Genomic DNA, 72,089 nt, shown 5'->3' with positions numbered 1-72,089 from the left:
CTAGCTAACAGTTAGCTGTCTAACCCATCAGGAAAGTTTATATATCCTATACCCCTGCTGAAGCTGAGTAGAAATAGGATAATAGCTTGCTAATGCTATCAGCTGAGACAACCTTTCATCTCAGGCAGATACAGTCCACACAGAAGTCCCAGACAGACTCTGCACAGAATCATTCTCCTTAAATGTCATGGATTGCCTGCTTTAAATTGGAAAGTCCAAGAGAAGAAAATAGCAGTAAAATAATTGAGCCAAGGCTGCAAAGCTGGATACCCAAAAGTTAGCAAGTGACACAATACAGGAAGACCAGTCAGAACTCTGCAGGCAACATAAGAGAACAGGAGATAAATCAAATGAACTTGTCATACTTTTTTGCTCTCTAACTTTGTAGAGTGTATTAGTAACACAGGATAAGATTATCACAAGAGGTTCACATCACAACAAACAGAAACCCCTTGTATGTTCCCACTCCCTGTGTATTGGTCTCCTCTACCACCCACCTTTGTTCAGCGATGCATTTACATCACGCAAGTAGGTTAAATTTGCTAATAAACCAGGGTGTGAGCATCTTATACCTACTTAGTATTCAGTTTGCTCTTTTATAAATGATTTGGTAGAGAATCAGGCCCTCCTCTCCCTCTCTAGCTGACTCTCATCTGATTCTAATTCAATTTCTCTGCCTATTGTTTATTTCACCGCTCCCCTGTGAAGTGTCAAATGCTGATGTTCCGTCAGCCTAGAACTGTCGTTTATATTTGTCATTCAGTCCTTGTTAAAAAATAAAACAGGACTGTGCCTGCCTTGGAGCGCTCTGCCTGGGAATTCCCTGTGGTAAAATTAGTCCATTTAGATGGAAAGTTTTGTGTCACTCCCCTGTCTAAATTGGCAGATCTGGCTCTTTTGCAAAAACCAATAAACTGTGAACCTTGATGCATCTGTCAATCAAACTCATCTTTCGTGAGCAAAGCCAGATGACAACAAAAGCTGGGCAGGCTCCTCCGATTGGTTCTTCTCATTTAGGCATATCAGGAGGCACCTGTCACTCCTCTGGCTCAGCATCGTGCTCAGAGGGACTCCATTCATGGAGAGATGAAGCCTTATTGGGGGCTGGGTTGGGGCTGGGATGGGAAAGGAAGAAGGGGGTGTTTATCCTCCTTACTTCCAATACAATCTTCAGCTTGTGTCTTTCCTCACAGCTCTGGTGAAAGGCAAGTAACTGGCATCACCTTTTGTTCTGGACATGTTTTTTTTTCACATTTTAAGTGAAAGCTTTGATTTCTTACACTATGCAGATTTTCTGGTAGCTAAAGGGATGTCGCAGGACCAGCGAATGTGATATGCTACATCCCTGGGGCTCTGGGGACTTGAGCCATGATACCACAGAGGAGAGAGGGGACATATTCCAAACCTCTTTCCAAAGCTGCTGTGTGCAACTTGCCTATCTGGTCACCCACTGAGAAGAAGCAGAGAGGGTATTTCTGCCTCTCTTCTAGGAAAGGAGAGGATCACACACTGATTGAACTAGGCCTTGCATGTCACGGGAAGCATTTTTTATAAAGGCATAAAAGAGGAAGAAAAATGGCAACAGAGAGCAATAGCTCACACCATGATGCTTGAGAGGAGCTGGGGCACTTAAGAGCTGATGCTACCTGTGGAAATGATCCTGAGAGAGATCAGACTCAGGGGACATCTCAACTTGTCCAGTTTTCACTGAAAAATTCAGAACTCTGCTGTCTGCCCCAAAGAAGGGTGCCAAATTTTTATTAATGTCTCCTTTTGTATTCAAAAGGAGAATTAAACTTAATTTTTCAAAGTGTAATCATTTGCATATTTGCATTAGGTTGCCACTGAACCATTCAAGAAACTTGTTCTTCCACAGAGCTGCTGTTTGATGATGGATTTATGTTGTCTTTTAAGCACACCATCAGAAACCTCATCTCATGCATCTGTATTTTCTCTTTCTACCTTGTTTTGCTCAGAACAGCTCTGCTATCATATGTCACTAACATTGTTTGCAAGTATCAATGTAATTGTCTTGGCAGTGCAGTAGCCAGCCAGTTCTCTCAAAACTAGAATATGGTACATGACTAATTCTCACAGTTGCCTCACAAGTCTCATGAAAATCTCAGCCTTCCTAAACCAGTTATGACTTCACTTGGTTCTACCATCAAGTTTCAACCACAGGCTCAAAAAGACAAGACAAAGAGCTTAAAAGCAAACTGCAAAAAAACTCTTTATGGCATTTAAGCTCATGTCATTTTTCTTGCAGGTGGAGGAAAGCAATTCTTACTGAGTGTTTGAGACTTGCCAAACTGGGCATACAAAGTACTGATTTTCATGTGAGATGAATCTGGTAAAACATTGACCAGATGATGCTAGTTACCGTTCATACACATGTTTGCTGGGCTACATGTATAAAGTCAAAATACAATCTGTACACCATTGTTTGGGGTCTTGAAAAGACTGCTACAAGACTGCTTATAGCAGGCAGCTTAAGAGGTACTGAATGAGTAAACAAAGTAGCATAGCCACAGGCTACAGTCACGGAAAGAAACATTATAGTCCCTATGTATTGTGATTATGAACCATATTACAACATCACCTAGAGATATGAGATGATGACTCTGTGTGTTATGTACTGTACAAAGTAAGGCATCATTCCTGTCCTGACCAACCTACTTATCATTAGATGAAATAGAGGGGAAGTGAGTCATTCAATGCTGAGTCATTCAAACCTGATCACTGACAGAAAGGGAATGACACACAAATCTCACCAGCCATGCCAGCACGTTGGATTCTACTGCCCTTTATGCAAGTATGAATAAAAGCAAAGGGGGCCACCACCAATCAGCCTTAGCAGAAGGATGCCAGGAAGCAATCACGTTCTGGGAAGACACAAGAGGTGGTTGCTCAGACCTGCCTCACTGACATACTTTGAAAGGTTTGCCAGATTCCTGAGAAAGTAAATGAAAGAAAAGATAATGAATCTTCAACACAGATTTTCTACCTGTTGTATCCTTTTCTGGCAGGGGAATACCTACACATAATGTAAAGAATGTCTAAGAAAATGAGTTGGAAAATGCTGTGACAAAATAGAAGAGAAACTTCAGGATGTTACATAGTGAAAAGAAAGTGCTAACAGATAGCATACAGAAGCACACTGATAGCCCAAAGAACTGCCATAAAGCCATTAATACAGGGAGACACTTGGCCAAGATTCCCAAAAGCAGCTCTCTGAAATGTAACCCATATTCAGGGATCTAACCAAACACCAAAACTTTCCCAAATCACTAACAGCCCAGCACTTTCTCAGTTCATGAGCATCTGTGCTTGTTGCAGATGCACTCAGGAGTGGAGTGAGATTTCCTTCCATGATTTATTCTTATCCCAGTACTCTCCTTTGAGGATTCACTGACCAGTAACCATAAGAAACTGGCCAGTATTCTGAACTGTATAATCTTTTGTTATTTGGTTTCACCTTTGGCAGAATATTCCAAAGGTCCAGTTTCTACAGTTGTGACCAGCTCCTCAAAAGGGTCCAAAAGTAAGATAGGCATGTAAAATGTGTAGCTCAGTATTTTTGCTAGAAGACTTTGAGGAGTGTTTGGGACACTCAGCTGTACATTACACACTGAGCTTTTTTGCAAATTTTTATAACAACAGTTGTTGAAGATCCCTGCAAATCTATTAATCATTTTTAATGTGTCTGATCAGACCTGGGATTTAAATAATTAATTTATTTTTAACTTGCCCTTCTTTGAAAATTCTCTTCTCTAAGTTCAATAGGAAAAATCTTTCCCTGCTGTTCTACCAGCTAGGATATGTATTCACCATCTGACTTCTTTTTAAGTTTTACTATAAATCAGAAGGGATTTAAATTATGCCCTCTGCTCTGACTATTTAATTGTGCTCCCCCTTCTGTCTATATCAAGTGATCACTCTCACTAGAGTAAGGTTATTACTGTCTGTAGCAGGAATTCTCTTGCTTTGTGTTGGCACAACAGGGAACATGGGCTCCTGGCACACACCAGAGGTCTCAAAGATCTACCACAAAATCAACTGTAAACAGCAAAATATTTTTGCGGGAAAGGCTGCAAAGTACCATTCCTGGGAAACATTCTGGTGATGTCAAACATTTCTTCTCCTTGAAGGCAACTTTTCTGCCACTACTGACTTCTCAGAAAACCCTGCTCTGGGTCAAGGTGCCACATGAGAAGTTCCCACCAAAAGGAGGAGAGAGTGAGAGAGAGAGAGAGAGAGAGAGAGGAAACAAAACTAAAGGGAACTCAAAACAGTCTTTGATTCTGGATAACTCTATCTCAGACAAAACCAGCATTCAGTCATTCTATCTCCAATATTGTCCTCTGTGTGTTTCTATTTTGATCTTTGAGCATGGATTGCCTATTTTGACCCATTATTGTTTATTTATTCATGTGTTTTACCTCTTCATATGTATTTTGCTTGGCTGATAAAGCAAAAAATCAGTAACATTTTTATTTGCTCTGTGACCTGTTTGCCTTCACAAACTGAGACTAAGCATAGACATCACCTGTTCTCTCAAAAGAGAGGGAGATATCAGAACATTTGGGACCCATGGTGAAGGATGTGGCAGGGGAAGGCAGATGCCTATGTGATTAAATCACAGGGTTGGGCTTCATCATTTTTGTGTTCCGTTCAAAGGTGACTGGGAGGAAAGGAGTCAAGGCTTTTTGGAACCCTTCCTTCTGAGTAAGTCATACATCAGCAAAGGTACTAGATTTGTATCATCTCTGAACTACAAGGGCTTTAATACAGGAAAAACAAAAGCTTTGATGCTTCTCTTCCCTTGCACAGCCACTCAGAATACAGAAAAGTTGAGCCTGGATTATTTAGTTACATATGCAAAGAACTAACTGCATGTGTAGTTTTTGTCCAGTACAACAGCAAGGATCAGAGACCCCATTAAATAGCCAATGAAAAGCCTCAAAAGGCAGCTGGAATCTTACCACTGAGGTTGAGCTCCAGAACAGCAGAAGGGTTCTCATGCTCTTAATTTGCCAAAACAGACACTTCTCAGTTTGATGTTCCCCATGCTGCTAACAGAGGAGATATATACCAACAAAAATCATACAACTGCAAACTTCCTCATGCTCCTTACCCTCAGACACAAATGTTGTGATTGCAGGCCCTCTCACTTTGTCCCAGTAACCCAATTTCAAAGTGACAAAAGTGTGGTGAATCTGTAAGTCATTGATCATCTGGTTTGCTTAGCAAAGATGGAGAATGTTTCTCCCTAGGCACCCAAAACTAGCCAGTGGGCTGTCTAATATGGCTTATTCCTAAACTGATCAACCTTGGAAAAAAAAAGGCAAGATTCTAGTTTTGGTTAGCATGGCCAAAATAACAACAACTATTGTTTCTGCCATCTATCCCCCCAAGTGAGCTTTTCTCAGCCATTTCTTATGCAAATACTGAACAAGTCATCTAAGATACAGCCCAGACTGAAGAAGTCAAAGAGAGAAGAAAATGGTCATCAGAGAGAGAGATGGAAACAGTCTGAAAACAAAAGCACTAGTCATCACCTTTTGGTGAACATGACCCATACCTCCTCCATGGAGGATTTCATGTCCCTGGCATAAACATGGCATGAAAGAGCTCCTTCATGCTACTCTCTGAACTGCCAAGGAAGTAGACTACTCCTCACAGTAGATTCTGTGAATTCCAGCGTGACTCTAGTGTTTGAAAATACATGATACTGATAGCAACCAACTTGCTTATGCAACCAGTTATGGTCCTCAACTCAAGCAATGAGATTTTACCTTTCTGTCCAAGGTCACTACCTTTTCTCAGTCCTACAGCCTGATGGATGTTTATCTACATTGAGGTTAAGTCCCTCAGACTCATTGGAGAGCTCCTATCTAGCTCAGTTAATGCTACAATATTGGTATGACAAGTTACTTGTGCCATGCTAAAGACAGAGATTGACTCTATAAATGCCAGTGCGAATTTGTCAGTTCTGCTCATGACTGAGTATCCACTAAGCTGGGAGGTTAGTCCTCTGAATTTCCTTCTACTAGCCACAGACAAATGACAAAGGACAAATTGCTATGCAGATTAGTGCCCTCTCTATCAACATATCAAGATTTCCTCCTTCTCTCCCAAGATCAGGCACTGGTGTGGTGTCTTAGAACACCTCTGTTAGGATCTTTAGGAGCAACAGACACAACTTCAACTGGAATCATGAGCACACAGAAGGCCCTCAGGAATCCCTTATCTTCAAGCGACCACAATAATTCTTCCTTACAAGTCTCCAATGACTACAAAAAGCGCTTATTTCTGATCAGACTGTCTACAACTTTCTGTAAACTTCCATTCCAGATTAGTCACTACATAACAAAGCAAAGCATTATAATCACTGTTATTTTCTCCACCAAGTATACAGGAATCTTTATCAAGTTCTTCTGGGCTCCAGGCAGAAATCTGTTCATTCAGAGATTCTTCCAAATTCAAATATCTTTCATGGCTTCAGGAATCTTCTGTTCTGTTTTACAATTATGCCATTTTCTTACCTTTATCTGTACTCCATGTGGTCTGTTGCTGTGCTGCTCAGGGTGTTCTTTGATCTCTGCATCCCCTGGTGTCAGGAAGACTCTTAATTGGAATTCATCAAAATGGCTCCTGAACATTCCCAGAAAGGCAAGCTGAAGGCTTCCTTAGCAGAACCAGACCCTGCAGGTCACAAGAACACAAGAAAAAGATGACACCTGATTAGGTTACAAAGCAGCAAATGAAAAGCTGATTAAAATTTTTCCCCAACAGTTTGTATTTTGATGAACTAAATTTGTAACCACAGGAAGTTACCAAGACTCCAGAAAATACTGGACAGTTTTATAGATTAAAAAAAAATCCAGAGTTACGAGCATTCAACAAGCATTCTGGAAATATATGAACATTTCTGGGATTAAGCCAACCTGCACATTACTTGAGGTCCCAACAAACTGCAGACACTTCCTATGTCTGCCCACTGCACAGTTGTTCTCCCCACCTCTTAAGAATCTGTTGAGACGACTGCTAGAGGTGGTAGACCAGAAAACATGAGCTTGGACTAGTTTTAAAAATCCTATACTTCTAAATCTACAGATTTAGCACTAAGTGTGAGGAAACTCAGCCTACAACTCTGGCCTACATTTCTAATCATAGCCATTGCTGCAGGAGCTGCATGTTGAATAAATTTAAAGCTGTCTGTCTTGACATCTTAGCTAGCTACCTATTGTATCCTGGTTAGTTCTAAATGCAACCTGCTTAGAGCTTATTTTGACGTGTTTTGTCTCCACTGTTCTATGCAGACCAGTTTTGAATCATTACCTTTTCAACCACTGGAGTTTTATTATTTCCATTTCACAATACAGAAAAATTTGTATTGTTTCAGGTTTTACTCTCTTTTTTCAATTTTTAGGGCTAATTTTTTAATAAAAATGTTTGTGTTTCTGTCCCAAAGGTTCAGTGATATAAGTGAAAACACACCCATTTACTCCATTAATGTGTCCTATGTCATGTTCACCTGACTGGCTCAGGACAGCCTGATGATAACCACTTTTCTCAGAAGCTTGATTTGCTTTCTGTATCCAGTACTGTCAATCACAAATCTGAAGTGAAAAGAGTTACGCTCATGTAAACAGTGTGTAAGTGAAACTGGAATCAGGCACTGACTTTTAAGATAGCATTTTTCACGTTCATTGCCACAGCTACCCTAGAGGAGACTCCTAGTGCACTGTGATCATCTTGTCTGGACTCTGATATGAGATACCCATAGGGCTGCTTTGAATTAATTCCTGCTGCAGGTCCAATATCTGGGGTTGAGCTGGGAGAATCTGTTTCTGAGGAACATTTGCTGCCAAGTATAAAGGTTTGAGTGCTGAAAAATACAGTGAACCCTAGCTAAAATATTTTGACATCTGCACTGTTGGAAATATGTACATTATTTCTGGTTGAATTTACCTACTATCAACTTATAGCTGCTGGAGCTTGTCAGATCTTTGTATACTATGCTGTAGAGCCTTTTCTACCAAACTGTATGTTCTTCATTTTGGTTCAGATTTATAAAGTGTAATACTACTAATCTTGTTTTTGATGAGGAAAAAAAACCTTTTTATAAATAACCTGTATTTAAGCTTCATATCTCTGCGTGGAGGCTCTCTTTATAAAAAGCTCAGCCCCTCTTTATAAAAAAACTCAACTCCTATACAAGCACCTTCTCATTAGCAATCAAAGATATTTCTGTTCTGTGGGACTGTAACCAACCAAGTTCTCCCTTCACAGATATCCCCAATTCAGACTGGTCCTTTCCAAGCACCACATACATCTCCCACATTTTCTGATCAAGCTCTATCTGTTTGCATGACTTCTATGCAGAAAAATCACTGCTCAGGTACTATTGCCACCATTGTCAATTTGAGTATGTTAGTTCCTATACATATTTTTGTTTGTTGTCTTAAACCACAACAAAAAGCAGGCCCTCACCCCAAACAACTTACACTTTAGGATCCCACATAAAAAAATTACTACACTCACGTGTTTCCTCCCTAAACCTCCTATCTCAAGTCACAACTGTTATTTTGGATCCACTCACTTCTAATGGGAGTATTTCTAGGTTTGATCCCTTGCACTACAGATGAATATCAGCTTTATTTACTTGAGTAACTACAATGGAAACTTACAAAAGCCTTGAGAAGGAGCTGTCTGTACCATTTCCTTGGAGTGATAATACCAAGATAAGGAAAATAAAAGTGTTTGAAAATAAATCTTCCCTCTACCCAGTATGCCTTTGCATGGCAGTCTATTCCTGTACACTTGCTCTTAGTGCAGTAAATTTAACTGGTTTTCTAATTGGCAGGAAACTTGGAGTTCCTACAGGAAGTCTCTCTTTTAAATCCTCTGCAATTTGACTGTGCCGGCTCCCTGCTTCCTACATCTCCTCACCCTATCTCCTCCATTTTAGGTCTCTAGAAGATCTGATGCTTAGGTGTTCTCAGGTAGTATGCAACTCAGGGCAAAACTAACAATGTAAAGACAACCATAAACAAGCAGTCAGTCTCCTTGATGCTCAGTTGCATTGTTTTTACCAGATGAGAAATATATTTGCATTTGCATTATATCTGACCAAACAAAGTAAGAGAGAGACCACCTACCACCACACCACTCCTGTTTCACCACCCCAGTTTGGGGCTTGCCACTTAAACTCATTTCTGTCTCCAGGCTGTTTACGATATGGGCATTCATTTTGTCAGCTGGATTGATTAAACCTTTGGTGTCAAGACAAAGATGATGACTGAATGCTGGTAAACTGAGCCACAGCGCTCCAAGAAACAAAGGCAGGCCCCACTAGCCTGAAGCTAAAGGCTCTGCATGGCAATTGCAGAAATGCTGAGCTCTGACTTAATGCTGCTCCCAGTGAGATCGCCAGGAAAACTACCAGTAACTCTTCCACTGATCTCAGCATTGAGTATTTTGGAGCATCCCACTTGCAGCGTAGGGAAGGGTGGGGGAGGAGACAGAGGTGAAGATGACACTAATGGAGCCTATCCTCTGCACATGCATGCAACCAACATTGTACAGACATACCTCCCTCTGATCAAGTCTTCAGTACACTTCTTTAGGTCACTCAAAGATTCCTAGAAAAGACATAATTTAAAAATTCTCCAATCTTTATTCAAATACTTTTGTTTCATCCAAATAGAATTCCTTTCTGGCTTTGGTTGGTTTTAACATTATCCATGGTGTAGCACATGCATACGCACACATACCCACACTTCTGCATTCAGAAGCTGTGAAGCCAGAGGGACTAAAACAATCATCTAGATTGCACTGAGTAGAAGCTGAATCCATAAGCCAGAGTCATGACACTTTAATGACAATGTAATTACAATGTAATTTTAATTATATTGGGAAGTCCCTCATTGTCCCTATCTTGGACTGTATGAAATGATGTAACCTAGGATCATCAAAGGCACATATGGGACCAGGCATCCCTTTCTGACCTGTACTGTGGGGAAACTGGGAACCCAAATCACTAATGTTTTGTAAGATGTGATTCCTTATTGGATGTCCCTGACTAGGAGACACAATGGCAGATACCAATGCATTGCGAGGTGCTGGCCACGACTCAGTACCTACTGAAAGAGTATTTGGGCGTGTATCAGCATTTTTAGGGTTAACCAGATTTGTCCTTTGCTTCCCACTCACTTTGGTATGAGGGAGAAGTAGAGATGTGGGCATTACATATGGAGGCTTCTGGCTGAGCCCTAGAGACACCACACAACAACTACTATCTTTTACTGTTGTGGTTTGGGGTTTTTTGGTATGTGTTTTTTGGTTTTCATTTTCCCCCAAGCCATGGTGCAAATTGTGGATAAGCAGCATCCTGACTCCCATCACGAGACAAGTGGCACTCCCTTCCTCCCCCCTTTTTCTTCCCATCCCTCTTGTGCATTATCCATCGCACTGAATTGGAGGGAGCCAAAGAGAAAGATAATTTTTCCTCTCTCTCATTTTATTTTTTTAAACAATCTCCTCCTCCACCTCCCCTTTCTTCTACTCCTCCTCTTCTTCATCCTCCAATCCACCCCCACCCTGTCCATCTCCCCTCATCCCACTCACACACCACTCCCCCCCTTTACCAGTATCCAACACTGTCAACCCAAACACATGATAAATTGCCCTGTCAACAGAATTCATTCAGGGACCAATTAATTCCACAGAAATGAACCAGGAGCCATCAGTTGCTGAAAAACTCCAAGTGCAGGGAGCGAGGAAGCTAGCTTTGTGAGTGAGAGAGAGAGAGAGAGAGAGGCTTGGGAAGTTAGTCTGACAGAAATTGGTCATTTAATGCTTAAGTGCACCGTAGACAGCCCTGTCATAGCAGCCGGCATGGCAAAAACTCCCCCAGTGCTTTATTTATTAATTATGTGGAGCAGCACGGGGGTCACTTCACTGTCTCGATACAGACTCATCAACTTTACTTCTTGTCACTGGAAGAGATCCCACAGCATGTGGGATAGAGGGCCAGGCCTTATCCTGGCTCTGCCTCCTGCCATCCTGCCACAATGCAGGCTAGAAGCAAGTTTGCAAGACCACCACCTGTGCCCTCAGCAAGAGTGGGCAGCGGCCGGCAGGGACACAAGAACAGTCAGAAGTGGGAGGCAAACCATTATCCTGCTGCTGCCCAGCTCTGGAGCAGAGGTGGTGGGAGCCTGGAGATTTCATTTGCAAAGCTTCCTCATTATCCTCCTTCAAATTCTCCTTAGCCATGATGCCTGCAAAAATCTGACAGCAGTTAGGCTGCTCATGTATTATGAGTACTGCCTATCCTGCTGCTCAATAGCGTCTCATTGCTCCTTACTGTATTCCCTCAGCTGTCCCTACTAGCCGTTGCTTCTTGACTCATATTTGTAAGCTCTCTGAGGGCATGAACATCTTTCTCTAGCATGCAAGTACAGCACCAGGCAATGCCAGATTCTGATCTCTAAGAAGTGCTTCTCGAATGGTAGTAACAGAAATAATAATAATACTAATAATAACAATTCTATCCTTTTACAGAATCACAGAAAATGAAGCTGGAGTTGACCTTAGGAGATTGTCAAGACCACGCCTCTGCCAAGACAGGATCAACAACCATTAAAGTACTTCTAAACCTTTTTGTCTAATCGGTTTTTAAGAACAATGATGCAGGTTACACAACCTCCCTAAACAATCCATCCCAGTGCTCCCCACTACCCTGTTCCCCTCTCCACCCTGCTGTGACTTTAAGATTTGAAAACACTCCCCTCACAGAAAACACTAAGCTAGTCCCTGAGATATATCTCTACTTTTAAACAAGAGACAGAAATATTTCTCTACCATATGGCAAAGATTTACAAATGATGCGTGGGCTGCTTTTCACATTCTCATGTCTGGTTGGAAAACAGTGGGATGCATTCTAGTTTAATCCAATGTAACATATATCTTCCAATTGGATCGGTAGAACCAAAATTTCATCCTCCATATAAAAGCTGAAGAACACAAAGAAATCCTGGGAGTGGTGATATTGCGCTGATGCTGCAGAGTTTAGGTCTCCCACTAGCAACTCTGGTGATTCAAGTGGCCTACTGAAGAAGAAACCTCTCTTCCCCCATACATGACTACTGGTGTCCAGTGAAGAACTGCAGTGTCAGAACACTTCCAGTCCATACATTATTTACCCTGATGCCTAGAGACACAGAGCTATATTTCAAAGTTTTGGATTCCTGGTCCGGATTTTTTCCAACCTTTGGGAGTGTTCAAATATGGAGCTTAAGTGCATTTCTTCTGAAGATGTCTCTCTAGACACCTGTCCCTCCATGCTTTAGCGCAATAGGGACACACAACCTACAGCAGAAGTCTGAGTTGGTGAATCACTGCAGTTCTGTCTTGGCAAAAAGCTGTTGCCTTTACCTCTTCTAATCCCATCATGGTCTGCTTTAAAGGGGCAAGAAATCTTTAGCCTGCCTATCACAGCAGAGGGAAGAACAGACCTAGCAGTTCAGATAGACCCTCCAGAAAATCAGATGGCACATTAGATTTAGCTTAATGCCACAAACTACAAAATGTATCCTCCTGATTTGGAGCTACCAGTCAGATCCTTCCAAAGCTTGGAGGACATCCTAGGCTGCACCCTTTCACCCATCCCTATCCCAGAGGTGACCTTCCAACATCGTAACTACATAACCTCCTTATAGAATCACATGCCAGCTGACAAACTGGAATAACTGTGTCAGTTTCCTTAAAAGAGAGATGTTTTACACAAGCTGGGGGAGGTATCTATTTTGTCCTCAAGACTCAACAATATCTCTAAAGAGCACATCTTGAACAACAAAAGCCTGGAAATGAACATCTGATCCAATGACAAGCTGTATTTATCTATATCTCTATTTATGGTTCCACTCTCTCAGTACTTACCCAGTAACGGATAAATCTCAGTGTGTTATGGAAGATACAGCTTGATCAGGAAACTCAGTTGACAAAGGACTATTTAAGTCATATGGGATCCTTACAAATCCCTTCCAAGATCAGCTGTAGTAGTGTTTCTCAGTCGGGCTTTCAATGTGTTTTTAGCATTCATTTCTTGATAGCAACCAATATTTCACAGAGAAATTCAGATGAAAAATGTTTTCTGTTCCTTAGTTTCACATGAGAAGAGGAAGAGAATCTTTTATTTCAGCTAATGAGTAATGTACATGGGCAAAGACGGTTTTAGGTGATCTGTGGGATGTACAGCCTGCAGTAATCTTTACCACTGACTCTTGGGTAACTGCCTGCAGTGTGACTATTAGCATCAATGCAGAAATAGTAACCACTCCTTTCACTTTCTGAAATAATTACAATATAGTATTAGAAAAAAAACAGTCATTTTCCCATGGGAAAAAAGCAGACTCAATAACACCAGAGATCTCTGCTCATTCTGTTCATTTCATTCCTGTGCTTCACCTGAAAAGTGAGGGGGAAAACAATGAATTTTTTTAAAAAAAAGTGAAACTTAGGTTATCTGACTGTCATTTGTTAACCTTAAAAAAATTCTTATTTCAGATATCCAGAATGGGGATCATATTACAAGCTAATTCTCTCAAGTTACAGCTAATATTTAGAATGGAACATTCGATTAACATAATTTTCACTAGATTTTAACTTCTTCATAATAGAAACCATGAATGCTGAGAAACCACAAGTAATGTTGAAGTCACTCAGATATTGTAGTGATACTATAAATAACCAAAACAACAGACAAATATTTTTAAATGCTTCTATTTGGTGCCAGAAATAAACTACTCCTTCACAGAGCAGGTATGACAGAAGAAATCAGATATGAAATAGTTTTGATAGTGGAGGACCTGATAACAATTAGATCAGAAAACTTACTTTTTTCTTGGGACAGACTTTCTTAGGGAGATGCTGATCACCTTTATTGTCTAAAAAAATAGGCAATAAAGCTAAAACCCACTCTGTGGAAAGATATTTTTGGCTTCCATTTGCTTACCCCAAGAAGCATCACCATTACAGGAGCACTCTGTATTCTGCTGTTACAAGTTTGTTCGATACTTCGTCCTTAAGGAGCTTGCTCTGCAGGGTGAAGAACTCAGTTAATAGGTTCCTGCACTGCAGTTCTGCTGTGTACATCATTCCGTATAAGCAATTCTGCTCAGAAATATTCATTTTTCTCAAAGCAGCATCTACTGGCAGCACGTGGCAACTTACCTGCCTAAGCTAGAAAGCAACAGGTAGGTTATCAGTTCCTAGTGAGAAATTGTCAAACCACTTTGATGACTGTTGGGGAGTTATTCTGTGATGCAGGTGATAATGAGGAGGGGTCTGGGGGATTTCACAGAATCACACAGATCACAGAATCATCAAGGCTGAAAAAGACCTTGAAGATCATCCAGTCCAACCATTAACCTAACACTGACTGTTCCCAACTATACCATATCCCTCAGCACTATGTCAACCCAACACTTAAACACCTCCAGGGATGGGGACTCTGCCACATCCCTGGGCAGCCCATTCCAACACCTAACAACCCATTCTGTAAAGAAATACTTTCTAATATCCAGTGTAAACCTTCCCTGGTGCAACTCAAGGCCATTCCCTCTTGTTCTATCGCTTGTTACTTGGTTAAAGCGACTCATCCCCAGCTCTCTGCAACCTCCTCTCAGGTAGCTGTAGAGGGCAATGAGGTCTCCCCTCTGCCTCCTCTTCTCCAGACTAAACACCCCAGTTCCCTCAGCCGCTCCTCGTACGACCTGTGCTCCAGACCCTGCACCAGCTTCGTTGCCCTTCTCTGGACACGCTCAAGTAAATCAATGTCCTTTTTGTAGTGAGGGGCCCAAAACTGAACACAGGAATCGAGGTGTGGCCTCACCAGTGCCGAGTACAGGGGTCAGATCCCTTCCCTGTCCCTGCTGGCCACGCTATTGCTGACACAAGCCAGGATGCCATTGGCCTTCTTGGCCCCCTGGGCACACTGCTGGCTCATGTTCAGCCAGCTGTCAATCAACATTCCCAGGTCCCTCTCTAACTGGCAGCTCTCCTTATTGAAACTTATTGAAACTCCTCCAGTTGGCCTTAGCCCATGGCTCCAGCCTGTCCAGGTCTCTCTGCAGAGCCTCCCTACCCTCGAGCAGATCAACACTCCCGCCCAGCTTGGTGTCACCTGCAAACTGACTGAGGGTGCACTCGATCCCCTTGTCCAGATCATCAGTGAAGATGTTAAACAGGAGTGGCCCGAAAACCAAGCCCTGGGGGACACCACTCGTGACCAGCCACCAACTGGATTTAACTCCATTCACAACAACTCTTTGGGCCCAGCCATCCAGCCAATTTTTTACCCAGCAAAACGTGTGCCCATCCAAGCCACAAGCAGCCAGTTTTGCTGGGAGAATGCTGTGGGAAACGGTGTCAAAGGCCTTGCTAAAGTCAAGGTAAATTACATCCACAGCCTTTCCCTCATCCAATAAGCAGGTCGCCCTGTCGTAGAATGAGATCAGGTTTGTCAAGCAGGACCTGCCTTCCATAAACCCATGCTGACTGGGCCTGAGCATCTGGTTGTCCCGCATGTGTTGCATGATGGTGTTTAGGATGAGCTGCTCCATCAGCTTCCTGGGGACCGAAGTCAAGCTGACAGGCCTGTAATTTCCTGGATCATCCTGTGAGTGGCCAGTCCCTTCTCCCAAAGGCCGTAAATTCTCCTTTTCTTCCTGAGTTGCAGCCAAAACTCCCTGTTCAGCCTTCTCTGCCGCTGGCTTCTCTAACAGCACCTGGGGACAGCCAACTCCTGTGTCCCTGTGAGTACAGACCACCATCATCCACAGTTATGCATATCAAGGACACAGGCCTTGCAATATAAGTAGTACTGACAAATAGGGAAAAATATCTTGTGATTCTAGGAGATCAATATGGACTATCATAAGCACTACTGTTGCTGGTAGCTTTTCTTGGAAAACCAGCCTCACTGTAAATCTGTAGGCTGTTAACTTAATCAAGAGCAGAGGATGAAAAGTGGGATTTGACTGATGAACTTCTTAGTAATGGGGGCTGCTAGCTCTAAGTGTTCAACAACTGAGAAGACAGCCTTAAAATCTTAGAGGCCTATATATGAGAACCTGGTGTAACAAGAAGAGAGAACTCCTTCCATAGAAGTGGCAGGAGCCTCTCTCATTGTGAGAGCTGAGGAACCTGGGTTTGGCCCTGGAGCTTACAATGAGTACTTGTTTTCCAGCAGGTAAAGCCAAGCTGCCTTCACTTTCTGCATGATGAGAGTTTTCAAAGAGCACCTGAATAATTCAGGGAGGTTTTGATCTGAGTGCAGACAGACATAGGCATAAACTGTTTCCAGAGCCAGCTGGGAAGCAGTATTCCTGGCACTTCTCACCTTCTGCCACTTCTCCTTGACATCGGATCCTAGGCCAGCAGCTCTCCCAGTTCTCATTGTATTGGCAGGTCAGTGATCTGTTTGGCATCAGTGGAGTCCCCAGAGCTCTCTCAGCCCCCACAATATCTCTCTTGGTGTGTGATACTCATTTACCACTTGCGAAGCATAGTAGGGCATGAGAGCACATGCTGCTCCACAGGTATCCTTTCAAGGATGGATGAGATTGCCCTTTGGGAGAAAAGGTCAGTACACATCCACATCACTGCTTGGCTGAAATTGACTCTGATCCAGAGGCAAAGGTCTCTGCAAGGGACACTTGGGGCCTATTTTTGCGACAAAGTTGGGGTAGACCTTTTGTATGCAGCCTCTATGATCTCCCTGTTGCTCCCTTCCTTTTTCAGGTAATTCTGCATCTTGAGTCAGGCTTTATTCATCTGACCTGAACAGGATCATCTGTGATTTACATCAGCCCAACCAAGAAAAGAATCTGGTCCTTTAAAGCTACAAGGCATATGCCTTTCATTTACAGTTTCTGGTGTAACAATGACTTGATGCTACATGAATAACTTGATTTTTTCAAAGTACATAGAGAACATATGTTGAAAATTAATTTAAGTTGACATATTATTAAGTTGACATTATTATTCTGGATTTACACCATCATGAGGAAAGTGAGAATCAGAGCAGGTGTGAGCAGATACATTCAGTGAGACAGAGCTGCTGCTTTTTTTTTTTACAGTCACTCTCCTACGACCACACTTTAAAGTATGCTTTTCTTTCTCTGACTAAACTATAAACTACTATATGAGCTATGAAAGTTTTTCTGATGTCAGTATATCTCCCTGTATTGATTTGTACACCTGGACCTTCATTATGTTAAGGAACCAACCTACAGTTCTACCTTCCATTGAACTGTGTGCATGTTCTGACACAAAGGGATGGGGATGAAGAGAAAAAAAGCAGAAGTTAACATAACTAGAGGGTCCCTAGGCAGTTCCTGTGTTATGTAAAAGCATGGCTCTGTCATACAAGACACAATACAATTCCTCCCACTCACAGTAACCGCCTTTCTAGCAGCTTTCTAAGGACATGTTTGAACAGATCCCATCCCCACAGTTTCTCAGCTCTGCATAGGCATTGCTTGCTTTGAGCTCAGACTAATGCAGGACTTCCCAGGAACTACAACCATGCCCATTTTACAGCTGGGGAGCTGAGGCATAGGAATTAATTACTGCGTGCATGGTCACACTGCAACTCAGAGCTCAGCAGAGAATCAAAGTAATGTCATTTAGATGCCACTTAATGTCATTTAGTATTTGATCCGCTAGACTGTTCTTCCCACAGCTGATCACCCTTTTGTATGTAAATCAGCCACTAGAGCTGGAGGAAAGGCACTGTAAACTTAGATATCGAAAGAAGGAAAGAAAATGATGAAAAAAGCATAACAGAGAACAACATAACTGGCAGGGTTTGCAAAGGGAAAATATGTGCTGTGATTAGCAGTTGAATGTGCAAAGGTATGGAAACTTTCCCTTGTAATGCTGATGCCTCTGCTCCCTAGAATTTTCTATCACCTTTCAGCCAAGCAGTGACATGTGTCTGCGAGTCTGGAAATGGGCTCTTTGTCCCAAGATGAACTGAATGTCCTTCAGGATCAGGACTACATTTTTGTTGTGAGGTGCACTGCTTGTGCATCAGGGCTCTTGGTTCTTACTTTTTCAGGAATACCAGAAGTGATAACTTGGGAGTACAGGTGGACAGGTTAGGTACATCCAGTCCTGCAATTCCCAAGCCTCTTTTCTGCTCCTCGATTTACCCTTTATGGAATGACAAGTTTCATAGCACAAGGACAAGAATTAAACTCTGTGCCCTGAGAAGAGAGAAAAGGTTATGTGTAGGAGTTAAGGGATGGAATTAAAGAAGATAAACAGTCCTGGAGTGCAAAGATGCTGGCAAACAATATTACCTGAATGTGTTGTCCCAGTCAAGCCCATAAGTTTATTCAAAGGAGTACCATTACATACAAAATGTTTGCAAACTCAGGCCATGATTAAACAGCAATGACATGTAGCAGCCTATGAAGGAAAGCAGCGGGTGCTAAAATGCTTAGCTGTTTTTCTTTTGAGAAATCAAGTGTGCTTCAAAGATAACAGGCCATGAAGATTAAGCTGCTACTGTACCAAAGGAGAAAAGCAGATGGAGCCACCAGCACTGCCACAGACGAGTACACAGAGATGCTTAAAGGCTGGAGATTTTATCAGCCCCTGCTCAAGGAGGACTGTAGCTTTCAGCTGTGGAAGATGAAGAGAGGCAAAGAGGAAAGGAAGGGGAGGAACATGAGGTAGAAGGATTTCATTAATTAAAAGAGATTAGTTAGCACCATAAAAGCAGGCACCATGGATTACAGCAACTGTCACAAAGAGCAGTGATAGCTGCAGCAGAGCTGGCCAACCACTCCCATCCCCAGCCACTGGCCATCTCCCCACCTCAAGCCATTGAGGCAGCAAAGTGGGCCAGCTCAGAAATCATGGAGTGCCCCCAAATTGAGGGGTAACTTGGAGGATGGGTCTCATCCAGACACTGGAACAAGCTGGGGCTGGTTTTTGATACTTTCCATGTCACCTTGAGCAAACCACCAGTCTTGCTATGCTCCAGTTCCTGAAACAGGGAGATATTTTTTCTGAACTGCCAATTTAAATTGTAAAACCTTTGGGGCAGAGAGTAGAGCACACCTTCTATTATATTTATAAGGGATCAGTAAGCATTGAAGAAGTGCTGCAGTAAGAGCTAGTCAGCTGATAACCAAAGTCCAGATGCATATAGCTAAAGTTAGAAAAAATGCTCATGCACTCCCTCCCCCCGCAATGTACTTTTCATATCCATCAAGTATTTCATGGTTTCACTGTCAGAGACATTTTTAAACTAAATATCTGGAACAAATATTATCAGTTTATTTTCTGATAAATGTTTGCACTTTTATTGAAAACATTTTCACTTCAACATTTTCCTCTATTTGTAAAAGATCAGAATACAGAAAGGCTCTAAAAATCATACCATCTTGATTTTGCCACAGTAAAATATTTACATTGCTCTTAAAATGACTTCATTCTGTTTAGTGAAACTTCTCAAAAACTATACTTGTTCTGGATCACAGCACACTTTTTGATGTATTAAAATTCCTAAGAAACGCTGTATTTACAACCATCCATATAACCGCCAGCACGTTCCATTGCAGCACCACCAGTAATGTATACTGTTCACATGTGAAGCATCTTTGTATTTGCTATTCAGCATTTATTAATCCTGTAAAAACATTTATTTGGAAGTCAAATAAAGCATGCTATGGGGTGTAGTTCAGTTATGTATATGCACAGGACTGGAAGATCTGATCTCCACTAAAGGTCCCATTTGTTCCTTAAAACCACAAGTGGTACTTCCATGTATGTCAGAGACTAGAAATCTCAGGGGAGAGTGAGTGCTCTGGAGAGACTCCTGCTCTCAGCTTTCTAACTCTTAAAGACACAAGAGAGTCCTTGCAGAAATTTCTGAGCTTCTCATTATCTCAGTTTCTCCACATACAAACTGAAGATAATATCTAATCCAACTTCACAATATGTTGCAGGGCAAATACATTCATCTGTATCGTGGGGCAGGGAGAGGCTTGGGAGGGAAGAACAAAGCAACTGAAACAGAGTTGGTACCTCCTAATATGGAAACAAACACAGTTCTCTCCAAAAACCTGAACATCCCAGGCAGACTTTAAGAATCTTCAAAGACAGAAAACTAACCACCAGCAATGAGCTGAGTTTTTTTACTGTGCTCTCAATTGTCAACGCAAGTCACACACATCATGTGAAAACTGCAGGTCCACTGCTGTTCACTCTGCTGTTTGGATTGTAACTCATGTGGGATCCATTCTTGGCTTCAAGAACAGGGTGCAGAACTAGGAAGTGAAGCTGTAGCTTTACTGTGTGACATTGGGTAGGACACTTCTCTTTCTCCATGTCTCAGTTTCCCCAATAGCAAGAAGGAGAGGGAGGAAGGTAAAAGACCTACCTCCTGGGACCACTGGAAGGATGCAGTTCACCTTCATTCCAAGCACACAGTGTCTGCCAATAAGATGTGTGTGATGGTTTGACTGGCTAAATGCCAGGTATCCACCAAGTCGCTCTATCACTTCCCCCCCCCCTTTTTTCCCCTTGTTTTCTCAATAGGGTAAAGAGGGGAAAGAAGATAAACTAACCCTTGTGGGTGAAACAAAAGCAGTTTTAATATAAGCAAGGCAAAGCAAAAGTCCGTGCGCAGAAGCAAAAGCAAACAGATTTAGTCTCTACTTCCCATGGACAGGCGATGTCGGGCCTTCTCAGGAGCAGGGCTCCAATACACGTAGTGGTTGCTTCGGAGGACCAAGGGTGACCCCACCCCCTTCCTCCTTTCTCCCAGCTTTATACTGAGCAAACGTCATATGGTATGGAATATCCCTTTGGTCGGTTTGGGTCAGCTGTCCTGGCTGTGTCCCCTCCCAAGATCTTGCCCACCCCGTCCCACTGGGGGAAATATCAGAAAAAGCCTTGGTGCTGTGTAAGCACTGCTCAGCAGCAGCCACAACACCAGGGTGCTATCAACACCCTGCCAGCTCCCGACATAAAACACAGCACCGTGAGGGCTGCTGTAGGGGAAAACTAATTCCAGTTCAGCCAGACCCAGTACAATGTGTCATAAGCATCTTCTGACCCAGACCCTCTACTATATGTGAGAGCTCCCTGCTCCTTTAAGATGCTGGAGCCAGTGGTCCTGTAAGGCTCTGTACCTGCTTGCTATGCTCACAGCAGCCATCTCAGCACAGTCACACTCTGGGCTGCCCCAGTCTATTTTACCACAATTTACTTGGTAACAGGTTACAAATGTGGCATCTGATGAAAATAATGAGCCTTGATGTCACTTAGTGCACGAGGCTCCCTGCACGTGTGCAGGGAATAGCAAATAACAGCCAGCCTGGCCTCCTTGCAGGTGCCAGCACAATTGGTCCCATGGCAGCATCTTCCTGCTGTGCTCTGCCTCGGCAAACCTCACTCACCAGCCACATTCAGGCACTGTCAAAGCCTCAATGCAACATCAAGGTCAAGCCCAAGGCAACCTACAGCAGGGCCACTCACTACTGTGACAGGTCAATGTCCCTTGGGAACTCACCCAGCAGGGCCAGCAGGCCAGGTCTCAAGGACCCTAGTTATGCCCCTAGATGCATCTATGTCCCACTTCCAGAGGCATGGGCCAGCCAAGGGCAGGGACCAGCCCACTGTGAGGAACTGGTCACTCTTTTGGTCTTAGCACTGTTAGTATGATGGGAAAATTTTTCAATGAAGAAATTCCCACTGAAAATCTAAAGGAAGGTTACCCAGCTCTTAAGTGATTAAGTATTCCTGGTCTGGTCAAAGTGCTGGTCAAACCAAGCTGTGCCAAAGACTTGCTAGGTGGCCTTGACCAAATTCCCTTTGCTCTTCTGCGTCTTGTTTCTTTTGTTGTTGAATGGAGATGAAAGCACTCCTGTACTCCATGGGATGGCCTTGAGGGTAAATCTGATAAAGACAGCCTGAGGCTACAGACAAAGATAAAGGATCTAGCAGCTGGTGGGGAAGGGTACAAACAGATGTGATACAGAGCAGAAAGCAGGGTCAGAGAAGATGGGATAACCATGGAAAAGAGCATGGAAACAAAGGCTGAAGTGGATATAGGAATGGAAATTAAAAAATGAAAAGGAAACAGCTGTGGAACAGAGCCAGGACACAGCCCTTCATTCACACTCCAAAGTTTTGCCTTTTTTTTTTTTTTTTTTTTTTTTTTTTTTTTTTTGTGTGTGTGTGTGTGTGTGTAAATTGGGATTTACCAGAGATTGTAAAAGTTTCTACTTAAAGCCAAAATAACCCAACAAACCCACACCTTCAGATAGAGAAGTAGGTTTCAGTGGTTTTGGATGCTTTGGCTAAGCATCCTGATCAAATGCCTGACCAGATACTACTGTGTCTGAAATGGGCCATATTTAAGTGCCTGAAAATCTCCTAGAGGAGTTACCTGCTTAGAGGAAAGGAGCCTTGTAGCCCCTAACATTTATTATTATCACTATTTAAATTTTATTTCAATATATAGAAATATGCCACAGCTACATGCAGAATCCTAGTCTCTCAGGAATGAGAGACAGTGTAGGGAAAAAAAAGTAAAAATCATTGTTTCACTCTTCTTCTGCTAGGCAATACCAATTTTAAAAGTTATCCAAGATTCAGGAGGCTCTTACAATACCAGTGCTGGACTAAGGGGCAAGAGGTGAGAGTTGCAGTCCTCATTTTGCTCTACTCTGTGGGTTCAAAATCCAGATCTTTATTCCTCATGTGTGAGGATACAGGCTTCCCAAATTCCAGACCATTTGGATCACAAAGGCTCTGGGATATGATCTACTTGCCTGTTTAAAAAAAAAAAAAAACCAAAAACAAAAAAAAAACCAACAACACAAAAACAAAACAAACCAAAAGATAAAACCTATCATGACAAGGGCTCCGATCTCATGAAAGCTTTTCATTGCTATGTAATATAAACACTAACCCCACTCTTCTCATTAAAATCTCATCCTCTTCCCCAGTGCTTATAGTCAGGTTACTGCACATAGCCCATGTGTAAAGGGAAATGGCAGCAGGACAAGAGAGGGTGGATGAGGACATGCTGAGTACTTATGCTTGCTGAGCTGGTCACAGTGACACCTAGCTTTTTTTCCCTGAGCTGACAGCAAAAGGCATGTAAGAAATGCAAATCATAGTTTTTGGTGTACATTATCTTGCACTCAGTCTAACATAGAAGTATCTGAACAAGGAGAAAATGTAAAATATAAAAGGGTTTTTTTAATCTGGCAAAGAAAGACTGAACAAGAACTAGTGGCGTGGAAGTTAGAACACAGACAAGTTCAGATGAAAAAAACAGCCCACAGTTATAATTTACAGTGATTAGCTATTGGAACAAAGTGACAACTGAGATAGCAAGTTCTTACCCTCTTAATGTCATCTGTAAAACATGTGCCTCACTAAGGAGGGCAGAGTAGATGATTTCAGGATTCCTCCTATGTGTAAATCTGTTCTTTCTGCTACCTACTCATCCATTGCTGTCAGGTCCCTCACAAGTTGTCTGTCATCTTTCCTGATCTTGATCAGCATATCTACCTCTGTTAAACCTAAAAGTTCCCCTTCTCTTTGTTCATTCCTTTTTCCTTTTTCAGTTCATTAGCAAATGCATTAACCAGTGCTGGCATTGGTACAGATTACCTGTTTTGCCTGAATACTTCCTTTAGCAATGTAAGAGTTCTCACCACATCCCTTGGCAGTATGCTTCCAAATGGATTCTTATATTTGAAGAAAAAAAATTTTCAACTACTACTTCAATATATTGGAGTCTCAGGGATATGGCAGCCAAGGCATTTTCTCTAAATGTCTGTCCACATTCATTTGAGAGTTCCCCATCTGTAAGGAAGTCTGAGCATTCCCATTCTGCAGATGTAAAAGTATGCCACAAGAGACCAATGTCCAGATGCACAAAGCCTTTAAATGCCTAATTCTCACTGATCTTAGTGCTGAGTTACCCTTATGGATACGACTCAAAACAACTCAATTTTGTGGGGAGAGAGCTCTACTTTAAAATCCTACATTTTAGCCAAACTGCTTCAGAAGCACAAAAATAGGCCCCCAACCCTTCATGCTCCCTCACGCACAATACTGTACAGTGAGTAGACAGACACAGTAAAGCCAACATGAGAAATAGTTATCAACCCTCTTCAAAACACCTGCATAACCAAGGCCAGCTCTGCTCTGCACCCAGAGAACAGCCAAATGTTTTTTAATTATCTCTGGAAAGTATGGACTGTGTATCATCATTAACTGGACTAAACACTGACGGTCAGTGAGTCAGGTACCAGTAAACGGTGCAATTAACAGCCAAAGGAGAGAAGCGTATTCAATCTGAAAGCTTTCTTTCTCAATCCATCTCCACTCATCACCCAAAGTGCTGAGCAGCAGACTTTTACTTTCAATTACATTAATCAGGTTAATTCCAAGTTAAAGTCAACATTTTAATCAAGAGGCAGCAAACTCATGCAGGGAAGTAGAGGGTTGAGGGGAAGAAAGGAGGGAAAAAAAGGGCAAGAGGAAGAAGAAGGAGGAACAGTATGTCACTGCTAGAGATTTTTCAATTAAGTGAAGGGTGAAAGATAGCCAGTTTCCACTGGATTTCAAAAGGGACTGGGAGCCTAATTTCATTTAGCTCCTTCACAGATCAAGGGTTCCAGATCTACAAAGGAAACCTCAGAAAATATGCTAGAAGGTTCATCTGGGCTGAAGGTCCTCACTCTTGCCAGGAGAAACATAATGTGTGTGGAGTAAGATGCAGAGACTTAAGAGCTTTGGTTCGGGCCTATCACACCCTTTTTTTTCCACAGTTACACATTAGTTCACAGTTTACAGAGGAAGTTCAAGGTACAGCTCCTGTTCTACAGAGCCCTACTGAGTCCTGACAGAGAAGCAGTCTCACTGACAGTGGTGACTATCTCCTGAGCAGTGAAGCTACTAGTCTTTAGACTGAATCATGGAAGGCGCTCACTCCATACCTGAGCAAATTCTGTTAATCCTCAGCTTGCAGCACAATGCCAGTTTCTTTTCTTGAAGGCTTGACCAAGAAATCAGAGGGAAATTCAGAAGAAGAGAAAAGAGAAGCTGGAGGAAAACTTTCTGTAGGAAAGGAGCATACAATATAGATGGGCTACCAGGAACACTTATCTCCTGACTCTAGTACTGACTTCTCCCATGCTCTTTCATGAACCATTTCTTCCAGCCACAATTTATCCATGCAATGAGGACAGCAGTACTGCATTATCTTCCCAAAGTACTTTGATAAAAGAGCTATAATTTAGCTTTGCTTCTTTTTTTTTTTTTCCCCCTTGAAGATGAGATTGCAGGCAAGTAAGTGTAATTTTAAATTAAATCCTGCCCAGGACCATGTCACACCTTTGAGCCATCCAGATAGTATCTTTAACACCTCCAAAAAATATAGAATAATTATATGTTAGGAATCTGAAACAACAAAACAGTGCAAAGGGATTGAGAATCACACAAGGGAAAGACTGATGTAAAGTGAGGAAAAGCCCATGATGGGAAGATGTCTGTATGTGTTACCTACTAAAATTCAAGCTTAGGGGTCTTTCAGATAGCAGCAGGCATTGCAGTTCTGTTCAAATGCTTGTGAGGTTTGATAACATAATGAAAGCCACGTGCCCCAAAAGAGCGGAATGGTACCTGCCTTTGGAAGGGAGTGAGAGACAATGAAACACTGCCATCCGTTACCAAAAGGCATCAGGAGCAGAGCTCCAGGACTTTCTCCCCAGCAGGAGCTCAGTTCCAGCACTTCTGAATTTAAATTTTAAAAAGTTCCTCACTGTTTCGCTTGAACAGGGGAACAAGTGATGCAAAAAGAGAAAGATTGGAGTAAATAAAATAAGAGCAAGCAGTTAATTAGTGGGTCTGATCAAGAATGCCCTGCCGCGCTCATTCTTCCTCCAGCATTCCTCACTCCTCCTCTGTGCTCGGCGCCCTGCTCAGACCCACGCTGCAGCAGTAGAGGCATGCCCCTGTTCTTCCTTCTCCCCTCACCCTCTGCTCACCTGTTCAGATCTGCTCTGCAGCACAGCTGGAGCTGAAACATCCTTCTGTGCTACCTTCAGCAGCAGTTCTGAATACCAGTGTCCCTAGAAACATCTCATTCTTTTCCCTCCCTCTTCTTGCCATCACAGCCAGGAAGCACAACAGGTTTCAGCAGTGGCAGAACACCCATTTCCTCTCAGAGTGGGAAGGAAGGTAGGAATGTGATGACTTAGCAAATCAGTTTAGGATCCAGACAGAATATGAATTGATAAGGAAAGATTCTGCCAGGCCAGTGGAAACAGCAAATTGTCTGCACACAACCTCCTGAATCTGAGAACCACCAGGGCCAGGGGAAGCAGGAATTTTGGCACAGGGGAGCTGGAGCTCTGGGCACACAGTTCTGCTCCTGGCTTCACTGCTGAGCTGTTTGCAACCGTGGCTGTCACTCTGCCATACCTACTGTTGGTCTAAGTCTCTGCACAGACCCTTCCTAGGCTGCACACCTCTCATGGAGCAACTCTGATAGTCAGGACTTAAACCTTGATCAATGTGGTTGGCAAAACTACACCTGAAGATGCAGTAATAATGGCAAAAAATGAATTACAGCCATAGTTTGTTTCACTTAGATTTAGTAGAAAAGCACACAGCTTGGTTTTGCAGCCACAGTAGAAATGCTTCACTGGTACTTTTTACTGGTATTTCTACACCATTAAAATCTCTGCATGTACATATGGCTTTACCATATGCCTGCAGATAGCCCAGTTCTTGACAGATGAATTGTATGGGCTACTGAAATGCTACTAAGAATAAGGTACCCACATAAAAAAAAACCCAAAAACTAACCCACATTGTGAGTGCTAAGGAACTCTCATATCCACCTCCACATGACAGGCAATACCAGCACACCCTAGTGCAGGTAGGGAAAAAACACAGAACAGGAAAGAGTGATTTTTGATGATGAGACTCAATTCTCCTGATCTTTTCTTTCTACTCAGCAGTCCTATCCTTCTACATCCTCAAAACAGGGTTGGGCTGCTGTGTTCAGTAACCTGATTCACTGCCAACTGTGTTGATTTTCACATCCCACACTACAGCTTTCCTGGGGCTTAAGCCTTCATCTTTATCCCTGAACATACACCCCATGACTTACACACCTGTCTATCGTACTGTGTGCTTTGAAATTGGATCCACATTGCCATGATTCCTGCTGATTCCTCTCATCCTGAGGCTCTAGGAAGTGATGTGGAGTGGAAAGCAGATTTAGTGGTCCCGAACCCATTCGCAGAGCTCCCATTTCAATGTAGTCCAAGGAAAAACATAAATCCTTGCTTCCAGGGATGGAAAATGTCTGGGAGGTCACATTCTTTAAACACACTGTGCCTTGCTGGGGGCTTCGAAGTCCCCAAAACCCTGCGCTCCTCAGTGGTGCAGGAAGTTCAGGGGAGAAGAAAGGGGAGTTTCCTTTTCTATTCCCCTTTCCCCACCATGAGGCTCTTGTCAAAGGACAGGCTATTGATTCCTCTCCCTCCAGCCTCTCCAACAGCATGAGGCCTGGGCTGGGTGGAGTACGACTCAATCATAATTGCATTTGCATAATACATTTTACCTTTCTCTCCTCCGCTGTAGTTTTCTGAACTTGCCAAGTTGCAAGCTGACCCTGTGAGCCAAGGTGTGATTAACTGAGAAATTCACAGCAGCGCCACTTTAATCAAAGGGGACAGAGGTTACAACAGCTCAATATTAGTGATAACCAGCCTTTGATCCACAGAGTTAGGCCAAGCCTGGCAGGCAAGCTGTGAGGAAATGCATGGTCAGGGCTTTTGTGGGGAAATAATACCTTATTAACCCCTTCATCTAACCTGCTGTGGGTGAGCAGAGAATCACCAGAAAAGTCTCTTCCAGAGTCTTAATTACAGCCTACAAAGCTTCTGCTTTTTAAGTCTATACCTAAAGGTGTTAGATTCTAGCAAAGAACCATGTCCATCTCACAAGACCTATAGGCTGACTTGTAAGGATGATGACAGATTCTAAATGCTCCTGTTTCTTTTCCAGACTAACCACTGTTTACTGAGTCCAGAGATAGGCTGACATAGAGGTAGCACATGCTATTTATTGGCTTTAGCACTGCCTGCAGTTTAGCACCTGCCTAAAAAGGCCCAGGCTGTGTTCCTGAGTCCACTCCCCACTACTGTCCAGCCCTGGCTGAGTCATTTGACCCTCTGAGCCTTTCCTTCCCTTTCCTTGCTTCTGCCTGCCTTTCTTCTTTTGCCTGAGGAAAATCCATTTCTTAATGTGCAGTTCCAGTAGCATCTAAAATAATGTAGCTAATCTGATCAAACCTTAATGTGGCCTTCTACAAGTAGTTAAAGATCATTCTCACAGTCAGGTTGTGTCAAAGATAATATGAAATCTAAGCAATAGAAGAAGTACCACTTGATAAGAAATTTGTTAAATTCAATATGTAGACCTGAAATGGAAAACAGACACAGAATCCCAGGGCTGAAAAGAGCCCCAGTTATGGTACTTACGAAGAAACTGAAAATTCTAATTTTTTGCAAAACTTTCAATTTTTAAATTTGTTTCACCTAGGACTGGAAATAATCCACACAAAAAGAAAACTGTCAAAATGCTTTGTACCAATTTAAAAAATATTTTAGTATTCTCATTTTAAGAACATTCTGAATATGACAGAATCAAACACATTTTTGAACAAAAGTTATTTTGAAGTGAAAAAACCCTTTTGCTTTCAAAGGAGTGAAATGAAAGGGACAATCATAGTGAGAAGCTTCTATCAAAAACTTGTGAAACAATCTCAGTGAAAAGCGCATTTCAGTGATAGGTTTCTCTAGTGGAAAACACTCTCTTAAAACCAAACAATCCCCTAGTTATCTTTTTATGAGAAGACACAACTAAAGTAAAATGCCATCTTCCTGAACGCTTTTTATTCACTCTTATGTTCCCTCAAATGAAGACTTGGCTGAAGACCCAGGAGGAATGCTCATCTTTGCTGCTCAGTCTGAAAAGACACAAAGTTTCCCAACCAAGACCTTTTTCTGATATTGTTTAAGTGAGGAAACAGCCCTCCTCAAACTGGGGGCCAGCAAGGGTGAAGAAATTAGCTTGTGTAGTCCCAAAGCAATGTGATGTGGAATCCAAGTACCCTGGCATTGAAAAGGCTTTCCAGTACAGTCACATTATGATTTTGGGTCATGATTTTAAAAAAATAACTTTGGTTCATTTCTGAAGGATAGTCTAGACACCTTCAGGAGTCCTCATTTTTACAAAGCGAGGGGCTGAGAACCACACAACTTTCCCAGACTGCTATTGTGGCTACAGATGGCTGCAGGTGACACTTTTGTTTAGCAGACTATAAAAGCACAGGAGGCCCTCTGCAAAGGCACACCTTAGCTGGAGAAGTCAGCTCTCATTGAGTTCTATGGGTCTCAGTTCCCTTCCCCTTTACTTTGTCCTCGTCACTTCCTCATGGATCATCCTCTGCTATTCCTGTCACTTTTGATTTCCTTCTTCCTCTTCAACACATTGTTTTTGTGTCTTGTTCACCTCCGCATTAAATATCTCTAAGAACATGGAAGAGAGCAACAGCAAGTCTCATTCTGACAGAAGGAAATGCATCTCAGAAAAGGCATGCTACATACCAAAAGCCTGCACTGCAGTTCCTAACCTCTCCCCCGTTCCTCAGCAATATGAACAGACCATCAGTTACCAATAACATGGATCACTCCTCTCACCTAGCAAGTGCAGGACACAGCCCACAGATACCACACCAAGCCCACTCAGCACACTGACCTCTGTCTGCTTACATGCTAGCATGAGGTTTTGGCCACTTCCCTCCCCCTTTCTTCTCTACACCCCACCCCACCACCCCTGCACATCCATTCATTAATTGATCTCTGATCATCTCACGAATATATTTCCCTCTTTCTCCAAGGCAGGTCCACCCCCTTTTCCCTGTTCTCTGCCATTAAGATGGGTCTCACATCACCATGCACAGCGGCACACGCACAGCGGCACACGCACAGCTCCAAACACCTCAGGGCAGGCACATCATTTCCAATTGTGAACAAATGCTGTTGGTTTTCATTAATCTGCAGACACTATATTTGCCAATTTCTCCAACTTTTTCTTTCTCACTCTCTCTTTCTGCTCCAAGGCAGGTGAGTGCATCAATTTTCTTCTCATCTGTGGCAGTTAAATTAAATGGAATCGGCCTGATTGCTGAAAATCAAAGAGAAGGCTGATAAAGCAATTAAATCCCTCTAATTCCTCCTCTTGAAAAGGTGCAGCTTGGCTCAGAAGCTAATTAACTTCATAATGAAAATCCTTCTTCACCCTTTTAGGCTTTCTTTCATTCCTGTTTTTGGTAGAGGTAGTAGGTTGCCTATAGAAGAAGGGGGGTGCTATAGTGATAAACATGGCTTCCTTGGACATGGCAGACAACTGGCCGCATGCATCATGTCAGAGTGTCTCCAAAGGCTTAATGAGAGCAAATTCTACTACAAGGGGCAAAATGTGCCATAGTGTTTGCTCTGCAGTTGTATAAAAGCTCTAGGGATAACCTTCTTGTCATTAGCTTTCAGGTTTACCTCGTGTCCAGCCCATGAGGACTATCAAAGTTAAATCCATTTCTAACAGAAATTTCAATTTTTAGCTCTGGGGTTAATTTGCTAAATTTTTGATATGACAAACAAACCATCAGCTTCACATTAGACACTTAATTGACTTAGTTGTTACAGTGATAGAAAATCTAAAGATCCATGCACTCTGTCTCCTTAATCCAATTCTGCTTAACACTCAGCATTTGGTTTTTTGCTCTTTACCGCTTCTCTTCTGTTGGGTGTTGGAAGGCTCTCTGAAGTCTAAGCACACATCTTTCAGTTCTCTTACTCTTCCAAGTGTCAGCCCATACTAGACTATTTTCTGCTTTTCTCCAAGCATGCTTCTCTTGGTCCAAGTCCTCTTGGTACAGAAGTATCCTTTGTTATCCTACATCCAGTCACAATCCAGCGTGAAAGTGGGATCATTCCCACTTCCAGCATGGGTGATACACCATAGACATAAATCTTACATGAGTGATTTATTTCAAGCTAGGTCTCCCAGGACCCATACAAGTGGAGACCACTGTATCAGTACTCTGTGGCGTACCAATTTTCTAGGCACAGCCTGTTCCTTCACCAAACTTTATTCCCTTTAATTTGTCAATGTGGAAGTCAGTAACTCCAATGAAAATTAAGTGGACAAATCTATCTTCTTCAGTATCATGTCACTTTATAATATTACAAATATGTAAGGGGAGGATGACTGGTGCATTCACTCCCTCAGTTCAGTTCAGGATACATCTTGGTATCTAACTTCCACCAGGCAAGCCTCTATAAGTGTTTCAACTTTCTGGACTTATTCCTGCTATTAAAAATATGTGCTTCAGGTTAAATTCACATCCCTTTTGTCATAAAATCAAATTCCATTCTCCAGGTTAAATAAATCTTCACTAATTCTTGCTAATTTTTACCAAACATGTAATTAATGCTTTCTGTATATTGCCATTCACTGAAATTTGGCCAAATATAAAGGGAAACATATTCTATTAATGGCAATATCGTGTCACCCTTGGGAAAAGACAATTTTGCTGTTACTTTTCTCTTTCTGTAGAGAGGAAGAGATCTCAAATTTGTTCAGAATTGAGATGGGAATTTTGCTTCCTAAAAATAATTAACTGACCTGTCACCTTCCCCTGATGAAACTTGCCATGGGGTTTTTAATTACCACAAACGTTGAGATCAATGCTGCTGTACCGTACGCAGAGAACAGTACTCTTAAAATAGTATAGAATGCCCAGGAAAGCCTTGAGACCATCTTTTGTGTATACTGAAAAGAGTCGTCTTTTGGCACTGTAATTAGGAGCAGCTGATTTATAGGACAGAAATGCTTTAAAGCATAGAGCTTAGGCTAGTACTGTTTTTTACTTAGTCTAGTATTTGCCAGGATGTCTTAACATTGTATAAAGAAATACTCTGTGCACCCTTGTTGTCTCCCCAGCACTATCCCTGGCAGCCCTGGAGGTAGCATTTCTAAATAGAGTCCAAGTCAAATCCCAGTGGAACTTCTGTCCCATCCTGCTTGGTTTGCGAGCTCTAACCAGATCACATCCCAAGGTGGCGTGGCCTCAAGCTGTTGGCATCCCTTGTGTTATCCTCTCTTTGACAAATGGTTTATTTCTGCTGCAGCAGTAAATCTGGCAGCCATTGTTTACTCCTCTGTCTATGCACTCGTCAGCAGGAATGTATGCAGCTCTGTAAATCCCAAACCCTTAGCTAACAAATGGCTGTGCACTCCATTAGTGCTCACTCTCCGCCATGCAGAGCCCTGCTTGCGGGCATTAGAAGATACGCAGAGAGAGCTTCTGACCCTATGCCAAGCAAATGGGGACAGAGGCTTGGGTTCACAGAGCCCAACTCACTACACAGGGCAGCAGCCGCTGCCTATCACCCAGTCAAGAAAGCAGACCTTTTCAGTCAGGTCCTGCTGTCAGACCCCATGCTTTACTGACAGACATTATTTTGCTTTTAACATCCCCAGAGACACTCTATTATCTAAGGGAAATCCATCACACACTTAAGGATGAATTGTATGTTTGGTTATCACCAATGTTAACATTGAATCAATACTTTTTGATCACCAGGTACCACTTTAATCCAGGGATCTCAAAATACATTAGCAATACCAGCCCTTTGCCATCTCTGAAAGGTAACCCACTATCAGCTGCCCATCCTGCAAACAAGGAAGGCATAAACACAATAATTTGTCAAGGTCACACAGGAATCCAGTGGCAAAGTAAAGATTCAGGTGTCTTGATTCTAAGACTTGCACTAATAAGGAGATGAAATAGTTACACATTTAGTCCAGCAAAGGTTAAATAGGGCATGGAAGACACAGAAGAACCTTAAATATGTATTCTGTAGTGAGGCTGCTGATGAGGGAGAATAATAGATCCATCTACAGGCACATGTGTGCATCTCTATCTGATGCAGTTACTCTTGCCCTACATATGTGATTCTGCACCTATTTTCCCGAGAAAAGCTACTACTGACTTTGACAGTGGAGGATAAGATCCTCTGTTTATCATCGGAAAAAACGTAGTGTGCTTTAGAAAGAGCTGCATGTCACCAGGTATACACTGAATGTTTATCTTCCCTCTTCTTGTAATTTTTTCCTTCCTTATTATCAAGGCACCCTTTAGGTTCACCTAAAATTTCAGTCTTGGGCCACTCTGCTCGAAGCAACATAGAAGAAACAGGCACAGTCAATCGCTTGCCTGTGAACTGCAGGAACATATCACACCAAGGGGAAATGCACAACGTAGTAAGACCTTTGCACACCCTTCCGTACTGGTAAGCAAGAGACATATGAAAGCACACTCACTGGAATACTCGTACACAACTGAGAGGCATAAATATACGCAATCATTGACTGCATAAAGACAGGCGCAGACAGAAGCATACTTAAAATCCAACACATCAAACACACAGAAACAAGACACGAACACACAAAGCTGAAGCCAGATGGATACACATACAAACAGGAACACGCAAACTCAACCCTCATGCACACATACAGACTCTTGCAGAATGGGAGAGTACCAGCATTCACACACACATCCACATACGCCCTGCACACAGACTGACGAAGTTAGATGTAGCACAGCAAGAAATTCACACTCGCTTCCACTATCTGGCAATAAAGGTCTTTTTTCATCCTTTCTTTCTCCACTGTAGGGAGCAGAACATGGGATGTAGGACCCAGGATTATGATAGAGGACGAAGAGTGACATCATTCAGCTTGGTCAGCCTTAGCCAGGGCACCGGGCACTGGGGGCATCAGAGTCGAGATTAGGCATTAGGGAACGCGCCTGGGATGACTGAGCAGGAGGTTTGTATTTCAATAAAGCAGGGGCTGTAACACTCTCTGAACTGAACAGCTTAAAGCCTTGTTAAAAGCAATGGTGCAGCATTCTAACCGGAGGGGCCGTGTTGTCATACAAATGAGATGAGTTTATTTTCTGAGCCGTACCATTTGTTCTGACAGGCAGGGCGGCTGTAAAAGCTGGCGAGGGCACAGCAGGGGGCCCGGCTCTGCGCACAGCGAGAGACCGAGGCGAGGAGAGTCAGAGCTGCACCAGAGTTTGGACCCAGCCCAAGTCCCTGCCTCTACCTTCTGTAAGCAACAGCCTCGCAAAGAAAGAGACTGAGAGATGAACCAGCCGGCTGTAATACTGTCGAACAAATGCATTCTAATGAGAGGTGCCTGGCAGCCCCACAGGCGCTCCACGGGCGCCCATCTCCTCCTGCCCTCGCCATCTCCCGCCTGGCTGCTTGAAGCTGTCCAGATCTGTTTTCTAAGAGTCAAAGATGCTGCTGCATGAGGGACTCGGACACACACAACGGGGAGCACACCCCAGTTGGGCGCTCTCCTGGCTTGCTCCATGCCAACTTGCTGAGAAATGTTTACAGAGGTGCCACCTGTGTCTCCCTGATGGAATGAGCCAAGGAAGTCTGGGATTCTGCCCCCATCATCTGGGCTGTTGGTGACCCTCTGGTGGGTTGCCTGCGTCCAGTGCCTGTCTCTCCCTAAGGCTCTTGGAAGACCCCTTCCACCACAGGACAAGGAAAAGCTTTGCAAAGAGAGTAACAGTAACTTTATCCTGGCTTCTCTAGTAGGGAAAATGAATTGCATAAAACAAGGTGATTGGTTTGAAATCTGACAATGATCCAGAAAGTTAGGTCTCTTACTTAAAATTACTAGAGAACATGTCCTTATAAATCAACCTGGCAGCAATGGGGCTGCTACAGGGTACACCACAGACAGTGTCAGCAGAGACCTGGAAAACAGAGTCACCAGCATTCCAGAGTGGTGGCTGTAGCTCAGAAATCAACAGCAGGCATATGGCATCACAGTTTCACTTGCAGGGTACCATTTGTATTTGAGAGACTACCAACATTAATCCTGTGATAGATACCAGGGACTCTCTTGTCACTTCCCCTCCGACCAGCTTGCCAAGTGTCTAGACCAAAGTTTTTCCTTGCAAGGGCAAAAGGATGCCATTTTCATTTGGCTGCTGGGACACCATGAAAACCAAGCTGCTGCTACTCTCTCCCTGTCAACAACAGACACATGGAAAGGCAGGGAAGCCAGCCATCATGGAGTTTTTTGGTCACCAAAGCCAACGGTTTGCTGTTTAAGAACAGACTATATAGTCCCTCCCAGATATGGAAAACAACAGTGACCCTCGATCTCACTGATTCATCCATATCTTAGTCTGTCCTCTACTGCTGTTAGTAAAAGTGTTTGTTTTGTTTACAAGTCAAAATTTACAGTCAGCTTCCAGCTCTTTATTTCTTTCATTTCACCAGTTCGGGTGCAGAAATTGGGAACTTCTGTTCACTGGCATTAGCTTGCAGTGACACAAAGCAAAAGATTCCCTATCCCATTCCAGGATGCATTTAGTCACCCACAGTAAGAAGCAGACAACAGATCAGGGATGATATTTCCTCTTTAATGTATAATGTTTTCTCTGAACCCTTTTAAATGGGTGAAGAATGTCACAAGGACAGAATTTTTAAGTTCGGGCTGCAAAAAAATGATCCAAATCTTTTCAAGATGCCATATAAATAGAGCAAAGAGACGGCACTAAGAACAAACATCACTATGAGAATATCCTGCCAGTTGGAAGTGGCATGGTGGGGATAACAGCCTAGAGAATAACCATGAGATGGAAGCACCTCATCCAAACAACTCCAGACACCTGTGGCCAGACTGGGAATATCCACGAAGCCAAAAAGTATGTAGGCAGGCAGATCCCTTTTGGATTCCTGGGGGATTCTCATACCAAACTTTCAGAGCCCACTTTTAATATCCTGTTAAATGGCTACAAATAGACTTTCTTGCTTTAACCCTTTTAACTAACCTCTTACCTATTAATATTAGGTATCTAAACTGTGAATTAGAGTAAGCAAAATAAATGTAAAATTGGGTTCTTGCTCCTATTTGTATCAATTGCTTGCACATCTGCAGTACATAGTAGACTTCCTAGTCCTGGTACTAATGAGGAGTTAATACAGCCCTGGAGCTACGTTCTTTGTGCAGTGATGGCAGCATAGCATAATCCTGATCAGCAGTTTGGATCAGGCCTACTTGATTGGGGAATAAGTGAACTGACCATTTTGGTTGCACTCAGCTGAGTTCAAATGAGGAGAAGTTTTTGGATCATTTCCCCATTATCGGTCCCTGGCCGCTCCATCTCTTCTTCTCACTGTGTGTCAACCCAACTTATTCCAAGGCTTGTTGGGGTGGGGGACAGAAAGGGAGAACAAGGTAGACAGCCAGAGGCAGTCTCAGTCCTAAGGTGTCAGAGTGTGACCGCCCCATTTTGCCAATACCCTAGAAAATTAATTGAAGACCTTCAGGGCTAAAAGCACCCAGTTCAAATTCTGGCACTCTGTATATCAGGTACAGTGGGAAATACATAACATGCACTATCTCCGGGATACACACACAGACATTACCTGCAATTCCTGCCCAACAGAGGCTGAAGGTCGTATGTATTTCAGGCCCCAAATCTCTGGCTGAGCTGGGACAGAACTAGAGCTCACAGCTATTATTTTACATATCTGTGCCACTGAGATACAGCTTTTAACAGCCCTGTTGGCATTGAACACCTTCAACATCAAACAGAAGAGCAGCTTATTTCCAGAAGTGCCCCCCGCCAATACCCACATACTCTTGGGGTCTATTTTCAAAGAGAGATAAATGGTGCTTTTAATTAGCACCTTCCATTTTCATTTGAGCCTTAGGGTTTTTGGAGCTGGTCCCAAGGGGGAAACCAGGAATCCCAGGAAAATCAATCTTAATTCAAACCAGTAATAAAAAGCAGAACACTTGCTTCAGAGGGCTTGTGAAGAATCTCTTCAGCGTAAACTCCCCTTGCATAACCTTCGGCCTCTTAATGCAGTGAGGAAGAGACTCTCAGAAGTGCTTTCATTCTTGTTTCATTCTACTTTTTTTACATTTTCCATCTGAACAGGTAAAATCAGAGAACAGAAGCCCGGAATGGTTATATCTGGGCAGTGAAAACCTGAAAAAGTGAAAGAATAGTCCAGAGGCCTCTAATAAAACAGCAGCTGAGCTATCTATGATGCTGTTTCTCAAGGAGGTAATGGAAATACTTTATTCTTCCTTTTCTGTTTGTCATTCAGGAAAAGTAATCAGATCGTTGGGGATGATATAACTTAAGCAATGTAAACTTGATTTTGTAAGAAAATAACATTAAAATGATTTTGTGAAGCTTGTCAGAATAATCTAAACACCTTTCCACTTGTGTAGGGCCAAATGCCAGAAGAGCTCACCACGTGGGCAGGTAAACTGCTCCACAGATGCCTCCTGCTGCTCCTCTCCTGCCTCTTCCTCCAATGCAGAATCTTGGCACATTATGCCCTTCACTGTATAACCCTGCATCTCACTACCCAACACTGCCATTTCCACTTTACATATGAAGAACTGAGGCTCAGAGGGACTCATCTCACCAGGTTTCTGCCACATAAAAACTAGCCATAGTCTCATCTATATAGGCCCCCTCTAAAGACAATGGAAAGAGCATAAACACATCCAGATGGTAACTTACTGTATCCATTGTAGGTAAGTATCCTAGAATGAGATGATTCCCAGGCATTTAAAGCAAGGTGAGACAAACTCTGCCTTAAGTGGTTTTCTCAGAATCATGTAGGAAGTCTGTGCTCAAGTAGAGAACTGCTTCTCCTTACCTGAAGACAGCATTTTGGCCACACCTAATCTGCCACTGATGCCCAGCACACAGTGGAAGGTGGCAGGAGTTATGCAGTTTTAGTCCCTGCATTCTGTTTCCATCTTTCTGGATGTCACTAACCAGACAGACCTGACCAATAATCTCAGCAGTGCCTTCCTCAGACAGACTACTCAAGCCTGTCCAGAGGTATTACTGAACATGCCCAGCACCTCCCTGTCATCTTTATCACAGTGCCTTTCAGGTGCAGCAAGCAGTCACAGCCAAGCTCTCTCTATATCCAGTCTTCTTCATTCTTGACACCAAGGGAGGTGAATAAGTAAATCATGCCATTTCAGAGTAAAGCCCCTGCTTAGCCATCTCAATGAATTTTAATCTACAAATAGTACCGGGTGAAAGCCACCAGAAGAGACTGACAGGACTCCCAGAAGCCCACTAGTCAAGAGCCGCTTGTTAAACTGAATGCCTCCATTAGGTCAACAGTGCAGTGGATACCATCAAAAAATAAGTTACAAACCTCAGAAGGAATGTTTATTCTCTGGAATGTTTATTCTCAGATGCAGAACTGGCATCAACATATCAGAAATCCAAACCCAAGGACAAGAGATACTATTAATTACAATGAACACAGAAGTTTCCAGACTTACAGGAGATTCAGAGCTCTGCAGCTGGGAAGCAGTGACTTCAGAAAACAGGCAGGGCTGCTGATCCAATTCCTTACCGACAAGAAGAAAGAATGGGATTGGTATCATCACCCATGCTGAAAATGCAGAAGGTCTCCCAGAGACAGAGGAGTTCAGATGTGAAAATAGACATTCTGAACTTGTTGATCAAGAGTCTGAAAAAAATAGGATGACACTGAGTCCTCATTCTGGAACCCTTCCCAAGCACTAGCCAGGATCTGCCACAAGCTCCAAGACTGCTGGCTCCAGAACCCGCTTAGGATGCCAGAATCCTGGCTGTGCAGCCTGCCACATGCTTGCAGAAACCTGCTTCCCTCATTTAATGCAAGCTTGTCGAGTTTTGTTTCTGGAACCCATCCTGAGCAGCAGCCAGGAACTGCAACAGGGCCAGGCTCTGTAACAGCATTGTCTCACTCCATGTTCTAGCACAACCACATACCAGCAGCATCCTGGTTCTCAAGCCCACTGTGGATGCAGAGTGAAGTCTGTAGAGAAATGTAGAAACACTGATCAAGTTCTGCTAGTGAAGTTCTGTATCAGAAAATCCCTCCATATTTACCAAGGACATCCACATTCAGTAAAAACACAATTTTGGAACCCATCTCCAGCCTTTCCAAGAATTTTTAGGAACTTGCAATGCATGGTAGTACAATATATTTTTTCCCCCACCAACTTTATTATTGTTAAAATTGAAGTGCAAAACCTAGAGATCCAGCAACTCCTGCTTCAGTGGAGAGTTCCAGCTGAGGTCCAGAGAGCAGATGCACACATATATATCTGCATCTGTGTCTTTAAATCTGCTTAAAGAAAAGAACAGCAGACAGCACAGGTGTGGGATGTAGCTGGCTGGCCAGCCCTTGCGGCCTCTTCAATAGACCTTAGAGTCCAAATGAGGTGTAAGTCTATTTAAAAAGAGCCTGTACACAGATCAGAAATCCTCAGAGAGTTGTGGCCTGTCACTCTGGGGCAGTTGGCTTCTCTCTGATATGTACTCTGGGAAAAAGGAACATCAATGAGAAGGGAAGGACAAAAGGAGAAGAGAGTACAACAGAAATGAAAATTTACTGCTTACTACCTTTGCAGAGATCTTATTGCATCTGTATGTCAGGACTCCAATATTCTCCCTACTGGTCCAATGCCAGTCATAACTGATCCTCCATTCCATTCCATTCCATTCCATTCCATTCCATTCCATTCCATTCCATTCGCTCTCCCCCATCAAGTAATACTCCATCCAGGCCTGGCAAGCACAACAAATGGGGATGGCATCCAAGCTTTTGTCACCAGCTCTTCATGAAACCACAGCTGGGGCACTGAAAAAGTACCCACCATTGTTGCTTGTGCCTAAAATTCCACCAGTTCTTTACTCTCACACACTACTGTACATACAGTACACAGCAAAGCCACTAAAAAAAAAAAAAAAAGGGGGGGGAGAGGGGGGAAAGACCATGTGACACAGCTCAATGTCTAAGACAGGAGAGAGGGCTTGCTCTCAGCATTTTTCCCCTACCCCGTCTATACCCTTTATAGTTTCCTGCTGTTGCTCACAAAGGCTGAGCCCCCAAGCTCTACAGCCTGTGGGAGCAGCTGTAGTCAGCACAGCTGGAGTGTTTCAGGGGCTGAAGTGCTGGGCCTTTGGCTGGGCTTAGAGAGGTAAGTATACACGTTAGCTGCAACAAGATATTTGCGGGAGACAAAGACTGTTACAGATGTAGCTACACTGTGGTACATAACCTGAGCCTGGCTCACATAGCTCCACGGCTGCAAAGTACATGCAATGCCAGCTTAGTAAGCAAACAGAAGATTCCCATGGAAAACGTGAACGCCCCAGGAGGTAAAGCGTCACTACTGCTTGTGTGGCCAACTACGCCTCAACAGCACAGGGAGCCTCACTGGGCCAGGAAACACATGAACAGGGCACTGCTGAGCACCAGCCACCCTTGCCTGGCAAAGTACCACTTGAGGACATAAATCAAGCTAGCCAGAGAATCATTTCCTGACTGCTTTCTAGGTCTCAAAATTTGTGTTTCTTCTGCACAGGAATGAAAACAAAACCTTTTGAATGTGACTTTTGGGGCTTACCCAATCCCCACTGGAAATATCCAGTTGTTGGGGGAAAAAAAAAAAAAAAAAAAAAAGTCCTGTTTTTATTTAGGTAAATCTTCCTTAGAGAGGACATGAGGCTCAGTCTAAATCAGAACTAGGGTGAAAAGAGGACTGAAAATAGCATATCACTGCAGAATATTTCCACTTCAGTTTATTTCAAGGAAATCACACTGAATCAAAATTGCCCAGACTAGCTCTGGTCAGAGGAAGCCAAGCCAAAACCAGAGAAACCCTGAGGTTGCTCCAGGTGATTAATCCAGGACCGGGGTGGCGGGATGCAAGCAGAAAGGTTTACGGTTGCTTTTGCTCTCCCATCCCGACTTTCAGCTATGTTAGCTTGGATGCAGCCCAGGATCAGCGCGTATTCTCTCTCCGTGTATCTCCCTCTTTCCCCTCCCTTTCTCCTTCTCTCTCAATAAATCCCAGAGGACACATTTCCGTGCCAGAATAAGCCTCTTTGTGAGAAGCGAAGGGAATGCACAGAGTCGCTAATGAGAACAAAACTGGAAAGCGAAACCCCGGGCTGGGGAGAGCCTTCCTCCCTCCTCCGCGCCGAGAGCCGAGCGGCTGGGCGGCTGGCGCGGCACCCTCGGCGGCTCGGCCCGGGGGAGGAGGGCTCGGTGCTGGATGCCCTGACCCTCTGGCTCCCCTGCCCGCCTGCTTGCCTGCTCCAACTTCCCTGCCTTTTTAAGGCAGGCTGCAGAAAAGGCAGCAGAACAGCCTTTATCATGCAAATAACAAGAGTAAATGGGCAAATTCCCCGGTGGGCACTTGAGTGAAATGCAGAGCTTCTGGCAGCAGGGAAGGGGGCCAGGGGAGGGGGTGCTTTATTTGCAGGTCTCCGTTCTAATTTAACTGCAACGGCAGCTAAAGGAGACACCAGGGACCTGCTCTCATCCTCGGCACTTCGCGCCGCCTGCCAGGACCGCAGGCAGGGAGCGGGAAGGGGGGAATGATGGGGAGCCCGCGGGAGGCTCCCGGCGCCAGGGGTGGCAGCGCTCCGCCGCCGGGCTGATGACCTTTTCGCTGGGCATCCGTGCTCCCCAGGTAATTCTGGAAGAAGGGCAGGGAGGAGCGGGAGGAGAGAGCCGCTTCTGATCCGCTCTCTCCCAAACCTCCAGGGAAAGCCAGCTTCACCCCGAGATCCCCCCTGCCCCTGCCCGCCGGGCCACCCCGTCAGCAGTGGCAGGGCTGCGGCAGCTGCCGCGCCAGCCCCGCAGGGAGGAGGCTGCAGGACGTACAGCCTGGCAGGGGCGGACCGGGAGCCACCTCCTCATGGCAACAGAAAACGTAAACCAAGCAGTCAGCACTTACTGCCTGCACGATCGACTTGCATCGCAGGTCGGAGTCAGGTGTCCAACCTAGCCAAGCAGCCAGCCCGAGCACAGGATGACAGAGGAAAACGCCCTGGCATCCAGGTACCGTACAGGAGATAACCCAGCTCCCGGTGCTGGTAACACCACCATGAGCTTCTAGCTTCACTGGAGTGAGAATTGTGTGTCAGACAGATACCCCAGAACACTCTGTGCTGTGCTCCTTTCTGCAAAATGGGAGCAGCACCCCTTACACAGACATACAGAGCCTCATGAGCTGGGGGCGGGGGGTTAGCAAAACCTGTACCAGTTATACCGAAAAAACCTTTGAGGGGACACCAGATTCCTCAGAAAACAGTGAATGGGAGACAACTACACTGCAGAAAAACAGCATCAAAGATAAGGGACAGCAGATGAATGCAAGGGAAAAGGAGCTGATATAGTCAGAGCCCAAAGAGAGAGAGGGTGTTAGGGAAAACCCACCACAACTTTGCAAACTTTTCCTGCAGCTTAGAAACAGGCTCCACTGTAACTGGAGTTGAACCCTACATCATCCTCAGCTATTTTCAGGATGTTTGGGAGATATCCAACCCATCAACTGCAAAGCCCAGAGCTTGAGAAGCATCCCCACTTTTCCGAAGGCTGGAATTGATGACCCTTTTCCCATCCCAGTTTTCATTACAATCCACTCTGCTCAAACCAAGGATCTCAAAACATTTTGCACCAGTTCTCAGTGTTAACCTTGCAGCTGCATGGGGATGGTGGGAAAATGCCTTTCTGTCCTTTAGACAAGGTGAGACACTGAGAGAGACAGAAGCTAAGTGACTGAGCCAAGACAATGAGACACATCGGTGGCAGAACCAAAGTTAAAAGCCAGATTTCCCTGCACGATGCCACCCCTTACAATCCAAGCAACAAAACTCTTCTTTCTTGAGCTCTAGGACCTCTTCTCCCTCCCCTCACTATACCCAAAAAGCCAGAACATGAGAGCCACCTGTCCTGCACACAGCACCTCCAAGTTCCAGGGGCTTGCCAGAGCTGTTACACTCAGGAGCAGGCAAGGATGCCCAGCTGTCTCCCTCCGAGCAGCCCCAGCTGAGAGCAAGGGTCCCGCTCGCTGGCCTCAGGGAGCGCGGGGGACAAGGCGGCAGCCACGACTCATTTGGCATTCTGAGAGGCTGGTGTGCAGCATCCCCATGCCGGCAGGGGGTAAATGAGAACTCAGACATGAGTTATTGGAGCACTTACGTTCCCAGATTCTCCCAAACGTCGGGAAAAGGACAAACTGTTTAGCTGTAAAGAGCCTGAGGGGTGTGAACGGGGGAGGAGGAGGAGGGAGCTGTGTCAAACTAGTTTCATGAAGCAGGAACACTGAATTCATATGAGCTATGGATAGGGAGGGAGGGTGCGAGGACCAACCCCCAGGGTTTACCCTAGAAGCCCATAAGCCTCCAGGAGTGGATTCTGGCAGCAAACTTTGGACCTACCTAGCACCTCTCACCGCCAGCCAGTGGGATCACAAAGCCAGGAACAGCACAGTGCAGAGTCAACTGATACCACATGGTTGCCTGCTGGGCCGCATTGTTTGGGAGGCAGCTTCAATCGTTCAGGAGAAGAAAGAAGGAAAGCTGGGAAGAGGGAAGAAGAGGCAGCAGTAATTTTTGTCAGAAAGGGACTGTTGGTAGGCACCACAAATATTGAAGTCACCCCAAACTTTTGATAAACCTGAGCTACATCTAGACTTAACTACAATAAGCCTCAATCAGTCAAGCAGTCTTTAAGCGCTACTGGTCACAAAGTAGTTGCACAGTAGGGAGGTCCCAGCCACAGCTGCATGAAGTAATAATATACAGGAGAAACAATGAAATTGAGGACTCAATATGCCCAGAGACATGCATAGAACATCCTAGAGGAAGCTTGGATCTAGTTCAGTTTCTATAGCTGAATCTTCCAGTAGTTAGAGATATACAACAGTGGGTTAGAAGGATTCAGGTTAGAGGGATCCACCTTTCCCATAAAAGAGCTATAAACACTCCAGTAGTTAGCATTCTTCATGGCAATCTTCACCATCACGAGTATGGTGCAAATCAGATTCACATCAACTGTTGGATTGATCAACACAGTGAGATGAGAGGAACCAGCCTGGCATTCCCCCACTGAACAGTGCAAAGAATACCAAAAAAGCAGAGCCTAAAGGACAACTGGTGTTGGAGGAAGTTATCATCATTATACTGAGACACTGTGTCTTGTCATGACATTTCACTAGCTGCATACTTCTCAGAATCACAGGAAATGCATTTCACTGGCTTCATTGACCAATTCTTTGGACTCACTGAGGATTTTGGTGAGTGGATCTTTCCTGAACTATAAGCAATGAGTATGCTGGTGTTGTGTTAGGAGAGATGTCTTGTCAGAAAGTACATTTTCAGCTCCTTCTGACTTCTACTAGCTTCTTGGTCTTGCCAGGCTTAGATATGGCCTCAGCCTGGCACTACCATATCATATCACCTCCATCCTATTGAGGACCACATCCAAGTCACTGAGGCAGCATCCTCCAGAAGCTGCCTCTTCTGTGCTCCCCTTGGCACATACAAAGGAATATCCCCACCACAGAGTTAGTCCATGGAGGTACACTGGATGTGCCTGGGGAAACTGCCCCACTCACTGACAGCCAGGCAAATTTAGGGTCCTCAACATTTTGGAAAAAAATCACACCTTAGCTGAAAAACATCCAAAGTAAAGGTCCAGCCTCCTCACAGCTTTAGGAAAAGCTAAGTTAGAAAGCAATTTCACAGCTAGAACATCCTGCCAGATGCTACTACAATTTTGGTGATGTACTAGTTTTAGATGGGATAGAGTTAATTTTTTTCATAGGAGCTGGTAGTGGGCTATGTTTTGGATTTGTGCTGAAAAGAGTGTTGATAACATGGGGATGTTTTAGTTATAGAGCCAAGGCCTTTTTTGCCTCTCACAACACCTCACCAATGAGTAGGCTGGGGGTGCACAAGAAGTTGGGAGGGGACACAGCTGTGACAGCTGACCCCAAATGACCAAAGGTATATCCCATACCATATGGCATCATGCTCAGAAGATAAACTGGGGGAATAAGAAGGAAGGGTGGGACATTTGGAGTGATGGTGTTTGTCTTCCCAAGGTCCAAGTAACCATTACGCATGATGGAGCCCTGCTCTCCTGAAGGTGGCTGAATGGAAAATGGTGAATTGTCCTTATTTTGCATTGCTTAAGTGTATGGGTTTTGCTTTACCTATTAAACTGTCTTTATCTCAACCCACAAGTTTTCTCACTTTTACTCTTCCGATTTACTTCCCCATGCCAATGCAGGGGGAGTGAGTGAGTGGTTGTGTGGTGCTTAGTTGCTGGCTGCTGTTAAACCACAACAGGTGACAATAAAGTAATCTGCTATGGGAACATGGTCATCATCTTCATGTTGCCCTTCTCAAGATACCCCTTTTCTCAGGAGAACCACACTGGTAACAGCACAGGAGAACACAGTTTCATCTGGTACATCTCCTATGACTTTGGTCCTGGGCCCTTTGAAGAATCCAGTCAAACAATCTGTTCTCTTGATTTCACACTCTTTCCCCCTATGTTTGTAAATTAGATTTGAATGCACTTCCTAAAAATCTCTTATCTCCACTTTTCCTACTATTGGCATCCCATCTCTTCCTTCCCCTTAGCACCATTCCCCTTATTTTTTATGTATTTTCTCTCCACAGTTTTTCTTTCAGATCCTCCCTGCTAAGAAATTCTGTTTCATCTCTTAGATGCTCACAAAAATAGCACACCCTGATTCTTTTTGCCCCAGCCCTCCCTTCCCCATTTCAACCCCCACCAATTCCATCTTCTAAGAACACTCCCCTGACCGCACCTTCAAAACCTCCTCTTCCCACACATGCACCCCACCCTGCTTGCTCATTCATTTTCCATCTGCATCTCTCTCCTCCCGGATTCTTCCCTAAGTCTCGGTGATAAAAGTGCCAGATTGGAGTTGCTGTGTAAAGAGGGTTCATTTGCCATTTGCCACCATATGGGCCCAAAAGCAAAATCGTCAGCTAAGCGATTAAATCAAGTATGTCGAACAAAATGTTATGAACTGACATTATGGGTATATAATTTTATGCCATTTGTTGCCATCTGTTTATCTAAACAGCCCCCGTTCCACACAAACACACAGAAGTCTCTGCCACGCTCCCAAGGCTTTGGTGCAGGGGTCACAGTGCCTCCCTTTTCCTCCTTTCCTCTTTCTCTTACTCTGTCCTTCCATTCTCTGTCTGCATTCACCAGGGACTTAGTCTTGGAGTCTCGCCATGGACAGATCCTCCACTGCACTCCAGCACAGATTTAAAGGAAACTACCCCACAATACTCAAGGAGGTTGCCTTAGAGAACAAAATGTGCTTTCTTGCCTTCAGATGCTGTCCAAGTTCATTTCTATATAAGAAAGTGTAGAAAGTATTGGACCAGAGGAGTGGGAAGGAGAGAAAGATGGGGGAGCAAGTGGTGGTCAACAGATGGGTGCTATCTGTTAGCCCTCAGCTGGGAATGAGGAGGGATAAGAGAAGAACAGGCTATGCCAGTTCTTTGTGCAGCTGAGCTTTCTCTCTGCTTCATTTTACTTTTCCTGTGTCTCCAAGTGGATCACAGTCTATTTCAAGGTTAGCTAGGTGTGGTGCCTGTGACAGACTGCAGACTGACCCAGTGACCCCTTAGCCATCCTGTTCTCTGTAAGAATGTGAAGGCACTGATTAAAGTTCCTACTTACTTCTTTAGCAAATGCTTAGCAAGCATAGCACAGGATGAAACCATAAGAAGCCCCCCATTCTCAGTTTTAAGGTTGATCTGCAGAAACCAGAGACATATATCAAAGAAATGATATGTAGACAGTTTTAACTCTTTCTTTCAAAAGGGGAGAAGCTCCTGACTCTACCAGTTCAGCCAGAACAGACAGAAGACCCAGCATGATAGTTTATCTTGTTTATCTCAAGTCCTTAGAAAGAGAATTCCTGCATTTCCACCACTTTCTGAACCCAAATTTCCCTCCTACACATCACTGGTGATGCAGACGATGCTCTGGGCCTTCATGATGACCACTGAGAAGACAGGGCAGTAACTGTGCCTGAGCCAACAACAGATCAATGTATTAAGTCTGTTCTCAAGGGCTACTGCATGAGTTGAAGGGGATATTGGCAGCCGAGCAAGGAAAATATCTCCAACCACTTACCAGTGTCTGGATAATGGTTTTAAAGATCTTTAGTGCTACCTTTTTAATGAACTGAACTAACAGGGCATCCTTCCTTTCCAGATGTCCCTAGTCTTTGGGGGAAATAGCACATCACTAATTGTCCCTGTAGTTCTGAATGTGACAGGTGGGTGGGGAGCTTTAGCTTTCTTCCTTCCCGAACAAAATCCAGTCCACAGTATGGCCTGTAAAGAGAGCCAGATCCTTCTCTGTGGATCCCTCTTTCTCCCTCACATAATTTCAATCAGTTTAAGGGGGAGAAGTGTTAGAAGAAGAAAATGGAAATCTCTCTTCACCCTTTAAGTCTCCCATTCTCATTCACAGGGCTACTGAACTGAGCATATGTCTCTCCGCATGGTGTAAATGGGAAGGGATTATGCCTCCATTACTAATGAAAAACAGTGGCCAGGCATATTTTAAGTGTCTGGAGCACATGTTTTGCTCAAAAGCCAGCACTTGGCCTCAAAAGTTTATGTATTTCCCAGGCAGTGGGTAGGTTTAGCTACAAAGTGATTTGGCTACGAGGTATTCCTTTATCTTGGTTGCATTCACCACTGACAGTTCTATATTTAACACTTCCAGGCTATCTAGCCACTCTATGCTGGAGCTACCCTGGCATATAGCAAGGGTGAACTCTTCAGTCACACACTGGAATATGGAAAGCCACTGCTGCTTCTCCCTAGGGAAACTTCACATGGACAGGGAAAACTAAAAACCTACTTTAAAATGCTCAAGAGATTCCTACAGTTCTAAGTGGATTTTGGATAAGGCCCTAAATGCTGGCAGTTCACAAATAATTATACAGCAAACCCATGCTAATAAACAGGACCTCCTTCCTTTCCAAGGCCATCACTAGTCTTATCTTACCTCTCAGCTGAGGAACTACAGATACACAGCACTACCAAGGAGGTTCTCAGCACTTGGCAGCATCAAGTCCTCTATGCCCAGCTGCTCTGCTGGAAGCACAGTATACTGATATGTTCAGGCCAGCTCTAGGCTGAAAACAGGCAGCTGTCTGCCTAGCTGTTAATGCAGCTTTGCACTGCATGTGCATGGCTGTGTTTCCTTCCTGCTAGAAGAGAAACAGTGGAACACCTCAAAGACCCCTGGAGAGCCTCAGCTAGTCCACAGACAGCAATTCACCTGCTTAGAAGAGCAAACTGGCATAAGTACAGCCCACCTGTCCTCTGGGTACTGTACCAGCTTCCCATCTGCTCCCAAGTGCATCTGAAGGTGGTAATTTTAATGTAATAAGCCTTTGATTACTTTTTTTTTTGAAGAGACCACCTCTCTGCCAGCACATCCCCAACTACAGTCTTCATCAGATAGGCCCCTTCTTACAGCTTTTATGTCTGCTGGGTATGGCTGTCAGTGAGGCGTAGCAGTCAGCTAATGCAGGCAGCTACACTGCTCTCTGCCCAAAAGTTCGATTTCCAGTGAGGGTTAGATGGAGAGAGAAGAGTGAATGGCAGAATAGCTGGTCACCACTCTTCCCAGTATAGACAGCAAGAGTTTTGCCACGTTATGTTAGACAGGTGTGATCAGTCTGCTGCTCTGATGAGCTCTCTCAGCCCTGCTTTCCTACAAGTGATCCCAGCCTCCCACCCACAGCCCACACTAACCAGAATGGTTGGTTAGATTTCAGGCTACCTCTAGTAGCACAGAACCATTGTGTGGTCCTGGATCAGTCCCTGCAGCAGAGAAAGCAGCCACCAGCAACAGGAAGGGAGAGGAGAGCACCACCAGAGCAACAAATTCCGCCAAGGTAATACGGACACCATGACATTTAAGATGAATGCATTACTAGCTTGAGAACAATTAAGACATTTAATAGTCATCAGCTGCATATCTGGGCTTAAGTCAATATGTTGTCAAAACCACCATAAATAATTCCTTTTAAAAGCCAGAATAAGACAGGGGGTGGGGCTGGGTGGGGGGGTGCAGGTGGAAGTGAAGGCATGATCATATAGAAAAATCACAAATTGGAAGGGATACAATTTTCAATGTTGATTGTAATAATATCAGGGAAAAGAGCACCTGATACTGGACAAAAAAGTATGTTATGTCCCTGATATCATAAAGCAAATGTGTTCACTTGAAAGCTAGGAGCCCAAAACTACCAAAGAATAGTTGAAGATGTATTACAAGGAGTCGGAATTAACACAATCAGAAATACAAGTGGAAAATCCAAGCTGTCTCAGATTCTGTGACTGCTAAATCAAAAGTTAAAATGAACTGGGAATCGTAATGTAAACAGAAGAATCATCAAAATGAGGAAACTCCTTGACTACTGTGGGAAAAGGATGAAGAGTCTTCTGTACAGAGCTAAAAGGTAAAATATTTTATTGTCTATAAGAATAAAAAATATTGAAGAAGGATTGCCACATCTTCTTCTACAGTGAATTCAGCAGAATTCAAAAAACAGTGCTCTCATTTGTGCAGACTGCACACTCCTTTAGAGAAATGCTGTTTCTGCAGACTGCCATTTGGGTTGTTACTAGAACAACAAACTGTTGATGGTATGGATACAGATGGCATTTTAAGCTGGGGTAGAGCAGCAGAAGACAATGATCAAAGGCTCAAGGCGATTATGAGGAGAGCAAAAGCTGCTGGGCTGAATGGGCATGAAATATGTAAATCCCATTTGAGAGAGATAACATACCCTCCAGCAAAAGCAGAAAAGCATGCAGGTAGATCATGATGAAGTTGAAATCACCATCAATATCCATCTTTCAACATACAAAGAGGCACCAACATACCTTGAAAGGGTAAACTGTGCAAGGAATAGAGGCCCAAACTAGCTGTATTAACCAGCTACCCTATAGCACCACTCCGCAGAACTGTCCAAAGAACACAGTATGAAAATCTCAATAAAAATGGTGAGAAATTGAAAAAGCTAAAGAAAATGCCCCTTTAGGCATTAGGACAGTAAGCACAGAATTAATATGTCAGTGGACATTTCAAAGAGGGTAGTGATATAGTCATTTTACAACATAACATTAAATATCGAAAGAAGCAGCATATGTCTCTTTGGCACTAACAAAAACTAGATGGATGCAACAAGGAGACAATAGGACAGGGTGCAATTTTGCTTCTTTTCCCTCTTTTTTTCTTTTTTAATATAACTGCATGTTCTCTGAAGTAACCAATAATTCTATTTTGTCATTGCCCAGAGAAGCCTTTAAAAATAAAGACATACCTTCAAATGAAAGCAGTGAAGAGTTCTGCTGGTCACTGACCCAATCTCCAGTGCATTTAACAGAAGTCCAGGGCTTAATTGTGTGCATATCAGTCTCATTTTAAATTTAATAACTTTGTGTCAAACTTTGGACAATGATTTCCAGGAGGAAAGGCTGCATTTTGACTGAGACGATTAACACAGAGTTTGGGAAGGCACGTTTCCAACCATTAATACAGATTAAGTTAGTGCATTTCTAGCACTAGAGGGGATTCTCTAAAAATGGTGATTCCCAAGGTGCCATGCTGTCTTTACAATGTCAGGATTGTACCAGTCATTTGGGAGTTGAGAAATCTTGAAGGTATTTCTGAATTATTTTATACTGGCCACAGGTGAACAGAATATATGACAAGCAGAAGAGCTCATGTGGATACAGAGTAACCTAATCATCTTGAAAAAGTATTGTGTTTGAAGTAAAATTTTTCGACTTTCCCAACTTAGTGTTATGATAATGTACTAAAGGTAAATGCGCATGTCCTAAGTAATTTTTCTAATCCTGGTGCAGCTGACATAGTAACGTCTGACAGGTAGCTGGCACTCACTGAGGAGGGATGCAAGAATACAAGCACTATGCAGTAAAGTACAAGGCAAGTTACACAACGCATAGTCCTCCTCAAGTCCAGTCCCAGGATGCTGGAAAACAACATCAAGCTAATCAAGTACCTATTGAAAAAGAGGGAAGCTCCAGACACCAGCCTGTGTTTAACTTTGCTTTGTTACTGGATAGTGCTGGTAAACACTCTCATTTTGCCTACCGACATATTATGCAGAAGAAAGCTTTAAGAAAAGAAATTATGAAATTGATACTACAAGACCTCAGAACCACAGATGTGTGAAATACATATATAATTAATCTAAAACCCAATATGATTTCCAGAGAGATGGTTTTCATCAAATGAAAATTTTTATAATTTCAAAGCAATTGCAATAACAATTTCAGTCAAAATGTGAACAACAGCTCCCACAAAAATGCTGATAGTATTGGCAATGCATTGTGAAATGCATTGGGTTTGTTAAGTGAGCAGTTGAAAAATCAATAAATGGGAAGTTTGATTGACACTATCAGATGTCTTCTTCAGACAAACAGCAGATCATAACAAATACCAGATCATACTCAATGGGTTTTAGGATTCTACCCTAGGCAGACAAATAATGACAACTCCTCTTCATTATTAGCTACTTCAGATCTTTGGAGAAAGCCCAGTTATCAGTAAAGAATCGATAACATACTTAAAAGGAATTTTCTAACTATAGCACTCTCTATATATATATAGCTATATATAACTATATAGCACTCTAACGATAAGCTCTCTGGGAAAAGGTTATCTTTTTTTTTGGTTCTATACATTATTGGCACTAGAGAATCCATGACTAAGGCCTTACAAGTCAGTTAGCTTTTCATGGCAGTGTAAGAATGCTTTTGAAGACTCACCAAAGCCCTCTTTTCTCTACACAGCATCCAAATAACTCCTGTTGACCCCTTGTTGATCCTGATTCCCAAATTCCTTTTTCAAATTTCTGCTCTTCGTGACGTGACTCATACATGTCCACTTCTACTGGTCATGACCCAAAGTGCCACAATCATGTTGTAAATACTTTGGGTGAGATGCAAACAAACTGTCAACTACCTCCTAGGATCAGAGTAAGATCTAAACAACTTGTAAGCTCTGATAAAAATCATCAAATTGTGCCATCCTTCCCAATACAGTCTAGGTTTTGCTTACATCCCACCTTTACCAGGAAATTCAGGTGAAATTCTTTGGATCTGGTACCATGGACCATCTGTGAATACATATACCTGGCACAATACAGTGGACAGATACCCGGGCTAGATGCCTATTAGCCATTTCAAAACTAAGCAAATAGATTTCAAAGCCTTGCTTCTACTTCAAGCATAGCAATAATTGTAGGGACTAAAACTCGGATCCTGAATTATAATTTGGCATCAAATTAGATTGAAATGAGAGGAAGCTAGGAGATAAGTTTAGGAACCAGGGAACAAATCACATGCCATGCTGTGACAGACAAGCTGTTAGAGGTCTTCATAGAAAAAGTTGGAGTGGTGTCTGCCCACTCTAGAGCCGGAATCCAGAAAGTTTACTCTCTTGGAAGTTAGAAAGAACTGAGGGGTGAATCTAGACTCTTTTTATCCCTTGGCCTCTCTGTAAAACAATGCAGGGCACATATCACACCAAGACAGCTGAGAATTTGATTTCACTGCAGTATACCTTTTAGTCTGCTTTCTGCGTACTGAACTACAGTTCTGACAGTCAAACCACCCCTGATTTCAGCAAGAATTGATTCTGGCCCTATTCTTCCTCCTGTGGCACTGGCTGACATTGGGAAAATGAACCATGCTAGAAAGAACTATACATTACCATTCCTATCAATGCTACGGGGGTAGTGCAAAGAGCCATCTCACAGAAAGCAGGGGTCCTTTGTTTACACAGCAGCAACTGAAAAATACTTGCTGCATGCAGAGACAACAAAATAAGGGAAATTAAGTCAGTACCCAGATGGTGCCTAGCAACTACTACTTACAGGATTAGGCCTTAACACAGCAAGAGTAAATGGATCCAGAATAAGTGTTGTTTACATACACAAAGTCTAGAGATGCAAGTTGCAAGCAAGACATCTTGCAATGCCTTTCAAAGATGAAACCTTGCTTCTCCAGCTCAGCAGAAAAAAGAATCCTACCCCTTTGCCTTCCTCCAGATAAGGAAGCATCTTCATTGTTGCTCTACAGATGCCAAATGAATGCCTCGTGTTTGTTCTTCTCTCTTTCCAGTAGAAACAGAATTGTATCCTAGCATGGTAGGCACCCTAAGCAGAAGGAGAAAGGATCTAGAGTGGGACAGATGGATGAGCAGGGATGTAATTCCAAAGGAAAGCTGCTGTCATCCCATTAAAGATGAGGTTAAAGGTAGCAGCAATGAAAGAGTGGGAGATATTTCACTGGGGGAAATGGAGTGGCACTGAGCTTTGAAATTGCACTGTGTGAGAATATTAATAAAAAAGTTAATGACGCAATGTGCTTTTTGCTCCACATTAATTACACTTTTACATTCCAGTTTTTAATGCATTTTGCACTAGACTTTATTTTACATTCCAGGAAGGGGAAAATATAATTGCAGCTTTAATTTCTATAGCCAAACCCTGATAAGATCACAGCTGTGAAAATCTCATAAAAAGCTTTAAATTAAGTTAAAAAAACAGATCCTTCCCCCCCTTCTCTTCCTGCATGAAGTGCCATCAGCAGAGATGGTGGAAGTGTTGGTTCAAGGTAGAGCTGTTCCCTGGCATGGGGACGTCTTCTGAAGTCAGCACCAGTTAACAAGGCCTGGACCATCCAATACCAGGTACCACTGCTGGGGCCCACCTACCTCTTTGTGCCACCAGAGGGAATAAAACCCCTAGCAGTGACCACTTGGGTGTGCAGGGCCCCAGCTGCAATATATATAGTTCAGGTTTTTAGCAAAGGCACAGCCCCTGTGCTGGGGCTGTACATGCACAGACAAGACTGAAAAGATAACACTGGTACAGAATGAGAACTGAGGCTTGGTGAAGTAACTGGTTTACATGAGATGAAGCAGAAAGTCTGTGTGAATGACAGGAATTGCAGATTATTGTTTGAATCCTGTCAGAGATGTCTCCCATCACCGCAGAAATAAAGATGGATCTAATAAGATATCATGAAAGTGAAGTAGTCTGATGCTCCTAATTCTTCCTTTGCAAAGGACAGGGTTCTGGGTCTGGCCACAGAGTGTCTTTGTAGACACAGTGACCCCTCTACAGCTACAGACTGTGTGAAGCCCCAAGGAATTACTCCAAATGTGCCCCTGCCTTTGATTTTGACTCTCTCTTCACTCAGAAATCCCTGCAGATCTCAGGATCCAACATAGGCATCACGCAAATCACAGCATGACTACATACCTACATCAGAGCTAGTCGTTCCATTCAGGAGTGTGAAGAAGGGCCATCTCATCACTGTGCCTACAGCCCTTAGTGCAGCTAAAGGAGCACAGCCATGCTGTGTGTGCACAGTACTCTCACTGTGTTGGTACAAAGACATACAAGTTATATAAGTGTGTATACATTCAGAGCAGTCTGCTGGTATAGTGTATCTTCATTCCCCTACCAGGAAATTTCTGTATTTATGGAGATGAGACCATGTTTGCACCTGGATAAAACCAAAGAACCACCAGACCCTCATCTATTCCTAATACCAGTCACCTACAACTTGAAACAGTCAAGCTTCCATTTCCATCCATTTCCTCTTTGATATTCAAGCTGTGGATCCTGCCCCATCACTTTGATACTCCACATCCTCATCCCAGGAACTCCAGGACAAGCCACTGACTTTGTCATGAACAAAAGGTATCTCTTCCAATGTAATGTCAGTGCTCTTAAATTTTTGGATCCCTATCTCAAGATCCTTAACACAAGCTACAGTATCATAAAAGTGAGAGATCAGATAATCCATCCTCCTGCCCTTGAAAGGATCATTTATACAAGAATCTTCTTTGACAAGTATTCTTACATGGACCTAAGTCACTTCTGTTGGAAGCCTGTGACCTTGTTAGACTCTGACCTCCTTCCCTCTAAACTGCCCAAACTGTATATCCCTGATTTCTCTGTCCTGAATTCAAACCCAGTCCTCCAATTAGACTAGTCTCTCTATTCCTGTCCACCATTGCCACCTATGCCTGTTCTTGTCACTTTACTGGAGACAGAATAAATCTAACCCATGAGAGTTTCTTCAGTAAAAAGGGGTAGTCAGAATACCTCATTCCAAAACCCCATGCAGACTGGACAACAAGAGCTAAAGAAACGCTCACCTCCCCCATATAAAGGTTTTGTTGAACCGCTTGAGCTCCTTCTCCAGGATAAGTTTCTCAGTTTACACCTCTGTAAACAAAAGCAGAATCCATCATTCACAGCCATATTATTTTCCTTGATCGTTCTCTACATGCAAAAAGCAGAAGAGGAATGCATTTTCACAAGTGAAAAGGAGAGAGAGAAGAAAACAGGAGAGATTGAGAGAAAGGAAGAGAGAGAGGCTCTAAAACCTCATTTTCCTGGTAATTTACTCTTCTATTCAGTTGAGTCCTGCTGCTCGTAAGCCTATTCCTGTTACAATATTAGATATAAACAAGTAAACTGTGTAATGGATCACATTAAGCAGGCCCTGCATCTTGAGGCAGGATTTAATTTGCATGGCAGATTATCTTGTCTGCAGTAGGAGAGGCACCCTGGGGCACTGACTGCATTAATAGGATCTAGTCTCTTAAAATCCATTAAGTCAATTGAGTGGACCAGTCTATAATCTCATTTCAAATCCAGCGTGAAAATGCTTAAACACTAGCCCTATGACACCGACAGTGGAGAAGTGACTAAAGGGACATTGGAGACCGCACTGTGCCATACTGCCTGCCTGCTGGGAGCGGGGAAGGGAGGGGAAAAGGGTAGGGCTCATTCTCTTCAAGCAAACTCCATTCAGAAAGATGCTGACAGCAGGAGTGAGGTGAGGAGAGGAGGCAGGAGCTATGTAAGGGAAAAGACTGCAGAGTTTATCCCAAGTAATGACAGTGGGTTATTAAACAACGTGAATCGGCTGATGAAGTTCTGGATACCTTATTGCTCTGACAGTCAGAAATAGGGGACTGTGAAGGGGGTATGCCTTTACAGGGATGTTCTACTATGAGTCTCCAAGAACAGGGATTTTCAAACTGTACAGAAAGGACGATGAGTCTGGGAAATGTGGCATTGCCATTAAAATACACAACTAGAATATGAGAACATCAAAGCCACAGAAACTTAGGTTTGTGGCCTCTCTGCTCTGGACTGTCACCAGAGAGCAAAATTCTTGAACTCAGACACACTTGTACAAGGTTTTTCTCAGCCTAGCTGATCTGAGTAAACTTTTCTCATTTGCCCCATGGAAGAAAATCAGATAAAGGCTTGATTTATCTTAAAAAGCCTGGCCACAAGCTCCCCAAGGTAAGAACTGCTTTTGGTTTGGACATACATAAAATATTTAGCATAAGGGGTGTCCAGTCTGAGGTCTGGGCACCTTGACCACATCACATTAACCACATAATCACAAATAGCAATAATAATAGTAGTAAAGGACAAAGTCAGATATATTGAAAATAGACAGATAGAAACTCAAGAAGAAGAAAAAAGATACAATAGCATAACCTAAAAATTGAAAGAGTAAGAAACCTCCAAGACCAAATGGCATTTATGCAAACACTCTAAAGAAATCAAAGTACAAAGAAGTTGCTAACAAATTATTCAATTTATCATTAAAACCAGCCACTCTCCCACCAGGCTGGAGGGGAGCCAACACTCTGCATTTCTTTTGAAAGAGGTGCTAAGGGCAATCATGGGAATTATAGACCTCAGTGAGCCTTACGCCAGTACCAGGAAAAATAGCTGAGAAAATCATTGAAGACAGAGTTATAAAGCACCAGGCTAGATGAGTGTAATGTGGTAAAGAAGTAGCTCAGCTTCTCCAAGCTGACTTTCTGACCTGCTAGTGTTCCTTGGAAATGTCAGCAGCTCTGAAGAAGCAATGATAAGTAGGAGTCACCTAGCTATTAAGGATTTCACAAAAACACATTCAAAAATTTTAGGGCTCCACTCCCGCTAACATGCATAAGCCCCAAGGGTGGGATTTTACAGCACACCACTGATTTGAAAAGAAGAATGAAAGTGGCATTAAGTTCTTTAAGAATCACATTTCTCATAAACTGCAGCAATGTCTCTAGGAGGGATCAAATTTAGGCACTAAAACCCAAAAGACAGGCTTCTCCCACACAAGCTACAGGTGAGCTACAGCAGTCAGCTTGAGCAGGCTGCTGAAGTGTCTGGTTCCCAGGGCACACACAGGACCGCATGTCCTGTATATCTGTAAGGGATGTCAGATGACCATACCATGTACATCCTCAATGCTGAAGCATGTTGGTAATGGGCTGCTGCTGAAAGGGCTGTAGCAGCAGTGCTCAATAGCCCACTATTGAAGAGTGGCAGAATATTGCCCAGAGCCATCCCAAACTGCCATGAGCGAGGCCAGCCCCATAAGCCCACAGGATGCAAGAGGTCAGAGGCAAATTGATCAGGTTCTTAAGCATTTAGGCAGAACCTGTAAGGAAAACCTGCTTCATAGCCAATAAATTACCTGCTTCCAGTCCCACAAGTGTGTGGCTTTGTTCTCATGTATTTGCAGCATCTTGAATATAGTTGATTTACATGCTTCCACTTCTTATTCCTTCCCAGCTGGAGATCTCCCAACTTGCCATGCCTGGCAGGCCTCACACCATTACAGGTCTCAGCACTAGTCCTTCCTCTGCCAACAGACAGCTTCTCCTTCCTAGCCCTTTAAATGCTGCCAGACCTGCTGCCCAAGTCAATCGTGTCATGGGAGCCCGAGGGACCGACATTAATCCAGTGGTGACTACCAGTCCTAACAAACCCTATATATTCTCCATTTCAAGAAATCTCCCAACTCTGATTGCTAGACTCTATATATCGACTCTATGTATCAGAGAGATCACTATATACCCATCCTGTTCTTATTCTCTTCCTTAAATATTCACTTTGTAGGGAGACAGGATCCCATGGAAGATGGATCTTTGGTTTGGTCCAGTGCATCAGATTTTATATTCTGAGCACTGGACTCTGGCACACCAGAGTTTTTGCAAATCTGCAGAGGTATGAGCACAGTCCCACTCTTCCTTCAGAGCTGCTTACTCCATGTGCCACCCTCCCCAAATGGACACAAGCATTCACACAGCAGTTTCTGCTCAAACTCAACATTTTCTCAGCAGTCCTCACCCAAACTGCTGAACATAACCTCCAGGGCCATGAGTGATAATGGCAGTCACGCTCCTTTGAACTCTAAAATTGCACTAGGCAGTGCCACAGGACCCCTGATGGGGTAGATGCCCACAGACAAATATCCCTTCTATAGACAAGTTGATATAAGAAGGGGGAGTGCTTTTGCCTGGGGTGAACAACTGTTACATGCCCTGGAGAGATGCAGAAGGAAATTTTCATCTCATGGGGTTTTATTGCTGGTTTTGAGCCATTCCCTGCTGCCCTAAAAGAGGCTTGTGGCTTAAAGACACAAACAAGGCTGTCACCTTTTCTTAAACATATATCATGACACAAGTGAACTGCAACTTGCAGAGCAAACCGCATCATCCTGCCCACTCCCAATCACTCATGTGATGTTCTGCATTATCACAGATCAACACTATTCTTTTTCTTTGAAGGAAAGAGAACCATCAGCTGTTTGCAAACCACAGTATCATCTACCTCTCCCACACAAACCACAGATCAAAGGCCTCCCCATTCCAAACCACAGAGAGGTCCCAGGGGCCCCAAGAAGCAGATGTCTAGCAGTTTACTTTCTGCTAGATACACACATGCAGGACTGTGCAGTCCCTGCAATATGTGGTAGAAGGGAAAACATTTCCCCTTAGATACCCCAGGTATGTATCTGAGATACACAAAACCATCAGTCACTCATACCTACCTGCCTGTAGGGAGGTGCAGTAGAAACTGAGGAGAGCAGGTGAGGACTGTTACACAGAGCTAGTGACACACAGCTCCAACATGGTGTAAATGGTCTACAAACAGCATGGATGAGAAGTTTGCTTCTGTACCTTGAAAAGCAAGACCCAAATTAAGCAGGATATGCCAGGAATCACCTTCTGCTCAACTTCATCTTCCATTTTACAATGAAGCAGCTCACCTCTATCCCAAGCTTGTAAGAAAGATTGAATGTGTACCCTTCCTGAAGCCACTGGTATCTGCTCAAGTCTGACAAGATATTGAAACAACAGTTCTGAGAAGCACAGACTGCCCCATTCATCTCCCTGAGGGGCTTGCCACTTGCCTCCTGATGACAATCTGCTAAATATCTTCACTTAATTAGTTCACTGTTCCTTGAAGCAAGTAAGAATGTGATGTGAGGATTGTGCTAGGACTACCTTTATATAAGCTACTCAAAGAGACAGTTTATTATGTTGAAAAGAGAGATGGCAGTTTTGGGGGATGCCTCAACTTATCTTTCCCTCATCAAGAATGACTCAGATTCAAAAAGTCCAAAAAGATAGCAAGACAGACGAGCAAAAGGAAACTACAAGGTTCTTCAAGATTCCCTCCAGAGCCCACAGTGTGACTGAGTGGATGCTGTGGGCTTCTGCTGTGCTTAAGAGAAGGGTCTATCTGCATTCGGGTGTGAGAAAGGTCATGAACTGAAGTGAGGATGCTGGGGAAACATACAGTTTCATGAGACTAATATGAACATTAGTGAGGTTTCTGGCTTGAAGAACTGAGGAATAGGAAATAAAGCAAAGCTAGTCTCTCTGGTTAATTTAAGTATGTATACCTAAACAGGAGGAAATAAAATCAAGGATAACTACAAGAATAAATCTCTGAAAACAAGTCAAATATGTCAGCACTACAACCTTACCCATGACTGGCAAGTACGGTGTGAGTGTGCAGTCAAGAGTGAGAGAACAGACAGTAGAATTTGACATTTGTGATGGGAGCTTTATTTAACATTAAAAGAAAAATGGGTTTCCATGGGCCTCAGCAAGTCAGAGATGAAAGAGGAGTTTCCATCCAATAACAAATTCATTAATTTTCCTTATCAAATATGCTGAGCCAAGACATATCCCCCAACTGGGGAAAACTAGGAGCTGCCATCTCCTGGAGAGTCACTGTACACTGAGTGAGTTGCAGGCAATCACTAAAGCCTGATGAGGCTTTATCTGCTGAAGACTAAGGACTGAGCGATCAGAAATCCATTCCTCAATTTGGCAGCCCACTGCACTGCAAAAAAATGGATGTGAAAGCTGAAGTGTATGGGCCAGAATCATCCCTAGGCAGGTTCACAGAATTTAACTGACATCAGAAATGGCTTTGGTCCAACATGTTTGTGACAGTCAAAAGTGGTCATGGTCTACAACAAGCTTTGGCTCAAATCCTGAACAGAGCTCGTCTAGAGTGACTTTAACTAAAATTAAGTATGAAAATTATCAGTTTGCAGTGCGTACAAAACAAAGTCCCCAGACAGAGGAAGAAAGAAAAAGTGTTAGGAAAGGTCACTTGCAACTAATCCTTCATGTTCTAGATGATAGCATTTGTTTCCCTGTTACCATGACATTGGTTCTTCTCAACTATATGCTACAGCATTAGTAACAGACTTCCTTGCTCCCATGTATACATTCTCTTGCTTCCTATCACACAGTGTACAATTTCTCTATCCTCCAAGCATATAGAAAGCTAACCTTACATTATGGTATTTTATTTCAAAGAGAGTTCTGCTAGAACCTTCTCCTTCTATGCAAAATGGCCTAGAAAGGTAACATGAAAGCAACAGAGAGTTTGGTTTTATTTGCTTTGAATACTGACATTTTAGCATATACATTTACATGCTCCCAACATTTACAAACTCCCAAGCTCAAGCAGCGGAGTCTGAGAGCCTCACACTCTATACTAGGATGTGTCCATCTGAGAGCACAAGCCCTTCTGTGCCTGTTGTTAGGAGGCATGCAGGGGCCATATGTACCAAGGGACCAGGCACCAGGCTATAATGTGAGGAAGATTAAAGCAAACATCTGTAAGCAGCCAGTGAGGGAATCCCATTCATTCTTTCCCCTAGGTGCTGTGCCTGCCTTCCTATTCTATGGTCTCTATGGCATGTGTGTGTAAATCTGAAGCCTTCCTTCTTCCTTAACCACAGACCTATAGACCCTGGTGGTCTCAGATTCCCAGGAAAAAGGACTTTCAACATGTGGCCAAGGCAGCAGTTGAAGGTGGCTAAGCTGTTTGTCTTCTTAGTGCTGCAGTAATTTCCCAGCTGATTTCTGAACTCCAGAAGAAAGGACAAGGAGGGAGGGGAGGAGGGGAAGCAGAGGAAATGACGACTACATCATTCAACAAGAGTTTGTGAGAAAGGAGGTTATATTGGGGGACCACCAAAAGCGATGTCTTTCATTGCCCCACCTCCCACAATGCAAAGGTGCAGTGTTACCTCTTCTCCCACCCCCCCACCTCATCTACCCCCAGCCAAAGTATCTCTGAGCTCACCATATAATGCAGTTTTTCATGGCATGCCTGCTTATCAGGACTCTGAAACTATGTGAGACATGCATGCAGACAATGGGCCTGTCTCTCAGCCACTGAGGGCTCTGAAGGGATCCCTTTCAGCACTCACAGATTGCTCTGTGTTCCCTTAATTGACAGACCCGGCCAAGTCTGACAGCAGTGGCATGCAGCTGGTGCGGGCTGCTCTGTCTCAGGTAGGCCACCTTTCAGCAGGGAAATTGCTTTTGATTGGCTTTATTGGAAGTAGCTTCTCCTGTTCAGCTGGCAAAAGTCTCTTGTATTTTAATGTCTGGCAGTTTAGGACCAGACTTTCCCAGAAGGTTACCTCTTTTTCTCATTTCCAAAGTCTCTTAGACCTAAATAAGTTATCTTGAAAAGAACTGTACCTCAACCATAAGGAACAACTTTATTTGGTCAGAACTGCTGAGGATCTGAGTTTCCTGGAACCCAGTTTCTTTTGCCTCTCAAATCTACAAGATTTGTCTAGGGTCTGCAAAAACTAAGTTCACAAAGCAAGAACAACAGAACAGCCGACAAGTTCTAACAGGAAGTTCCTGGCTGTAGTGCATGCTCTAGAGCTTCAGTGTGTGAGCCTCAGCTGCAACTTTCAAAAAGGCCTTCAGGAGTTGGTCTCTACTGTCTCCCAGAAGTCAGTGAAGACTGGACATGAAATTCCATTCAGACTACTCTCAGCCTCGGGTATTTGTGGCACCAGTTATTTATGAAGTCTTTAGTATAGAAATGAGCATTTCCTGGTGGGAAAAAAAAAAGAAAAAAGAGGGTGATGAGACTTATATGCTCACCTTTAAATTGGTAGCCTGAATCTGACTATCCTGTCTTTTCCTGGTATGCTAGATGAGGCTGTACAAGCTAAGACACCACATGCTTCATGGATACCTACTTCTTTTCTGCATGCAAGAACTGAACAAGGTTTCAGCTTTATCAGGGGAAAGTGCAAAAGTAATTTCCAATGCCTTCCATGGCCTTTTCTTTTTCAAAGTTTTGTTGGCCTTAGGATTTTTTTTTTTTTTTTTTTTTTTTTTTTACATCTGCACTTGGCTTTACATTGCATTTTTTTATAGCCCTTCTGCCAGGCTTTGCTTAACAACATATAGAACCAGGTTCAATTTTTAGGGGTCATTAGTAAAGACCACTTTGAGAACCCACTCAGAAACCTGGGAAAATTAAGCTAAAATACTTGGGTGCTCAATGAGCTATGCTTCTTCACAAACGATGACTCAAATGACCTAACCAACCAGTTCTTCCATGAAGGGAGAAAAGAAAGAAAAATGTAAAGAAAAACATGAGTTAAATCAATTACCAACTGCACCTTTCTCAAAGAACAGCAAGAAGAATTTAAAGCTCTCCTCTCTGATTTCCTAGTGCAGGAACAGCTGGGGCAGCGAGCTGCTTCCTACTACCTGCAGTAACACACAGTGTAGCATGCCTGTGCCCAGTCTCAGGACTCTGTCCTCTGTGCTCCCAGGTAGTAAGGTGGCACCAGGCTGTAGCTGACCTATAGGAATGTTGCCACACCCCAGCCCACTTGTCTCACCCATTCCTCCTTCCCTAGCCAGTCTTGTTAGTCATCATCCTCACCAGGCATTTCTGCCTAGCCCCTGCTCTTCTCATCAATTGCTCTCACTTGCTCTTTCCTCATTTGCGTGATATCTTTGCTTTAAGTGGCATACCATAACATGCACTCCACGAACTATCTGTATTGGCTGATAAAGACTTTTAAAATGGCTTCTTTCCTGAAATACTAAGCTTTTGCATTCTGGGGTGGTAAGGAAGAGTATCCACTCCCATAAGGCACCCTCAGGCAATTGTTTTGTCCAGCTTTATACACAGTGCTGCACCTACATAATTTCCCCCCAGTTGCAACAGCATCTTTTTAAACAGAAACGATGCAAATACAAGAAAACATAAAAGCAGGTTAAAGCTGTGACAGACCTGCACACAGATCCCTTTCCTCTCTCTCTACCACATGAGAACAGGATGTTCCTGTTCTTCAGGGCTCCATTCTTCCATCTCCTCCTAGGAAACACTTGTTCTCTTGAGATGTCAAGCTACTAGAAATGGAATGCCCAAGGTCATGCCTGTTCAAGAGATGGAGGTGCTCCAGAGGAAGGCACAGGTGCCGTTGCAATAGACTCCATACTTGAGATACATTTCCCACTTTAGCCAGCCGTGCCACCACTGCTGAAGCCTCTACTACGGTCAGCACAGGTGAGGATTAAGGGGACTGACATCCACCCTCAGATATGACAGCATGTTCATTGGCCTTACCCTGTCCAGGTCTTAGCCTAGACACCAAAGCAAAAGGGAAGCTTGTTATGTGATCAAAGCACTGGACTAGGATTTGGGGAATCTGCATTCCCTTTTACCAGTGACATAGGATACTCTAAATTTCTTTTCAAAATTTCCAGACATTTCCCTGAAAAGCACAGATCATGTTTGTTATGGGACTTAAGGTTTCTGGTGCTGCTTCTCGGCTCTATGGAGTATTTCAAAGCAGTTGTGTTTAATCCTTTATATATTATTGATACAGACAGAACAGGAAGTTCTAGCAGAAGGTCCACACATTAAACTATCAGAAATATCACAGTGTTATCCAAAACATCATCACAAGTTGCTCCTATGAATATCACCTGTCAACACCTACCACTATAGCATCTCAGCTTTTTTCTGTGTGACACCAGCAAAATCCTTCTCTCTTGCATACATCTCTGTATAATGTATTGCTTCTTATTGCTTGCTGATTTTTTTTATGCTGTCTGTAATTCCTTTGCTTATTGTTATCTGGAGTGGTTGCTTGAACAGAAGGGGTTATGAAGTCACAGGGAGGGAGGATTTTTTCACAGAAGATTATCTTGTAGGATTTCCTAAAGATGCTCAGAAACTGGATTCTTCTGCTCCCTGAAGTTTGATCTTTCCAAGGACAGATCTGCTGCATTTCACCTCTAGCATGTTCTGTTCCTAGAAAATGCAATATACCAGTTGTGAGATGAAAATCTGACCTTTAAGGTAGGTAAGGCTTATACCTTAGGAACATCACTATGGCTGAAATCACCTTGGCTGAAGACAGTGTCAATTAGACTGTGTACATGTGCACCAATAGGGCTGGCTACAGGCTCTATCACACACTGTAGAAGCACAGGGCAAATGATACAGGTCCCACATGGGATGTGCCCTAACCTCCAGGGAACTCAGCTCTATGTGCATTATGTATCACAGAAGGAAGCAGAGTTTCTGCCAGGCATAAACTGTTGAGTCTGATGTTCCTTTTTTTCAGGCAGACAAGAATTCAGACTTTTTCTAGGTGGGCTGACATACTACATGCTAGGATAGACAACACAGGCACACCTGTACTGTCACAGACAACATTATCTTGATATTTAACATCGCCCCTTTGGCAACTACAGGCTTATATTTTTATTTATAAGTCCATGATCCTTCCCAGGGCTTATACCACTCTTTTAATACCCGACAACACATGATGTCAGGTCCAGCAAGGACCCTTTCTCTAGGGCTACTGGGACAAACTAGAGTGGTCAGAAAAGCACTGAGAAAGACATAACAGTGGCACAAATTCCCACTGAAGGGGGATCGATCTGCAAGGCTTTTTTCCCCCCATGTGTAAGCATTTCACTGGGAAAGTCTCCAAGCCAAAGAGGAGAGGCCCAGAGGGAAGGAAGAGCAAGAGGCCCTGAGGGCAGCCAGGAAAAGATGCTTCTGATTCTGGTAGGTGACATTTCAATATATAGCAAACACTGTCATCCCCCAATGCTACCTGGGCTAGGGAGACGACCAACCACTAAGGGTCGGAAAGTCCTTCAAGTTACTGTTCTGGGAGGTCCATTTTTATCATGACCACTCCAGTGGGAGTCTGATCATGGACATTTCAAGTAACTGTGCTTACAGCTTGATGAAAGGCTTTGCTAAGCCCCCAGTCTGGCTAGTCCAGGTGAGGGCAGGAGGCCCAAGCAACATGGCTCATGAGGAAGAGGCTCTGGGGCTCTCCCAGTCCCTGGGGTCAGAGGAGGGGAAAGGCTGTGAAGGATGGGAGCACAGGGGGTGGCAGGGAAGAGAGATGTTCCAGGGCTGCATGTAATGACTGCCATGGAGCCAAGCACATAACCAGGGCTCTCAAGCAACCCTTAAATGGTAACGTCAGTCATTTCCACTGGTGGGGGAGGCAAGGAAGAGAGCTAGGAGAGTAGCTCAGCTGCAGCAAAGCCACACAAAGTTGGTCTGTTCGTCTGCTTTTGTGGCACTGTTGTATTTATTGAAGGCAGCAGCAGTTTGTTCCGTCCTTTCATTTACTGTACGGGACCCGATCGGGGTGCAGATGGGACTACAAAGCAGCCCTTGTTGTCAGTAATGTGACTCACATGTCAGGCTCTTATTTGCTGTCAGTGGCTTTATTAAAGTCTACAGTTTCAGACCCTAGACCCTTGCCTATTGTATCCCCTGGCCCCAGAGATTCTCTTAGGGAGCACTCACAATTACCAACTCTCTCACAAGAGCACACAAACACACTGAACTGGCATAGCAACTGTGCACTCAGGGGTGATGCCCAGGCTGAAGACAAGCCATGGCGCTTTTCATCTTTAAAACTAATACATGTACAGAAATGGACAGGACAGAGCGGAGGCTATTTCTGGAATAGGATCTCTTCCTCCAAGACCACCTGGTAACATTAATTTATTCATATGCCCCACATTTACAGATATGCTAATGGTCACATACACATTCATAGCTATGTTCTCCCCCATGGCAACATATATGCTCCCACACGTGCTCACTTACATGTTTGCACACACATACTTGCACTCTGACATAGATACACAGATGGGCCTAACATTTGCACATTGCACACCACATACAGCCACATCGACCAGGCTCCACACAGGTACTTGTAGTCCTCAGTGTCACACATGCAAATACACATACAATCACCCCCACATTCTCACACTCAGCTACACACAGCTCACAGATTGTAGTCTCACATAGATGTATTTTCACAGACTCAGTGGGTACTAGCATACCTGCACAGGCACTGGTACACTCAGATGAGAATTCCCACAAAGGCACTCACATCCCTTCACTTCCAATTGCTTCAAGTAGAACAAAATTCCCATTTCAAATACTTGGCTGAAGTTACTGTTTCCTAGGCAAATCTTACTGTAAAAGGCTCAGGCTCTGACCTCTACATAAATGAAGAGCAATTCCTCTGACTTTATTAGATGCTAGGGCTGCTGAGAGCATAATCCTCACTTCCTTCTGACATGAAATTACCTTTTAATGCCATGGTTCTTCCCCTCCGCCAAAGGGTTCTCTTTCTAATCTAAAACTAGAAAGCAGGAGACTTGCCATCAGCCCTGCTGCAGTGCACAGTCTGTCCCTCGAATCAGACATCTACAGGAGAAATCAAGAAACAGGTTATCAAGACTACTAAAAACTGCTAGAATAAAAATTGAGAAAACCAGGGCAGCAGCAGTCAGGAAAAGATCTTGCATAAAGAGAAAAAATTACAACAAACAAAAACCCACAAAACTATTTCAAGAACAAGAATGCAAATGCTATGATAATAAAAGAGGACTGGCTTGGATATCCTGGGGTGTCAGCAGGAATCCTTCCACAGAGCTCTGTATTGGATTGGACATGGTCTCTCACTAGCAGTTTCTGTTCAAGAGTCTCTTCAGCAACAGCAATGAAATAACCATCACACATACATGTGCTATGCACTCCAAGTCAGAAAAGTCATATAAGCCCATGCTTATTTTAATTTCTATTAAAAAAGAGCTTATACATATGCTTAACATTAGTTGCAAGCTAACCTCAGTAAGAATCAAGTCCACAATTCCCTGCATGAGCCTCTTGTGATATAAGGCAGTATAATTCTCCCATATTATGAAATCAAATTTTTTGTCCAGGTCACAGAACAGTCCTTCTGAGTCCTCTTTGAGTGACTTAAGCACAAAACCAGTCTCCATTCTACACAAGCCCCAATTCCACATAACCATGACAAAACTTGTGGGCTCTGATCTGCAATGGCAAACTTGACCATCTGTAAGCTTTACGGACCTTGGACACTGCACAAAGATCGTGATGTTGGAGCTTTGGATTCTTCACACTCCAGCACAAACCACATTAGCCAGCCACTTAAGTAGCTCTGAATGATTCACTAGCTTTGGTATTTTTTTATTGCCTGCTGTTAAATTTCTGTGTTGTTTCTGTATTGGTGGGCACTGGTATATAGCTGGTTTACTCTACCCAAAAAGAGAGGTGAATTTCAATGATCAGGTGATGTCAGAAGTGCTTTAGATGTGAATGAAAGCTGTCATTTTAAAAAGTTGTCCATTAATACTGTAATTTCTATTATTGCTGCAACTTTAATCTCATAAGAGAAATCCTTTTACTGCAGAATTCACACAAGATATTTCAAACAAAAATACTCTATATTTAAAACTCTGGAAAAAGATATGAAGAAAACAAGTCCAAAAGAACAGTTACATTGATTAGTAAGGGCTCTGGATCTGCACAGATTTATTTCTGCATTTTATATTACACATCTAGGCAAATATTCTGAAACCAAACTAAACATATAAAAAATATTTTCAGGATTGAAGCCGGTAAATATATACCATGGACCTGATGTTTCAGAAAAGGTCTGTTTCTTAAACAATCCAAATCTGAGTTTCTAAACAATATAAATCTTGTTCCAAAATAAACCTTAAAATAGGGAATATAAACAGAACTGTACCAAAATACAAAAGAAACCACATTCAGGTTATGCTACTAAGGCTACTTCACCTCTAGCTACTTCTAGCTGCTAAGGCTTCTTCAGACAATCTCCATACATTCCCCAAGACGTGTCTTATTCTCATTACCAGTTGTCTTTTATCTCACAGTTTCTTTCTGAATCTCTAGAGCAAAGACTGACTTTCCTTCTCCATTTTCAGCAGCTATTCAAGCAAAACATCAAGAGTTTAGGGAATGAACCTGGAAATTAGTGTCCTACAGTTGGTTTCTGACTCTGCTGCTTCACCTGATAACCTCTGTCTTTGCTTTCCTCTCTAGTAAAGGGTCTTCTTACTTCCAAGAGCATTTGCCACACATGCAAAGTATTATGAAATACAGATCAGGTCTGACAGTTTATACTCAATCAAAACTCCCTCTATCACCAGAGAACACCCCAGAGTGTGATTTAATCCCAACAATCACACCCAAACTATTACTCCAGAGAATCAGGCTGCATATTTGGGTTTTTATACCTCCACTGTCACCATGCAGTCAGACCAGACCAGAAAACACCAGATGCTAGTATAATTCAAAGTCCCTTTGGGTAACTGTCTTGACTGTCTCTGGTGGTAACTGGGCAAAATACTAAAGGTCATCAGCCTGTAACAACCTCTGCTAAAAAGCTCCATCTTCTAGCTCCTGAATTGAAAGATCCAAGACTGAACATTGGCAGCTAACAAATCTTCAGTATGGCATGATATCAGCTGCATTAAATTGCATTTGTGGAAGAGCAAGAACTGCAGGATATTGAAGTGACTGGGAAATTGTAACAACATTTTCCCTAATTCAGGCACATGGCCCAATCCTGTAGATATTTTGCCTTAAGGGTTTTTATCTACTGACATAGTTTAGGACTGTGCTGGCTCTCTCCAACTTTCTATCTGCTGGCCCTGCTTGCTAGATAAATAGCTATACTCATATAGAAAAAACCTGCACTAATAAAAATGTAGACAGCCAGAAATCTCCTGCCAACAAGCAAAATATCCTATATTTCACTGCTCTGCCATGGGAGCGTCATATCTCACTGAACAAATATTCATTCCCAAACACTGTGCTAATGCATAAAAGAGTCTCCAACCTATCTTGGAAAAATGACTGAAAAACAAGGCAGGCTGAGCTTCAGATTCTCTTTGCTTTGTCTTGTCTCTCCTCTCCTCTTTCCTCCCCATACACTTGAGATGATTTGAAGAGAAGATGATTTTAGATTTTTCCATGTGCTTTTGTTCTTTAACTCTTCCCTCTCTCCAAATAAGTCAAGAAGAACAGTGCTTTGGCCTGGGATTTTTGTTTGGCTGTTTTTTTTTAACCAAGTTCAATCAAAAGAAAAAGCACTGGCTTCTCTGGTGTCAGTTATAACCATCTGATCAGGTCATAATCTTCTGCTTTAGACTGGTAGATCTTTGAAGCAAGGCATCATCTTTTGTTTGTTCTGCATTCATGTTGCCTAGCACAGCGATGTCTTTGTAGGTAATATAGAACCTTGGCATTCCAGCAACATGAATAATAAATACTAGTAAATATTCTTATTTACATTCACTTGCAGCAATGAATGTAGTGGGTGGTTTCCCTGATTTAAGTCAGTAAAATCAGAAATAGGTTATTTGTCCCCAAGACACATTTGGACTCAAAGCTCTCTGTGTTTTGTGATTGCAAGGCCTTTAAGCACAAGGAGGTCACCTGGTATAAATGAATACTTGGAAATAATTCAGCTTCTAGATTGCTAAGAATCAAGAGACCATCTCTACAAAATAAGTAATAAAGCCATGCTCTTACATAATTTTTATTGGGGCAGTCAAAGACTTTTTCTTTATATGACTAAGTTGCAAGGCAACTATCTTCCTAAATTCCCTTCTGATTTATAACAAATAAGGAACTCACTGCTTGCTCCCTAAAACATTTGTGTAATTCTGATATAAACTTTTAAGCAACTTCCACCTTCTAGACCAGCAGAGGCTACATTTTTCAGGAAGTCTCTCAGTATTTACTGATGACACAGTCATATAATTGCATTTATTCTCATAACTCAGGCTGACTGTGTGCTTTGAGATCCTTCAGAATGACAGGCACTACAATAGTAATATAATCAGTTATTATATGACAGACAGCATTTCAGAAAGATACAGACCCAAACATAGCTTCTTATAAAACATACACAGCCCTGTTACAAGGCTTCGCTACCTGGAAAGCATGAACAAAGAAAAGCCAAACATTTCTAAATAAAGCAAGTGTTACCTATTCTATCACTTTCAAAACTCCTGTCTCCATAGAGCTCCGTAGGCGTCATAACAGTATATTAAAAAATTTAAAAAAAAAAAAGTATAAACAAAACTGCTTGGTATCTAAGAGAAGGGAGGAATGTTACACTTCCAGGATTAGAAAAGGACACACACTGCTTACCTGTAACTGCCTCGGCTCCCCACTGGGGCCCTAACAAGAGCTCAAGCTCCCACCTGAACACAGCAGTCAGGGACTGCTGTATAGCCTGGCCTCTCTGGAACTAGTCCTCATCTTCCTTCACCACAGACTGTGTATGCAGTTGATATTTATCTATTTTGGTCAGCATTAAGAAGGTTCATTCTAGCTTTTGTAGCTATATGTGTATAGCAAATAGCAGGAGACTGATCTTGGATACAGTGGAAGTAATAACAAAAATACCAGTGCTGGGAAAGAATCAAAAAGTTTCTTTTCATGACTCAGTTTTTCTAGTTGGAGTTAAGGGTGAAAATCAAGTTCTCTTCCATTCCCACTAAGAAACACGTTTCACATCAACAAACGCTAATAGAAAATGTTCCCCACTGCTCACATGAAACTGTTATGCAGATGAAACATGTTTCCTGCCAATAACGACAAGTTACCTGCGGTTAAAACAGCAGCTAATCAGCTTTACTCACCATTAACGTGAAATGAACACGATGCTAAGACTACAAAATGTTGGATCAAAACAGCCATGGTGGTGAGTTGGCTATACCAAGCAAGAGGTCCTTATCATGTCTTTAAGTGCTGATAAGCACAGGTCTTTGAAGACCGGTTTGTTACACTAAGGCATCTGTGGCTTTTGCTTGCTTTCCAACTTAACATGCATTTCCCTTCATTTTACCTTCCAGTAACACCAGCTGCTCACAGGGCTGCCCTATCCAGAACACACTGGTGACCAACAGCCTCCCCCACTCAAGCCTTACTGCCTACTTGAAAACAAAGTTGAAGGCATTTCACTGCCCAAAAGCAAACAAGCAAATTAATGTCCAGTTCAGTTTCTTAGTTCAATATTGTGGTCTAAACCAGACGATTATAAATTTCATGCACTTCAGCTAGCATTTTGTCAAGAAAGATGTCATTTAATCACAAAAAATTGACAGTAGGAGCCCTATGTAAAATCTAACTCCAGTGTCCCAAGTTCCTTGCTATGACCGTTCATTCCACAAATATAATTAGCAGCACCGGAACAGGTCATGACCAGACAAGCCAGTGCCACTATATTTGATATTGAATTAAAGGTAGACAGACTTGCAGTTCCTTCAATCTCTCCAAGCACCGTGACTACCACCGTGTTCTCCAGATGCTATCCCCACATGCTAGCTCACACCCTCTGGCCCGAATAAAGTATATACAAGCCTAGCAGAGGCACAGGGATATAGCCAACAGCACATATT

Source organism: Athene cunicularia (genome assembly GCF_003259725.1).
Source record: "Athene cunicularia isolate RWA chromosome 6 unlocalized genomic scaffold, athCun1 chr6_part1, whole genome shotgun sequence".
NCBI lineage: Eukaryota > Metazoa > Chordata > Aves > Strigiformes > Strigidae > Athene > Athene cunicularia.
This window is presented reverse-complemented; position numbering follows the sequence as displayed.